At 39.6% G+C, this 72,089-nt stretch overlaps 1 protein-coding gene, 1 long non-coding RNA gene and 2 pseudogenes across 3 annotated transcripts; 3 read left to right on the top strand and 1 right to left on the bottom strand.

The window, feature by feature from the left end:
• The first annotated feature begins 4,031 nt into the window (after positions 1 to 4,031).
• Positions 4,032 to 17,294, top strand: LOC146449082 (uncharacterized; annotated as a pseudogene).
• A 58-nt stretch (positions 17,295 to 17,352) lies between these two features.
• On the bottom strand, positions 17,353 to 19,820 carry LOC146449083 (uncharacterized). The gene has a single exon (XM_085102025.1). It carries the CDS (start codon positions 19,638 to 19,640, stop codon positions 18,384 to 18,386), a length of 1,257 nt encoding a protein of 418 aa, XP_084958151.1. The 5' UTR covers positions 19,641 to 19,820; the 3' UTR covers positions 17,353 to 18,383.
• Positions 19,821 to 64,275: 44,455 nt separating this feature from the next.
• Positions 64,276 to 65,336, top strand: LOC146449084 (uncharacterized; annotated as a pseudogene). Its single transcript, XR_014860770.1, has 3 exons — positions 64,276 to 64,303; positions 64,435 to 65,033; positions 65,198 to 65,336. The product of XR_014860770.1 is annotated as an uncharacterized LOC146449084 (transcript).
• A 1,365-nt stretch (positions 65,337 to 66,701) lies between these two features.
• LOC146449085 (uncharacterized) lies at positions 66,702 to 67,889 on the top strand. Its single transcript, XR_014860772.1, has 2 exons — positions 66,702 to 67,080; positions 67,330 to 67,889. It is a non-coding gene; the product is annotated as an uncharacterized LOC146449085 (long non-coding RNA).
• The last annotated feature ends 4,200 nt before the right edge of the window (positions 67,890 to 72,089 follow it).

Genomic DNA, 72,089 nt, shown 5'->3' on the forward strand with positions numbered 1-72,089 from the left:
GTGGAATGCTTTTCAAATAGCCAGTCCAACCTTTTATGGCTTCTAAATAATGATCACTCAGAAGCGGGTCAGTTCAAAAAAAACTCTGTGTTCGTGTTGTTTGATACTGTACCTTCGCAAGCGACTGAAAAAAAATGTCAGCCGGCACGCCATACTTTAACGTAATTACTGGTACATGGTATGAAATATCACACATGCACGAATACACGCTTCAAAACCTGTGTGTCAATTTCCGTTTAACGAAAAAAAAACTGGCTGTAGGGCATGCATTTATCTTTATTGAATGTCAACGAGAGAAACACAGGTATCTCAGTGACACTGTGTACACGCAGTGCCTACATTGTCATGTCACGATGAGTGTTACACAATGGCGTAAATTATAAGGGTTTGTATTGGAATCTACGAACGTGTTTTGGAGTCGAAAAGTAAAGGGCATGAATTGAACAAAAATGGCTTACCTTTTCTCCTTGATATGTTGCCAGTGTTTGTGTGCCATATTTTGCCCATTTCAGTACGATTCCAGTGGGTTTTAGGTTCGCTGAAAATTTTCCTTTCTCTATACGGTATCCATATATATCTATACCCCAAAATCTTGGTCACTTCGGTATCAATAGTACTTTTAGAAAAAAAATTGCAACGTTAACAACGCAGTCAGTATAAAACGTGAGTCGCAGACGAAGAACTGTGGACCACGGACAGGTAGTACAAAATGGAATCTATTTGTTTTATACAATAACCAAGACATTTCAACACATTTCGTGAGCGAGCATCGCGTTGCCTGAGCTGAGACAAAAACTTTCCAGCAAACTCAGTTTTGGACTACTACACACATGCAATTGTGATCTTCTAAATTAGAGTATAATCCGAAAAAATTTCACTAACAATATTTTCGAAACTAACCTTTATTCCAGAAGGAAATCCTGACCTCAAAATATTACAGCATGTAAGTCGCTTCACTGCGATTTGTAATCGATTACTCGCCATTACCAAATTTCTATCGGCGACATATTTCGACAAATATTTGCTTCCTTTTCACGTCACAACAAAGTTCTAGCTTTCCTATCCTGGTTGAAGTCACTCTCAACGGTCTTTGTCCAATTTTTTATTGAACAGTTTTCCTTTCCTGAGAAAATTTGCGTGTGTTTGTCTGCTACTCGCAAAAACAGTTTGCAAAACTTTGTTGACCAGTCGCTCTGGCTGGACTCTAGACTCTGATCACGTGCGCCGGTCACACCACTCGATGACGTCAATCGTGCGTCTATACTCTAATCACACACTCCTCTAGACCAATCAAAACGCGAGCTTTACACAGTTCATTGTATAATTTATCATATTCTGACCGCGTTGATGTCGTCGAAAGTAAATTACAGGGGACTGAAGTCACCAAGATTTTGGGGATATATATATATATATATAATATATATATATATATATATATATATATATATATATATATATATATATATATATATATATAATTATATATATATATATATATACAATAATATATATAGCAGGATATAGAGCGAGGAAAATGTCCAGCAAACCTTTAAAAATCCACTGGAATCGTACTGAAATGGCCAAAATATGGCACACAAACACTGGCAAGAGATCGAGAGACAAGGTAAGCCATTTTTGTTCAATTTATTCCCTTTATTTTCGACTCCAAAACACGTTCGCAAATTCCCATACAAACTCTCATAATTTACGCCATTGCGTAACACTCATCGTGACACTCAAATTACAACATGACAATAAAAAGGTCAAACGAATTTCTTTTGAACGCTCATAGAGCTTCGGCTACCTGTAATGTATGCAGTAGACATTGCGTGTATGCAGTGTCATTAAGATACCCGTGTTTCTCTTGTTGGCATTCGACAAAGATAAATGCATGCCCTACAGCCAATGTGGACTGTAGGTATAAACTGAGTTATTATTTTGTTAAACGGAAATTGCCACACAGGTTTTGAAGCATGTATCTGTGCATGTGTGTTTGTGGGCATCTTTTAAGACATATCGACAGCTATTGACGTGATGCAGGTAACGCAATAGCGAGTATCAGTTTGACACTATAATTTTAAGATTCGACAATTATTTGTTGAAATCGGATTATTAAACGTTGTTTTAACTCCTCTTATATGGAGTGTTTCGGGTCTCTTCACGAAACCTTCCCAATCAGATTCCTTTGCAGAAAGATTTATTGGGAGATTTGCATTATGCAAATTTCCCACCAGAATTTGGCGAACATTTTCTTTCCCGGTGGCGTGCCTTTTTTTTGTCCAGACCTTTTCTATCACGTTATTAAACAAGAAAGCGAAACAGGCAAATGCAATATGAGAAAAAATGACCATTTGAAGATAGCCTGGGTCAATGTTTTCACCGAGTCGCCACAACATTTACTTTTTCTCAACAGTTGCGAATTATACAAATTTGTTAACGAAGCCTCGCTAACTTTGGTTTTCGTCAGCGCGTGCATTGATTGCCCAGATTTTTTATTTCATATTATCAAAGACGAAGACGCAAACTTTATCACAATGTTCCTCTCGAGTCGATACCTGACATACCAAGATGCATTTTAAACCTTCAATCTTACTCAATTTTCACCTCATCGCGAGGTCCTCAAAATGTCAATTTTTCAAAGAGCCATAAACCCACCAAAGTTCTACAAAAGTTTACATAGGTCCCATTGATAGAAAGTAGGTGAGTTATGCTCTTATTCAAAACCGACCTTGTTTTGTAGCGTTGCGTACTGTTTCAACATAAGCGTATTAAACTTGGCTAATTTTGAGTACGATTTTTGCATAATTAATGAGGCAAAACCCGTAATTTCGTTTTCTCCAAAATTCTCGAAAACTATAAATTTCAAGAACATTCAAATAATATTTTCGAAGATAGTTTCCCAAAAGTAAACTTCAGGCAAATTATCAGGAGTTTCGATTTTTCAAGCTTGGCCAGCGATTCTCGAAAGTTACAGTCAGGCACTCTTAAAGCAGTAATCGTCGTTTTGCAGTCTTATGCTGAGAGGTTGAGCCTTCGGAGGGTGAAAGTCTGTGTGGATCCAGACAATATGGGGGCTACGCGTGTCCTCGCTGTCGGCAGTCCCAAGCCGGATTAGCAGCAGGTTTTAGCAGTGACATATACAAGTTCTGCCTGTCATTCGCTATATCTTTAGCGCCACAGTGGTTACCAGTGACCAAAATGCCTGTGCCGATTTGCTCAGTAGGTTCCCGACCGAGATAACTGGAGCCTGAATCCTGCAGATTTCTAGTGGTCCGACGCGGAAAGGCATGCGTAATCCGTGGACCATTTTTGTTCTCATTGTAATTCGCATGTGGCCAGATTTAAAAGGTGGGGACCGTTGTTGTTTCGACTGGCCTTCCACTTCTTTTTGGCTTTTCCTGTATAGCGGTCCTACTCATTTTGCGCCTTTTGTGAGAGATTCCATCGTCCTTCCCAGGTTGCTAGATCTACTAATTGAATTGACGTCAAGGCAAGTGGATAGCGTACAGAAGGCATTCTCCGTGCTCACTAGGTGCCTTTCGTTCAATATGTTGCCGTTATGTCTCAATTTCCGCTGAGCTTCTCCACTCGGTTAGTATTGTTTTGAAAGTCTTTTTTTCGCTTCGTCTTCCCTTTAATTCTTTTCTGATCAGGATTCCGGAGTCGTGGTTTTTTCTCCAAGCTGTGTAATCGTAGTCCACCCCTTTTCGCTTTGTTTACAGTTCGGGTGGCGTGATGTTCCCTCGTTTTGCTCTTATCCCGTGCTTGCATATTTTCCCCTGTGTTGCTCGTTTTTTTTTCTAATTTCTCGCGAACATTTCCTGTTATTTCGTGGAAAAACTCTTACCTGTAAAAAAAGTTTTGTTTTGTTTTTCGAGTTTCCTGGTTACCTGGTTAGTGATTTTCCTTTTGTTTTGTATTTTTATTTTGCCAGAGATTTGTTATTTTGGCATTTGGGGTGAAGCTCAGCTGCTGCTCGTCCTGGTTTGTTTGCCCGAGTTCGGCTTCTATTGGACCTGATTCTTTCCTAGACTGGCCATAGCACTGTTCGTAGGTACCCTTCGGCTTGGAGACGTTGGTCCCAGTAGGTCTAGGCAAAGACAGAAGTTCCACACCTTCCCGCGCAGCCTCTGCAATTTCGCCAGTTATCTTTTGGATTTTACCGCAACTGCTTCCCTAAGGGACGCTGGGTGTTCCGTCATCGACTTCGCGCTTAATTTACTGTTTTCGATGGGATCACAAGGTTGCCGGTTTGGAGTTCCCATCGTAGAATCAGAAAGTTATTGAAGCCGCTGAAGGTGCTAAGAGGAAGTTACCCAAGCTGGTTCAGCCCAAGAAGCCTTTGTATCTGTGCACCATTGTAGGGGTTGCTCAGTTCTACAACACTGCTTCCGTTTCTCTCGCGAGCATTCGTTTCTTATTTGTGTCGTTAGTCGGATCTGCGGATCTTTCTGTGTTTCTAAATTGTTCTGCATTAAGGTTAAAGATATCTCTTTAAGTAGTGCTGGTATGTCCATCTTCATTTCGTTTTTAAGACCGAGTCCGGCAGGTCGGGAGAGTTCTATTTGAGTGGGGCCGGAATTTTGCCTTAATTCTGCCGCAGTGAGCGCGGTGAGGTGTTTTCATTTATAGATGCTTGTTGGTTATCTCACAATTTTCTCTGTTATTTTCGTTTGCGTTTTGGCTTTCGTCAGGAATGCGATATTTATGAAACTTTTCCTGGTACTTTGAACAGGCCTATGTTCTCCATGTGAATATTGTTTCTTTTGCTTATGTTATAGCGTAAAAGAGATAGATTGTCCATGTCGTGTCATTGGTTTGGTTTCTGTTACCCAGTGGGTCATAAAATTTATCAAACATGCCTTCTATTGGCAGGAATTTCTGGTTTCTTTTATCAGCTTATCACCAAGTACCTTAATGTTATTTCTTGCATTTTTTCCAAAGCGAAATATTAAATAAGAACAGAAAATTAATTCGCGTTAAACCGTTACTGAATCAGGTTTTCTAAATAAAGTCTACGAGGGTGAAGGTCCATTGGGGTATCGCAAGCGAAGAGCCGCTAATATGCAACAAAGTTCACCGTTGTGCTTATATTCTTTATTGTTCTTCTGAATTCATTTTGGGTTGTTTCAAAAACCGTCAACATCACTTTTAACAAAGAAAGGCTAGTTTTAATATTAGTTTTTATCATACTATAGTATATACAAACAAACTCCCAAACTATGCATGTATAGCTTTATTTTGCAGCTGTCAGTGTATGGATTTATGCGGAAGATATATTGTCTTAAATCTCTGTCAAGCGAAAATGTAGTCTCTTGTACTGATGTTTCCAGACTTTTAATTAACTTCAACTTGTCTCTCAACACCTTAAACCTCAAACTTGACTTGGAGCTAGAGTTAACTTCTTGAACTTTAACTTGAAAACAGTTTGACTTTTTACTGGATTGCGCTGTCGCGTGCCCTGTCGTGATCGGGAAGAGCGCGCGCTATTAAATTACGCGTTATCTCGTGTTAGGAGAAACTTGATGTTGATTCATTAAAATTCGCACTTGTCTGAGGAGTTGCGATTGTTTATATTTTATAAAAGAAATAGAAAACTTGTTCCTCGTGCATTGTTGAGTTATATAAGCACTTGGGAATTTTTAAGAACACTCGAGAAGTGCAGAGAGGCACTCACCTACGGCTCGTGCCTCTCTGCACTTCTCGAGTGTTCTTAAAAATTCCCGCGTGCTTATATAACTCAACAATGCACTCGGCGCGTTTTTTATTTCTTTATTAAACACGAAAGAAAAAAATTTATGCAGCTCCTTCAACGCAACACCGCACGCTGCATAGCTTTTAAAGACGGCGTTTCAGCGTTAAAAAGAAGCTTGTCAAAAGACCAATGGCCGCAACAAGAAACGCACCATCTTGCAACAAGAGCAAATGCCTAGGCCTGGCAGTACAAAAACTATTAGTAAAGCTAATTTTCTGGTCCAAAGAATGCTTCAGATCCTATTATTTCATAAGTTTCAACAAGAGGTGCTCAGGAAACGACGCCAGTTGAACCCAGCTAAAATGGCTCACACAGCACACGGAACCACACCAGCTAAAAAGTCAACAACTGAACTCTTAACAAAGAAACACATGCGATGGCTAAACACAGGGCTTACTATCATGCAGATCCTCCAAATTATCACATTAACTCGCTAAAATGTACAAGAACATAAAAAGGTCGAAAAGGCGAGACGAGAAGCGACAAACATGTTAGTATGAGTATTGCTGCCTAGGCCTTCCAAAAACATTTTACGCGTGCCCTTTCTTCAGAGAAATTAGGTCCTCGATTCCTGAGAAGACGTCACGATATCCGCTGGACCCATTTTGCCCAAATCTCGGCCGCCGTTTATAGCGCAAATTTTCGAAACTTCGCCGAGCAACGGAAAATGTAGATTCAAGCTAATCTATTTCTTTTGGAATTGTAAGTAGACTTATTTAAGCGAAAAGTGGGTAGTTAGGTGCACCTTAATTTAAAAGAAAGGTGTTGAAGCATTATGAACGAAAACTGACAAATTTCAGTGATCTAACGATGGAACCTATACCGTCAGGCGGTAGTCATGTCCATCGTGACATAGCAACACAGTTCTGCTTTATGATTGTTAATCCGCTAGCAATAATTAGTTTGAACAATTTAAATCATTTGGGGACTGTTCTTCAGACACGGAAACAATTTACACTTTTAATAAAATTATATACGTGTCCTATACGCAACAACTAAGGAAAATGATATTTCGTGGCCTTAATATCTCTCAAGATGACTCCATTTAATTGCATTGCGCTTTCTTTCTGCACTTTATTTCTTGCGCCATAACATTATTATTTTCTTATGCCCAGTACTAGTAAGACGTTTGTTCATTGCATCACTTGAAGAAACGAAATACATGCAGTCGGCTTTTTTTTTTATTTATTTATTTTTTTTGCAGTCGGCTGTTAACATGTCGTTTTGAAATTACAACTTTCAAGTATATATTCAAATTAATCGGTTTACAAACCTCTAATCTCTTCAGCCGAAATGGCATGCGAAAAAGCTAGACAAAAGGGTTTTCAAACGTCGAAATTTGGGTGAATAATAGAAATCGATCGTTTTATTCCGTGACTTTTGGAGGTACTTATGAGATTTGATTTCGTAAATGCGGAAAAAATAACGTCGGTGCCGAAATGGGGTACTTGCGCGCTTCAGCTGAAAAAGCCAAATGCATGGGAATGGCGACAACAGTGCCACGCTTATTTCGACATGTATGACCGGATGCTAGGATTTTGAGAACTCAAGTAACTTGTTTTTACATAAAGTATAAAATTCAAAACGAGGTTCTTTTTATGGGATACTGAGCTTAGGCGGCCTCTTATTGGACACTGACATTCCAGCCTATAGAGCCTTTTAAGACGAGAAGGAAGACAGGGGAGTGGAGGGACGGGGAAACCTCATCCCAGGTTGGAGACCACGACCCCAAAATGTTCAATAAGCTCAATCTTATATGGGAAAAGGTTAAAGAAAACTGACAGGCGTAGGTTGGGGCAAAAATTTAGCTACCCAGGAAGCAATTAAAGTGCACGGAGTATTTTGTACCACTTCTATTGAAATTTATTCTTTGAATCTCAATACAACCTTTTTCAATTTCTCAATTATATTTCAGCTGCTGCACATATTTTCTGATAGATGGGGATATGTTTTTGAATTTAGAACAGTAGATATAATGTCTTGCAGGAAGCAAGATAAACTATCCTCTTTTTCTCCTCTAAAACCCAAACATTCGTGTATTTCCTGGTCTATTTTGCACAAATAACAGAGAGAACTGTTTGAAATTCCAATTTTAAATAGAAAGGAATTCGTTGCCATGACGTTCGGAGTAAATCAATCGACGTCCAGCTAAAATCATCCACCGCTTAATGTTCACTGTCCTTTACCCATTTTTCCTGACTCTTTTGATACAATTATAAACATAGATCATGGCACAAAATCTCGAGGAAAAAAAAAAACAGTGTTTCCTGAAGACGGCTTTATTTGCGGTTCGTGCGATGTTACGCCGCTTTTAAACATCTGACCCTTAAGTTTTTAAAGAGAGCGGATAACTCTATCCATTGGATAAATTTCTCTGCAGCGGATAAAATTTACCCCAACGAATACATTTTATTCGCTGGATAGAGACTTATCCGCTGTTTGATCAACCGCGGCCTGGTGTAAACGCTGCGCACCACTTTTGACAGAAATTTTGATTCATTCAGCCGACGCGTGCACCTTGGTTAGCGTGGGTGGGCTACCCGCGCTCTCGTAGCCAAAAATCCTGTCGAGCCTCCTTAATTGAAGCTTGAATGATGAGTCGACTCGGATACCTGACAACTTCAATAGTTCAACAGTTTTTGATTAAGCTCAAATTTCGTTACCAGGATTTGCGTTCCATAAGCGAGGTTTTCGACTAGGGATTCTGTTTTTTACTTGGGACCTAAAGTCGGGCTATCATCCTGTAGACATTTTTGAGCCTCATCCGCAGTTCTTAGGTTTTCCTAGGATTAGAAGGGAGTCGTTAGGTACTCTACTTTTACTGCTCTGCCCTCTGGTCGCATACCGCTTCTAACTGTATTAAAAAGCTTTTGCGTCCCCTGGTTAGGAGGTGGCGCTTTATGTCCCGCAACTGTTTAGTGTACTTGGATGATGACCATGTGTCTGCTCGCACCGGTAGTCTTATCCCACATTCTGACTTATCCTCGGCTGACCTTGTGCAGAACAAGAGCACATCTTGCTGAGAGACCGTCCAAGCGGGGACATTGTCAGGTATCGTGATTAACATTATTTAATACCATCATTAACATTATTCAATACCTGGTCTCGGCCCTGCATGATTTGCGGCTTTCGAATATGGTAGCAAAGCCGGGAGCAAAGCAAATTAATATGCAGCGATTGACATGCTTAGACCGCCTCGCGCAGCCCAAGAAATTGCAAGTCTTTCGTAAGGATGTTTTTCAAGTCACTTATCTCTTGCTTGAATTGTTTCAACTTTCCTACTTCGATGAGATGCTAAGTTAAGTAATTTCAGTTTTTACTTAGCCCTTCACACACGTTCTATTCTCGCTTAGTGTTAAGCCTTGCTTAAAAGCCTAGTGTAAATACTACCATTTAGTAGAACATAGCTCTTATCTGTAAAAAAAAGCTTTGTTTTGATTTCGACTTTTCTGGTTACCTGGTTACTGGTTTTTCTTTTGTTTCATATTTTTATTTTGCCGGATATCCGTGATGTTGGTATTTGGGGTGAAGCTCACCAGCTGCTCGATCTTGATTTTTTTGCCGGAGTTCCGCTTCTATTGGATCTGGTTCTTTCCACGGCTGGCCCTAACACTGTTGGTAGGAACTCTTCGGCTTGGAGTCGTTGGCTCCAGTGGGTCTAGTCAAAAGCAGAAGCTCCTCACCTTAAGGCGCAGCCTCTGTTCTGTCGCCTTATATCTTTTGAATTTGACCGAAGCTGCTTCCCTAAGAGAAACTGGGTGTTGATTCCGCGCTTTACGGTATTCCCTGGGGTCAAAATGTTGCCGGTCCCCATCGCAACTTCCGACAGTTATTGCAGCCGCTGATGGTGCTGATAGGAAGTTAGCCAAGCCAGGTCATGCCCAAGAAGCCTTTGGATGTGTGCACCGTTGTCAGGTTTCCTCAGTTCTAACACACTATTTCCGCCTCTCTCGTGAACATTCGTTTCTTATTTGTGTCGTTAGTCTGATATGCAGGTCTTTTCCGTGTCTTTAAGTTGTTGAGCATTTAGGTTAAAGATATCTCTTTAAGTAATTCTGGTAAGTCCATCTTCATTTCGCAGCGTAAAATGTTCAGTTTCGTGAAGGCCACACTTCTGTCATTGCTAGGTCTGATAAGGTTTTGTGCCCAATAGCGATTATTTAGAGGATTCTTGCATTACTCTTAGTCCAGACGCCAGTGATTCTTGTTTTCCACTAGTGTTGCGCAGGATCGATCGGTAGTTCGAGGTTACAAAGTTTCTGTCGCCTTTTGTTGCGAACGCTTGTTGCCTGCGTAGCCTCAAATGGGACGCGTCTATAAGGTCAGTGATCCAGAGTTAAGGGAAAACATGCGGGATGGAAGAACCCCTGCACTAAGCGTCGTTATATTAAGCGTTCGGGTATGTGTATTTTAGTCGCAGCCTTTTTTTTGCTTCGGTTGTTATGCGTTTTTCGCTTTTCTAGTTTTCTATATTCGTATATTCTTTTCTCTTGTTTTTTAAAGTGCCTATAACCCCCCAAAATTTTTTTGACCCAAATAAATCTTTGTATTATACTGAGCAAAATGCCGCAAAAGTTTTTGTTTTTGGTTAAAACCTCGATTTTTTATGAACCGTCAAAGTCGGCAAAACTTACACTTGTGAAAAACATTACCGGGCCGCAGAATCAACTAAAAGGGTCCCGGTCGAGTACATTTTGTAACGTCATTCCCGGAGACAGGTGACTCGCTTGGTCGCTCGTGAGCGTTGTTGTTGTGTAAAAATGCCAGAAACATGTGTTGCTTTTGGCTGTAGTAACGTTTGGGACAAGGACAAAGGTATAAAGCTTCATCCGATACCTTTTTATGGAAGTGATGACCCACAGAAAAGAAAAAGGAGAAAGAAATGGGTCGATTGGATTCAATCCAAACGAGCACATTGGCAGCCCAGCCAGTTTTCACATGTGTGCTCTGACCATTTCGTCTGTATCGCTGGATTGATCGCTTGCGTCGTGATGAGCCCTCAACTTCGAATTCGTAATCTGCGATTTCAGAGACTTCTGAATCCGAACTGGAGTCAAAACAAAATTCGTTCGAGGCAATTATCAAATAAACGTAAGTGTTTTACCCAAGTAGGATGAATAAAGTTTTATTTTTCGCCAATATGCAATGAGTACGCGAGTGACCGCCGCTTAAGCTTGAGCAGTGATTGAGCGACGCGGTTCGGAATCTCCTGGAATAACGTCGCTAGTGCCAGTCTCCCTTTGACGCGGCTGTGACACACGCCAACCCAACTTTGACGGCTCATAAAAAATCGAGGTTTAACCAAAAACAAAACTTTTGTGGCATTTCGCTCAGTATAATACAAAGATTTATTTGGGCCAAAAAACCTTTTTGGGGTTATAGGCACTTTAAGACCGAGCCCGGCAGGTCGGGAGAACAATATCTCAGCCAAGGACATTATCAGGCGATATACCAGCAAGCCAGAAAGGGTTTATTTATTTTATAACCCTGCCATTAATTTTTATATCGCGCAAAAACTGCTCAGTCGCCAGTGTTGATCTGAAGGTGGGTGCGTGCGATTGACGTAAACAAGTACATTTGATTGGTTTACGGTAACTTTATTTTCACTGTGATTAGACCAAAACTTGACAAACTGTCAAGTGAAATAAACTCTCGCAACACCCTTAGATTAAAACTTGAAAATTCGGCACTGTTTAGATTACTATTTCATATTTTTTCGACGTACTGTTCAAAACTTGGCAAGAAAAAAAGTATGTCGGTCTCAGGGAAAAAAATCAAATCATTTTAATTGTCACTGCGAGCGCTGAAAAAGAAATTACAACCGTGAAACACAGAACGTGCAAAGTCTGGAGCACTAGAAGGATTCACGTTGAAGGTTGACTCTTTGTATTGCGGTCGAGGAAGTGGCTGAAAAAGACGAAGTAGCTCCACGCGAGACAGCTGCAAGTGAAGGTTGAACGGAGTTTCGCTGTGCTATAAATCGACTGACGATCGCGGATGACTCAAACTGTTGCTCAATGGTTGGCCGCGCACTATAAGACTCGATGGATTTATCACTTGCGTGGCTTTTCTGCACATGACCGTAAGGAGATTCTCCAGCTTGTGTTTCCCCATGGGTAAGTTTACAAAACCAGACCTCATCTATTGAATAAAAAGAGCTCGCATTGTGGTTTTTCGGTTTTTGCCAAAGGGCATCGCATTGTGGCTTTCTTTTCGCCAAGTACTTCTCAAGGCAAGCCACAGGACAACGGGGATTTGCGGGCCATGCCATCATCACAGATTGACTCTCGTCTTCGTTGTTCGCTGATTCCACAGGGATGATTTTTCGTCCCTCTCTCGCTTAAGACGAAGTACTTCAGCCCACTAGTTGTTGTTTTGAGTTAAAGGTCACCCGGTTTCATCGCACGTTGGTTTTCACGGCCTCTCTTCCCAAAATAGAGAACGGTGTAAAACCATGCAGTGTTTACAAGACTTTCTGGAGTATCCAGACCAAGTTGATTGGCTGCATAGAGAGCTTCAAGGTCCTCGCTGGAATTTGGACGCTTGTGCTTTGTAGAAGAAATCTATCTCTGTCCTGCAAGATCTTTCAGGGATCATCATCATCATCATCATCATCACCATTCCCCAAAAATTTTGTTCCTTTTTCTTAAAACGGTTGTGATCGGTTTTCAAAGTCGACAGAATTCGAAACCACAGCTGAAGTAAATTCTTTACACTCTTATCTGACACTCGGAACATTTCGTTGCTCGAAACAAGCGCTCTGTTTTTCGCCAATGGTCTTATTTCTAAGCAATGGCGCTAAATCGGAGGAACAGTCTTAAAGGGAACTGTGTTCCTGTTTTGGTCATTTGGCACAGCTTGTCCTGTTAATTAAAACAACCGTGCCCCCTAAGTCATTAGGAACACTTTAGACCATCAGTTCCAATATTGCTACTGCAAGTACAGCCTTTTTTACCATTCCCGTTGTTGACAATACTTGGATGTTGTTGGGAGGACGGGCTCGACGGAAAAGCGATGAACAATTTCTAGTTATAAAATGTGTTACATAAAATATATCGAAAATAGTGACTTGATATTCTGAGTAACTGTAAGTTTGTCCCCATTGTTCCCGTTAAACCCAGTATACCCGCTCAATCTGAGCATTTCTTTTCACGGGAATCCATTCACCGTGGTTAAAAGTGTCTGGACATGACGGGGATGGCGGATTTGACGGGAAAGCGGGGAACAACTTCCAGTTTAACTGCATGTTATCTTAATATAATTTAATTATTATTTATAATATACTGTTAGATACTTACGGTTATAAAATATGTTATATTAAATAGATTAAAAGTATATCAATAATAGTGAATTTATATTCTGAGTAACTGTAAGTTTGTCCCCGTCGTTCCCGGTAAACCCAGTATACCCGCTCAATCTGAGCTTTATTTTTCACGGGAATCCATTCTCCGTGGTTAAAAGTGTCTGGATATGACGGGGATGGCGGATTTGACGGGAAAGCGGGGAACAACTTCCAGTTCAGTGGTATGCCATTTCAATTTAATCTTATTATCATGTTTGGTATTGGAATGCTACACAATTCTCCAGGGCACTTATTGCATGTTGTTGATGACACTATTGAAATCAACTAACAGATTCCTTTCTGCATATGAGTGCTATTTTTGAAATCCTGAATGTAGAATTAACAACATGCCTATGGAAAACTATGCGAGGGCTTCGGCTTCTTGACAAACACATTCTTGTCAAAGAAATGCTGCACATCGTTTCATGTATTACATAACCATGTTGACTCTCCTTTAAGTCAACAAAAAGATTTCTATCAGCGCAATTTTTGGCAAACCCGGTATGTACTATCACGTTTCTTGAAAGTATGAAAGAGTCTGTTTTCCTTTTGTGGTCAAAGGAATGCTACACCTCTTTTCATGTATTACATAACCATGCATTGTCAGTGTACAAGATATTCGGTCCAAAAGAAAAAACTTTAAAGGAACAACAAGCCTTCGCTGAAACAAAAATTTCCCAAGTATTTGGGCATAAATATCGGTTGCAAAACGACGCTGTCATCAGTTCAACACTAGCAGCCATGGCGAGCGGACCTGCGAAGCAGCTCAACAGTAAGGTACGTTGGACTTCTTTGCCGCTTCTTGCAGCTTAGTTTTTTCCCTTGCAGCTAAATTCTAACCAAGATATATTATTTCCACAGAAAATAAGAAGTGCTTTAATCAGTACCATTTTGACAACCATGAAAGGATGCTCCTTGATCAGCACGGAAATTTCATTCAGTACCGGAGAATGCGAATCGCTTGAGAAGACTTGGAAAGAAATCACAAAGAAGCGAGACGAGTGTGACCAGGCACTGAAGAAAGTACAGGGCATGGCATTTTTTTTCTCGGCCATCGGTTCGAAAGAAGTGAGACCCCGACAAAAAGATCAAGCGAATAATTCACAACAAGGTCCCGTTGAAGAAAAAACCTACCACCCCGCCATTAGTTATTGGCTCGCACTCAAATCAGTGAACGGCATGCAAGTTTCTACAGTCCCCATACACAAGGCTTTGCTGGAAATCGGAGTGGAAGCTGACCCCAAATCTTTACCGTCGTGCGTTCCAGGCAAAGAGGAAAGCTGTGCTTCGCCTTTATGCCAAATTGTGAAAGATCACAACAACTCCTTCACACAAAGAAAGGTAGACGCCTCCTTTCGATATGGAATAGAACTACTTCAAAGCCAGCTGTGCGAAGAACCTATTGGGTCGCCCACGGGCAGTGAACGCGTTGTGCGCCTTCAAGTGATCTCGCCGGAATTCAGGGCAATATTGACAAAGAAGGCCATACCGGCGTTGGCCCAAGCCGGAATGGCTTTCGATGTCTTCGGGATAGAAGAGTCTCAAAACGCCGAAATCACTCCAGAACCAAGTCAAGATCTTGCTTCACCAATTGGCATCGCCCTGAACGACGTAGAAAGGGCGATGAGAAAACTTGGCTACGCCCTTTTTCACGGCGAGGTGTATAAAAAGCTAACAGCGGCCAAATACACATACGAGCACTGTAGCTCAGTGAAGAAATTCCTGAGCATCCTTGGCCGCAACCCCAAACTACGAGAGACTGTTTTACACCATACCAGCCAACTCGTTCAAATCATGGGAGACCGCGAAAGCGAGATGTGTGACCAGTTAACGATAAATTACGACCTTGTAGAAGTGCGGGACGGCTGGTGTTACTCAATCCCAAATCGAAAGTTTATCAAAGACGCCATTCAAGACCCAAGCATAGGCAAAATAACACCAAGGACGTTTGTCGATTATGATCACACAAAGAATTCTGAACCCGGCTATTTCCAGGCCATCCTCGAGAACAGCCTCGACGAAGTAGAAATTTCGCATTTTTGCGAGTACTTCCTACGGCTTCTAAACCACGGAGGAAAGCAGCACAAAGAGAGGGTCCTCTGTCTTATTGGGGAGCCGAACAGTGGCAAGACGTCTCTTTTTACTCCACTTACGGCAATCATTCCGAGGAGGTAATACCCCAACACTGAAAAGCAAGTAGCATGTACAGTGTCAGCTTTTTATGAAATACAGCAACTAGTAAGAGCTCATTTATTCATAAAACTTGTTTTGTGTTTGTTTATTTGTGTCGTTTCAGGTACATCGCGATGATTTCTAAACAGCGTGCATTCAACAAGAGCATGATCGACACAGACACGCAGATCATATTCCTTGACGAGGCCTATGCAAAGATGCTCGATCCAGATGATTGGAAAGTAAATAATAATAATAATTAATAATAATATTTATCATTTATATTGCGCTTTTTTCTATAAAAATAATCAAAAGCGCATTACAATATTATTATAAAGCTAAGTTAAAAATTTACGATATTGTTAAACTATCGTTTTCTTAACTGAGATAATTGCATCTCTCTTTTCATACAGATGCTGACGCAAGGCGGCATTTCAGCATACGACAAGAAATACAAATCTGCGGTCCCCCTTGAGATACGGTGTCCCATTTTCATTACATGTCAGACTGAGATGGACTTCGGCGCCGACCACAACGATGCTATGGAGGTTCGCCTGCAGAAATTTCATTTCAAAAGGTAAGAAAGCTTAAAAAGCACTCTCGGTCTCGTCCCAAACTAGTTATTGCTCGATACAGCCATCAAGAAACACCTTCACATGGTGTCGAACGTTGACAAAAACGGAAAGGAGATGCATGGCTCGGAAGACTTATTGGTATTTTTTAAAGTTTTGTCCCTACTTATTTTGAAGGTTAAACTCGACCAACGCTGCTGGTGTCCAGGAGTACTTGAAAAGCCATGCAATGGATTGCATCGTGTGGGCCTCTACCAAAGCAGTGACTCCAGAAGACGAAGTGCCTCTTAACACCTCAAGAGCGCACGACGGACCACTAGACGAGGACGAAAAGGAGCGCATTCGCTCTGCCTTGCTTGACGATAGCGAGAATGGGGAAAACGAAGATAATGTCGATGGCTCCCAAGAAGAAGAAGAAGAAGAAGGAGAAGGAGAAGAAGAATCTGACGGAGATTCGGATGCAGAGGATGTGCCACTACGAGCATCTGAGTTCTGGGATAGAAACCTATCACGAATATCGAAGGAGAGAGGAAAAGTGCCCAAGCAGAGCCTAAAGGAAAGACAACTCGCCCTTATCGGAGCGGAAGTTCGAAACGTAATGGAGGAAGCAGAGAGAGATCTACACGATAGAGAGAGCAGATTCCTAGAGGAAACAAGGCGTCGATGGGTGAGTTTAAGAATGATAAGGGAGGAAGATGCCCATCTTCTAGACAAGGTCGGCGGACCATACCATCCTAACATAGAGAGAACACGTGAGGAGTATTTTCTGAGGAAACGGGAAGAAGAGATGCAAGAGCTCGAAGAAAAAGCAAGAAAATTCTACGAAGACGAGTGGGTTCTTCAGAAAGAACAAGAGCTGATAGATCTCCAGAAGCAAGAAGACTCTGCCACTGACCAAGACGTAAAAAAAGCCCTACAATATATGATCGGTGTCGCCGAGGAGGCCCTTAAGTTAAATTTCAAGAAAGTAGAGGTCCCAGGTCTGGCAAAGCTTGTGCTGGAGGAACGGAGACGCAAGTGCGTAGAAATGAAATGGACGTCCACTCAGCAGACGCAATGGATATGCACCATCTGGCAGTCACTCCCTTACCCCTGCGAGGCGTTGCCGCGACGTGACGAAGAGACAGACGAAGAGGACATGTTTATAACGCAGGCGCCTTCTCACACTCAAGACAGTGGCTACAGAGAAACTGTGGAAGAGTTCAATCCTCTCTCGCCCAGCGGAGCAGCGACACCTAGAAGGAGCCCACCTTTCGACCCCGACTTTGTACCCCCAACTCCTAGCTGGGTTGTAAGACCAATTGAAGATTACAGCCTTCCCAGCACATGGGGAGGAATCCCGGTGAACAGCCCCAAACGACCAACGAAAAGAAAGTCACCGGGAATGCAGAGGGCTGGCAAGCGTGGAAAATGTCTGTCGGGTCAGAAAACAATAACAGATTTTTTTTTCTAGTCAGTAGAATCCATTTAAGTGCGTAACTAGTGATTAAACGTTCATTAAGTGTATTGAGTTCACGTTGCATTACAAGAATAAATAGAATATTATTGGAAATCACAAGTGTGTGTGTGGACACCTTTTGTTACTATATAAAATGAAATATGCTATCTGTGTAAAGTAGGGCTTAACCCGTCACCATGGATATAAATACAGTTCTGTTATGATAGCTGTTTGAGCGAAATAAAATGAGCATTGGAAATATTTACTGTGTGCCTAAAAGCTCGGGGCTAAGGAAGGAAGAAAAACACAAGAAATAAAGTAAGCTATTTCGATTCCTTACATCAATTTCAACATTTCTCTTCCTTTCCAAAACGGCGAGCAAAGTGTTGACTAAAGGCATAAGTAGCGTTCAAGACTTCGAATGTGTGTACAATAAATAGATTACAAATATTCTGTACAATAATATAATAATATTCTGTTGTTGATTGTTACCATGGCAACCGAATAATGTCAATTGACGTGTCACTCCCAAATTGTAATTGATAATAATTAAGCGTACACCGTAATAATTTTCCTAATGACAATAAATGAAATTATCTATTTATCGTTTTTTCACTTGTGTGTCATATGTTTGAAGCGCCAACAACGGAAGAGTCAAAGTCAAACCATGTCGAGATTTAACAAGGGTCTCCAATTGACGGATTCTAGCACCTTGAGCTCTTCTTCTATAATGTCCTCCCTTTTCACTGGCGTGCATACCATGTCCATAAACAAATCATTTCTGGCAAAGTCGTTGTCCTCCAATTTGATCGCAAGAAACAGACACGCCAATATAAGTCGTCTTAGAGATGACTTTTTCCTGTCCTTGGAACTGTTCAGGTGACGCCATAGAAGACTTTCCGCCAACAAAGCAGTACTTTCGGGGAAATTGGCGGCACACATCCCTTGCAAAAACTCGCCTGCCAACTTGATATCTCGTAAAGTTAGTTCGGGGTGCTTATCGACAAGGCTGTCCATGCTAGCGCGTCGGCGTCCAGGAGCAAAAGAGATCGAATGCTAGAGTTGCTCGTTATTTAAAGCAGCAAATTGCTTTGATTGGACCATTTACTTTTTTGAATATTTATAGAATCGCCGCGTCGCTCGACATAGCAACGAGTTGGCTGTTCTTCCCTTTTGAAAATGAAAATCGACGTCTCTAAGGATAGCTTTCCATTGTCCAAAACCATACCTTTTGATCCCGGCTTTAAGATACTTGTCCTCCTCCTCCGTGAACAGTAAACTTGTTCTCCTCGAAGAGCTCTTTCCTTTAACTTTTACGGCACTCTCACAGGTTTTCTCTAGTGGTTTGTCGGCTTGGCGATCAGGGGGTGGGGCTTTTTGAACTGTTTCCACTTCGTCGGTAGAATTAGAGCCGTCTGATATTTCGTCATGTTCTTGCGAAGATGTAGATTTGTCAGAGAGACGCGCGCGAACATCTTTGTCAAGTTCCGTGCCCTTGTCGCCTTGCAGTTCCTCGAGAAACGCGTGCGCCTTCGTTGCGACGTCGCGAGATCTTTGCTTTTGGTAGTGTACCCTAGCAACTACAGAAGTGTGTTTCTGATCTTCGGAGATTGCGTTTTGCGCAGAACTGCCCAGTTTTAACGAGCTGGCGGTCTCTACTATTAGCCGATAGCGCGTGGAGTGAACGTACTTGCCTGTTGCGTCAAAAACCAATTTGCTCATTGATTCTCCGAGTTTGCTGTGCTGCCTTCCATTTCTTGTTACAAAAACATAATCGCATGGGGGCTTTAGAAGAGGACGAACGTGGTTGATGAAACCTTCAAGCACTTGCATGCTCGTGTCCCTAAGAAACAGCGAGTCGAAGCCGTATTTTCCCGCGGTTTTGAACATTTTCTGGTCGATATATCCACCGTTGGTCTTGGCATTGTTTACCATCTCCAGAGTCAAATACTGATAGGTCATTGGCCGGGAGCCTTTCACCTTGATAAACAAATACAGGGCGAGAAATTTAGTGGCAAACGATAAATCCAAAGGCGACACCGCGCGCGGTTTTTCTTTACACGTTTTAAGCACGTTTTCGTAGCGCGGCAAGTAACGCCCGACCGCTTCCAAGAGTTGTTCTAACGATGCCCAATGCCCCTTAGCCTCTAACGTGTCTATGTCGAGTTCGCCGTTCCATTGAATGCGCATCATTTTTGAAACTGTTCGACGCACCTTTTTCAAGTAGATCTCTGTGGTACAAAGACTGCTTATCACCGATTTCGACGCGCCGTTTACTTTTCTGAAGTCCACCATTTCCCCAATTGCGTCGATGTAACCCAGTCGTCCTGCGTGACCAAGCTTCCATTCGTCCTGCAGCATGTCAACAAATTTGAAAAGGAGATTCGGTGAGCACAAACCAAAGTCGATTATGTCAAATGTGAGCTCTTCGTCGTCTTCGCAGCAAAACTTCAAAAACTTTAAACACCTGCTGACTATTTGCTTGGATTGACGCTCGCTTTTGCATCCTCCTCCAGTACCACTTAGCCAGGCGTAGAGTTGCTTGGCAATTACGCTAGAATTATCAAAAGATGGAATGTCTTTTGATGTGCGCAAAATGTTTTCACGGGGCTCTTGTTTAACAGAGACAGTCGACTCGATCTCCTTGGCATCTTTGGTGTCGGGCTTCATCGAAAAAATAGAACCATGCATGCTTTTTCTTTACATGTTTTCTGCATCCTCGCTGGGTTGCGAATCCATCGTGACTACAATTTTGAACTGGGCAGTAGAAAAGGCCGTCTGTTTCATCTTCTTCTAAGTGAAGTCTCTTCGGCTTGGGCAAAGCATTTGGCAATTTTGACCAGTTGACTAACTCTTGGCTCTTGCTCATTTTTCGTCAAAGCTAAGACTGCAAATGCGCGTAAACTCCAACGGGCTTATCTTCAGTATACAGCTTTGCTCTCTCGAGACCAATCAATTTGACTAGCCAATCACAATCGTCTATGCAAGATATTTGCCCGAACGTGTTCTTTTGGTTAGACTCGAGACAATTGGACAAGTCCTGGCAAGTTCATGCTTGCACACGACAAGCTTGTGCATGTCCCAATAAACAGACAAGCAGGCTGAACCTGATTTTTGTTTATAAATAAAAAAAAAATGGTTGGCACGTTAATAATACATTGCGCGTTTGCACCATCAATTGTCCGACACCAATCATCCCGACCCCTCCCCTAACTTATTCATCCTGTGACTTTATCTATAAAAACTAATTTGTGCATTCACTGACCCTCAGTTATGCTATACCTAATTACTTTTCAAATCTGGAACAAAAGTTCCTATTTAGTAAGAAAGGAACTTTCAATTAATAGGAATAATGATGGAGTGATAAGTTCCTTTGCAGGATAGATCGGAACTTATTTTTGCAAAAAAGGACCAAAAAATAAAGTTATCGGAACTCCCGTTCTCTTTTAGTAAAGGGAACTAGGAACACTTGGTCCTAATTTCCTGATCGCAGAAATTAATTCGGAACTTGAGTTCCCTTTCACTTCTTAAGGGAACAAATCAAGTAGAAAGGAACACATCGAATAGGAACAAATAGTTCCTAATTACAACAACAGGAACATCGCGTTCCTATTGTTGACCAATTTGTTCACTTTAACACCTAAACAGTTCCATTTCATGCAAAGTGTTTGAGGTCTCTTTGCAGCTAAAGGGACTAAAAACAAAAATGCGCGGAACACTCGCGCTTTAAAAACAAGGTTGGATCTCGTGTCGCATCAACCAAAATTATTTTTTTCGACTCTGAATCACAAAAGCGGTCCACTTTCGAGGTTAATACAACGAATGACTAAAATCTAAGTTAATTTAGGTACAAAATAAAGGGATCATCACTTTTGGGGAATGTATATCATTATATCCTTTATTTAAACTCTATAGGATTTAAAGATCAGAGCTTGTGAGGTCGTGTGAAAATAATTACAGTGTGAAACTATATTAAAATGGTGATAACATTACTTACAGAGCACAACTACCATGGTAACAGGTAAAAAACTGAGAATATTCAATCAGTTTCTAAGAAAGAGAAATGTTCAAACGAGTTCGCGTATTCACATGTAAATAATGTTTAGCGGACAACAGACTGGCAGAGGCAGATGTTTAGAACGATACGCGATGCACATGATTCAAAATTTACAGTCAGATTCAAAAAAGTGCATAAAAAAGGAATTCAACTCGGGAGCTTCATGCAGACTTGGAAAATTTTTCAGGAAGAATTACTCAAGGCAATCATGAATATTTCCAAGCAGCGCCTGGGCCGACTGTGCACTAAAATTAAGTTCCTTAAAATAAAAGTCCTTCTTCATTTTATGATAAAAATCAGCAAACTGGCGAGTCGAGATAGCGTTCCAAAGGATAGCGCCTCTATAGCTTATAGGGTTTTTGAGAAACTTTGAATTAAAACGGGGCACGATTACGTTATCACTGACTTCTTCTAAAGTTGTATGCAGTGAGAGGTTTATTTGTCAAGTACGAAAGGTCCGCAGGTGCTTCACCTATAAACACGCTATGGAATAATTTAATTAATCGAATTTTATAATAAAAGGTTAAAGTGTTCCAATTCGAGTGTCGGTATACTTCATCAGTAGGCGTATCGTGAAGTAAGTGATAATGATTATTCTGGCTGCTCTTTGGTGAAGTAATTCCAAAGATTGTAGAAGGTCTGTATTTGGACAGCCGCCCCAAACGACCAGCCCATATAAAACGGATGACATCTAGATGCATCTAGAGCTTCGTTTGCTGGTTTGAATACTTAATCCCGAATAATAGGAAACGGTTTTCTTTGAGGGGAACCAGATAAAAATCTGTCCAGACCGGAACGAATGTCATAGTGTTGCGGCTTTATGGTTTTTCTTCCACGTTTCTGGCTTCTACGTAAAAACGTCTCAACATGGTTGACAGTTCTGCTGTCTCCATGTTTTCAACTGCGGTTGGGATTTTTCTTTCTTTCCTCCATGCTAAAGTTGGACGAGAACAGTTGGTTTATTTTATAGTTAGTAAACACAGTTTATTAATTCTCTATTTTTTAAAATGACTCAGTTTAGCGTAGGACTAAATCTGAAAGTGTACTCGTAACTTTCTTCACCTTTAAAGGCGTTAAAAGCATATTTTGTTGACTTTTTTGTACTTTTCGGGACTGCATTAATGCGACCAACTTTTTAATGCCACTATTACTGGATTCTACAAAACGAGTTTGCTTTTCTTCCATGTAAAATATTAAGTAAAAAGGTGAAACTCTTGAGCTAGCTTTTTTTGCGCTGGCTTTGTTTCTTATGCACGGAAATAATCGGAGGACAAATATCGACGCAGATGGGGGTTATTGCGTGATAATCGTCCTGTGATTTTGCACCACGTGATGTAAAGTAGCCAATAAAATCGCGCGAAAATTAATGGGTAGATTATGATTTCGTTTGTGTTTTAGCTTTCGTCAGGAATGCGATATTTATGAAAGTTTTTCTTGGTACTTGGAGCAGGCCTATGTTCACCACGTTAATATTGTTTCTTTTGCTTATGTTAGAGCGTAGAAGAGATATATTATCAGGGTCATGCCATTGGTTTCATAGTTGCTCTAACCCAATGGGTCATGAAAATTTTCAAACATGCCTTCCATTGGCAGTAATGACTGGTTTCTTTTATCAGCTTATCACCCAGTGCGTCAATGTTATTGCTTGCATTTTTTTTTTCAAAGCGAAATATTGAATAGGAACAGAAAATAAATTTACTTTAAACCGTTACTGAAACAGGTGTTCTATGTGAAGTCTAGAGGGTGAAGGTCCATTGGGATATCGCAAGAGAAGAAGCGCTCTGTTACAACAAAGTTCACCGTTGTGTTGATATTATTGATTGTTCTCCTGAATTCATTTTGGTTTGTTTCAAAAACCCTCAACGTCACTTTTAATTAATAAAGGCTTTTTTTTTTTAAATATCATTTTATTATCGTATATACACACAAACCCCTCAAACTATGTATAGCTTTATTTTGCAGCTGTCAGTGTATGGATTCATGTGGAAGATAAAATGTCTTAGATCTCTGTCAAGAGAAAATGTAAAAACGACGTTGGGACGATCAACAGGTTTTAAACGTTTCATGAGTAGATCTGTTAGAGATCATTTTAGTGGCGATAAGTCGTAAAAGTCCATTATTACCATATTATCAACTATAAATTTCTTTCAGAGCGCATTTTATATATGATGTAATATTTGGGAATTCAAACTACTTACAGATGTATCAACTTAGTATTTTGATGAAAAACATCCTGTGGTAAATTCTGTAACTGGTTCTTTTCTAGATACCTGCAACATGAAAGGTAAACTAAGATAATTAAGATAAATATAAAGCCAATAAATGTAATTTTGTTTTCAAAAGACTTGTCCATACCGTGCACATAACAGAAAAGTCAGTGGTGAGGGCATTCACAATATAATATAATGAAAATCACGAGCTTCACTGCGCGAATGTGTTTCGATTGCTTCAAACGGCTATTAGGCCTTCTTCTCCGATACATGACAACAATAAACAAAAAATAACTCGAAATCACTAAATCATAAATATTGCGCTTTCCTGATCTATGGCAAACAAAATATACAAACAAAATAAAAGTTATGTAGTTTTAAAATGAATAAATAGCAAAAACATTTCAAACTATAGTGTCTGCATGGTAAAGATAAATAGAAAACAAAAAATAAACAATACTTCAGTTGCATTCTGGGAAGAAACCTGACGTTGTCTACAGATAAACTCACAACTTAATTTTTCCCTTTCAACTGATGCGATCCAAGGAGAATCGAAATTATGATCCTGCAAATTCAATACTGTCAACAAACTGGTCTAAACAAACGAAAGGAATTTGTTTGGCTCCCCTGAAACAACACTGCAAGCTAGTAATATAACTTTATACTGAAGTTTCAGCCGTTAAAGAAAGAAAAAAAGGATCGTCCAAAAAAACTCATGGCCATAATAAGAAACATCTTGCAACAGAACAAATGATCAGGCGTGGCAGTACAAAAACGTTTCGGTCCAAACGATGCTCCAGATCCTATCATTACATAAATGTCACTGACACAAATTCCTGCAACGACCCCAGTTAAACCCAGTTACAATGCCTCATACAGCATTAGAACCACAGCAGCTTAAAAGAATCAACAAGAGATCACATAAACAGACCCACTGAACTCGCATCACAGAAACACATGCGACGGTTTAGCACAGGGCTTACTATCATGCAGATCTTAAAAATGTACAAAAGGCGAGACGAGAAGCCACAAACATGATGGTAAGAGTATTATGGCCTAGACCTTCCAAAATCATTTTACGCGTGCCCTTCTTTCAAAGGAATTAGGGGAAGTATCACGAAAATTTGATGTCCTTTCAAAACCCAAAAATGTTTGTCTGACAATTACAGAAACAAAAAACTGTTTGTCTAGTTTTGTTATAAATTATCACCCCAGTGCAAAACTGCCGCTTAGTGCCTCTGGCCAGAGACAGAGTTGGCCGGAATGGATTGAAACTTGAAAAATGTTAGGCTAATGTTTTTCAAGTTTTCGTATATTTGTTTCCAAAAGGCGCTAGAACAGCGTACGAGTTCTTTCTGTCAAGAATTGAGTTGATTTCTATCCTCTCGTTGTTCTAGAATTATCTTGTAGCAAAGTGAAGGTCTTATTTCACCATTTTCAACAAAAGAGGTGAAAAACCCCAAGATACTTCCCCTTTAAGAGAAGACGTCACAATAGCCGCTTAACCTCAGCCGCCATTTATGGGGCAAATTTTCGAAACTTCGCCGAGGAACGAAAAACGTAGATTCAAGTAAGTAAACTTATTTTATTGATAAAAGTGGGTAGTAAGGTGTACTTTAATTAAAAAGAAAGACGCTGAAGCATTATGGAAGAATTGAAAATTGGGAAACTGACCAATTTCAGTGATCTTTAATACGATAGAGTTTCATACCATTGTCGTGTCCATCGTGACATAGCAACACAGTTCTACTTTGTGATTGTTAATGGGCTAGCAATAAATAGTTTGACCAATTTCAATCATTTGGGGACTATTCTTCAGACACGGAAACAATTTAAACTTTTAATAAAATCATATACGTGTCCTCTGCGCAACATCTAAGGAAAATGATATATTGTGGCCTTCATATCTCTCAAGATGATTCCATTTAATTGCATTGCGATTTCATTCTGCACTTTATTTCTTGCGCCATAACATTGTTGTTTTCTTGTTCCCAGTACGCTAATCTGGTAAGACGTTTGTTCATTGTATCACTTGATGAAACGAAATACGTGCAGTTGGGTTTTTTTTTTTTGCAGTCGGCTGCTAAGATGTCTTTCTGAAATTATAACTGATAAGTAGATATTCAAATTAATCGTATTTCAAATCTCTTATAAGCCGAAATTATCGCAAATTCAATGGCATGCGAAAAAGTTAGTTAAAACGGTTTTCAAACCTCGAATTTCGGGTGAATGAGAAAAATCGTTCGTTTTATTCAGTGATTTTTGGACGGTACTGGTGAGATTTGATTTCGCAAATCCCCAAAAAATTACGGCAAAGCCGAAATGGGGCACTTGTCCGCTTCAGCTGAAAATTGAAGCTGAATGCATGGGAAGGGCGACGACAGTGCAAAGTTTATTTCCACATGTATGGCCGGATGCTAGCATTTTGAGAACTGAAGTGAATTTTTTCACATTAAATATAAAAATCAATACGAGGTTCCTTTTATGGGATACTGAGCCTGGGCTGTCTCTGATTGGACACTGATATTCCAGCCTATAGAGCCTTTTAAGGCAAGAAGGAAGACAAGGGAGGGGAGGGGCGGGGGAATCTGATCCCAGGTTGGGGACCACGACCCCAATTAAACATTCCATAAGCCCAATCGTATGGGGGGTAGATTAAAAAAAATCTGAAAGGCGCAGAGTGGGCAAAAATTCGGCTACTCAGGGAGTAGCTAAAGTGCATGGAGTATTTTGTGCCACTTCTATTGAAATTTATTCTTTGAATCTCAATAGAAACTTTTTCAATTTTAAATTATATTTCAACTGTTGCACATATTTAACAATTAGATTATGAGCTCGAGATTTCTATCGCGTGTTTCGCCCTCATCAACTATCACGCATTGAAATTGAGAGCGAATAATCTAATTGTTTTAGTATCAATCTACTAGTCGTTCAAAACTTAACAAGACAGGTTCACGTTTTTACTGAATACCGTAATGAAATAAATAGGTCGAATTGCATTGGCGTTTGTGTTCGCGCCCTTGCATTTCATTCAAGATTTTATGGTAAATAAAAACCGTTCATTCTCTCGAAACCGAAACGAGTATCCGAGTTCTTGTTATTGTTAATGACAACCAAAGATACACCGACGTAAAAGTGCCCTTTGGAAGCCAAGTTTTTTAAAAAAATGTGTCAGTGAAACGCAACTTTGAATGTTTTCAAAATTATAAAATTGCCGACTTTTAAAAGTGTAAATGAAGAAAAAATTCATTTAACTCTTGTTTCGACTCCTTTTCTCACCGTGAAAAATCATCATTCAATATTTCGTTGCAATTTTTGTCTTCTCTGAAATCGGCTCGACAAGTAATTCCCCGAAAATCCTCTTCGCAGACACTTCGAAATAATTCGTTATTGGAAAACGCGACGAAGCCGTGGCCATTTTGTTGACAACTGCACGCTGTTAGGCTACTCACTCTACTCACTATCTACTTAACAATTAGATTATGAGCTCGAGATTTCTATCGCGTGATAGTTGATGAGGGCGAAGCCCGAACCAACTATCACGCATAGAAATCGAGAGCGAATAATCTAATTGTTTTAGCATAAATCTACTAGTTGTTCAAAACTAAACAAGTAAATTATCTATTTCGTCATCGCAGACACTTCGAAAACGCGAAGAAGCGGCCGCCATTTTGTTGAAAATCGCTACTCGCTATCTATCACAGAATAGATAGCGAGTAGCGTAGCCAATCAGAGAACGGCATTCGTGATAGAACACTAGTAGATTTATACTAAAAGAGAATAGATGGTGAGTAGCGTAGCCAATAAGAGAACAGCATTCGTTATAGAAAGCTAGTAGATTTATACTAATCTCTGATAGATGGGGAGGTGTTTTTCAATTTAGAACAGTAGATATAATATCTTACAAGAAGCAAGATAAACTATCATCTTTTTCTCCTCTAAAACCTAAACATTCATGTATATCGTATCAATTTTGCACAAATAACAGATAGCATTCTTAGAAATTCCAATTTTAAATGGCAAGAAATTCGTTGCCATGACCTTCGGAGTAAATAAATCGACGACGAGCTCAAGTCCTCCACAGCATAATGTTCATAGAACCTTACCCATTTGTCCTGACTCTTTTGATACAAAATATAAAAATAAATCATGGAAAAAAATTTCGAGATAAAAAAAAGAATCGGTGTTTCCTGCAGACGGCTTTGTTTGCGGTTCGCGCGATGTTACGCCGCATTTAAACATCTGATCCTTAAGTTCTTCAAAGAGCGGATGTATAAATTACTCTCCAGCGGATAAAATGTACTCCAACGAATACATTTTATCCGCTGGATAGAAAGTTATCCGCCGTTTGATCAACCGCGGCCTGGTGTATATGCTGTGCACGACTTTGGTAGAAATTTTGATTCACTCAGCTGACGCGTGCACCTTAGCTAGCGTGTATGGTCGTCCAAATGTTTCAATATTCGCTAAGTTGTATTCGCTGTCGCTAAATTACATTCGCTGTCGCTAAATTGTTCATTCGCTATCGCTAAATTTCATTCGCTGTTGCTAAAACTCATTCGCTATCGCTAAATTACATTCGCTGTCGCTAAATTGTTCATTCGCTATCGCTAAATTTCATTCGCTGTTGCTAAAACTCATTCGCTATCGCTAAATTACATTCGCTGTTGCTAAAACTCATTCGCTATCGCTAAATTTCATTCGCTGTCGCTAAATTTCATTCGCTGTTGCTAAAACTCATTCGCTATCGCTAAAATTCATTTGCTCTCGCTGAGCGTTTCCATTTCATGCGCTAAAAATTAACTCAGGGCGTCCCCACACGGGAAAGTTTGTGGAAAGCCGCTAACCGCAGATTTGCATTCAAAAGCATGTAAGATCTCACGATGGCCGACGAAAAGGTATGGAAATGCTCTTCTTCATTTTAATTTCAGATTTTGTTCGCTTCTAAGCCGTTCCTCAGTGAAAAGCTGGAGCTAGTATACGAAAAGGCTTTCTGTGGGGCTTTGTTTTCAACTCGGATACCTGACAACTTCAACAGTTCAATTCTTAAACTTCTGTGAGGTGTAATTCCGTATCTGACACAAATCTTTCGTATTTCTGACAAGAATATATTCAAAAAACTGTCTTCTGTAAAAACGCCTCTCTCAACCAAGCTCGTTTTTAGTCCTTTGAAGGCGAGATCATTTAGGGATCTCACGAAAACACGGCCGCGACGGGCAACGAGAACGACCATAAAACAAAAAGTGAAATGAGCAAAAAAATGGCTCTGCTTGTGCGTTGAAAAATTAGTACCTTGTGCATTTTATTTCCCAAATTTCTTGGTGTTTAGCTGTTCGGAAAAATTAACAATGATCGTCGTTCCCATTTCATGCCATTTTGATTTCCATATAAGCGATACCCCAGCATTGTGCATATTTGAGTTTTAACTCGATGGACGGTCATCAGGATCTTCCCGCTGGCGTTCCAGCGAAATAAGAGTATTAGATCAACGTGTTTCTTTTGAATTATCAACATTGTAACTGAGTGGAAATTTTACCCTCTTCCAAGTCAAAAGTGCCTGTATGATGAGCGAATGATTCGTTAGAAATCTACTCGTTGCGTTTCTTTTCAGTGGCATTTACATACTTTACTATCCCTACCCTCCCTGACGAAAATTTTCTTAAGCCCCAGATTTTGGGTGACACGTGACCAGAAGAAAGGAGGATCCTTCCCCTAGGGAGGAAGACAGGACCTTGACAGCTGGGTGAGATAATCGCAGATCGATCACAAAATCAGCCTCCAAAACTGCAGTGGGAACTTTACCTTCCGTGATTGCGATCGTTTGCAAACCGACAATCGTGATCTCACATGATAAAATTAGGTTTATCGGTCATCGAAAACAGCCCGCTTGCAACATTGACTTAAGGCGCACGTTTAAGGTTTCCCGTTAGACGAACCCACAAATGAATGCAAAACGAGCTTAGACCCATGCTGTCAGTCTTTATTTACTCTTTAGATTTGTCTTTTTACTATTATTATTATTATTATTAATATTATTATTATTATTATTATTATTGTTATTATCATTATCATTATCATTATCATTATCATTATCATTATCATTATCATTATCATTATCATTATCATTATCATTATCATTTTCACTATCGTTATCGTTATCGGTATCGTTATCGTTATCGTTATCATTATTATTATTATTATTATTATTATTATTATTATATCTATTTCCTCTTCTTTTATGTAAGGTTAAGTTACTTCTATTTTTTAGAATTTGTAAATGAATAGTGTTTTGATGAGTTAATTGGATTTTTTGTAACAGCAGGTTGATTGTAAATAGGACTTTAATTAGGGTTTTGTAACAAAGATTTTACTGTTATTATAGAAACACTTATCTATTATTATTATTATTATTATTATTATTATTATTATTATTAATATTATTTAATTATTTTAGCCGGTGACTAAACTTTGCAGCTTTGCCGATTCTTCCAAAATTCCCTCATTTCGTTGGGGTGAGGGAATAGACTAATGTCATCCCATTGAATGAATTCAAGGTCCGCTAGGAACTCCTCCTGATTGAAATTTTTAAAACTCCGAGTACTAATAATCTTATTACACCCAGGGATGGTATAATGTGTTTTGCGAATTAGATAGACAAGGGAGTGGTCGCTAATACCTAAAGGCATAACTCCTGATGTAACTATTTTGTCTGGGGTATTAGTTATGCATAGGTCAATTAGGGACTGAGATAGAGCTGTTACTCTAGTTGGCTCCGTAATCAGTTGACTAAGACCAAAAATCTCACAAACACTGATGAGTTTGGAAGAATTGCTATCTGCGACACCAGCTAAATTTGGAAAGCGCTGAATTTCTCGAATTGGGTCATTGCGATTTCGGTGGAACTGTTTAGCGCAAGGCACTAATATGTGTAGCCGAGAGATTTTCACGAAAAAAAAGCAGGCAACATTAGAATTTCGACTCAGACCTCAAAGGAGCGTGGAACTATAACCATGTGACATTTACTCCGATCGCCAACCTTTTTTTTGCTATAGTGTAGATTGATCTATGTGTTATCCATTCTATGTGTTAGACGTACGATAAAAGCAAAGGTGGGGATACCGGAGAGCTTCAAAGTAGGATGGTACCGCCAAAACATAACTGGGTCGAGTCACCTTAAAGTAATCTTGTAAGAACGTTCTTGTTGCAACAGTTCCGCATTCCTAGCAGTTTAAGGTGACTTGGTTGTTGTAATTGCCTCCTGGTATCGTTCTGCTACGAGTGTTAAACCTTATTAAACGTTTATTCCAATTCATAGATTGCTGGGTTCTCTTGTAGAAGATACACTGTTAGAAAAGGTGAGATAATTATGACGTTACATCTCAAACATTTTTAGCACTATAACATTTTTTTTATTTTCCTTGATTAAGACTTACTCTTCTCTCTAATGTTGTACACGAAAGTAAAAGTAACCCACACTTATTGCGGACAAATGAAATCCTACTTACAGCCATTCCAAATGGATATTTTGACTAAATATTGCTGGTGGCAAATGCTGCAACTGATTCTCATACAAATCCCTACCAACAAACATATCAAAGATAGGGTTACTACGCCTCTACGCATGTGAACTGTGAAAGTTGAAGATTCCACCAAAGGTTAGATTTTGCACTGCTGTCAATCATAGCAGCGACCGTCTTTGAGTAAAGAAGGAAATTGAGCCTAATGGGGTCAAAAGTTCCCGTCCGTTGACTTTGATTGGTGGATGTTCATACATGTTGTTGGTTTTTATTCTCAAAGTCTGTTAGTGATCACCGTAATTTTGATAAACTTCAGTAAAAACGTAATCGTTATTTGTGTTTCAATGTTGTTGAAAGGTGAGGTAAGAAAGAATAAACAAAAAGTTACGCCCGAAGGCCTATTTAACGTAAGAAACGCAGCTTTTCGTTAAAACGCAAAAGGGAAAGTCTCAAACGACCAAAAAATCAAATAATCGAACAAGACACAACTATACCAAACAAAGATTAAATTAAAAAAAAATTCGTAGACAAAATAATCCGTAACTTGTTGTCGTCGAGGCATCGAAATTTTATTATATCTCTCACTTAGTAGGCGCGGTGTGATTGGTCAAATCTGCGGGCCATATTTCACTGTACGGTCCGCTAAATTTGAAAGTTGTTCCTTTCCCGCGCGCCCAATATAATATATATATATATCCGCTAACATCGTTTTCTCGGTCCCTACTGTAAGTTACGGACCTCTAACTCGGTTAGTAAGAGGTATGTATTTTCACGTGACAAACCTATTGGGCTACTGGTACTGGCGGAATCAGGGAGACGGAAGAAGGCGAAAAAATTCTGGTCTACTAAATTAAGTGCAAATTATCTTCGGTATGAAGTATAGAAGATAATGCCTTTCTATGCGTTTAATATTCCCATACCAATGTAGGATTTGGAGCAAAGCCAACATAAGCAGCAATTTGTGCACGCCCAGGCCGTGCTGGAAGGACTTCAAACCGCAAACGAGGCTCTGAATATTAACGCCGTTAAGAAAGCGAAGAAGGCTGTGGCGAAAGGTATTTCTCTCGTCTCTAAGAGAGTAAAAGTTATTAAAATAGCCGAACGAGTGACTACAGTTGGACTACTGTGCCGGAATATATATCTGATGAGTTGGCATTCGATACCGAGGATGAGAAAAGTTGTCTTCGTTACTAAGCTTTGTTTTACTCTCTGGCTTTTTGCCTGGTACTTGAAGCAGGCCTATGCTCTCCAAGTGAATATATTGTTCCCTTTGCTTATTTTATAGCGTGGAATGCTGGTTTAATTTTTGGGTGGGGGGGGGGGGGGGACCTACGGGATATCACCCCGTCGACATTTTTAGGCCTTATCAGCAGCCAATATGTTTTCCTGGGATTTTGATGGAGTAGTTAGATATTTTACCTTTCGGTCCCAGTACCGCTCGTTATTGCTTTAAAAGGCTCACGAATCCCTTGTTAGGAGGTGGCGGGTTATGTCCAACGACTGTTTACAGTGTACTTCGATAAAGGCATTTCCGGCCATCGCGACCATGTGTTTGCTCGCAACCGCGGGAAACGATCCAGTGCATGGCTTGCTTGAGCTGGCTGACATTGGCACGAGTTCCACTTATCGCAAACTTAAAGCAGTAATCGTCATTTTCCAGTCTTACGCTGAGAGGTCGCGCTGTCCAAGGCTGAAAGTCTGTGTGGATCCGGACAATATCGGGGTTTCGCGTATCCTTGCTGTTGGAGTCCCAACCCGGATTAGCAGGAGGTTGCAGCAGTGACATATACATGTTCTGCCTCTCATTCGCTTTTCCTTTAGCGCCGCAGTGGTTACCCGTGACCAGAATGCCTGTGCCGATTTGCTCAGTAGGTTTCCCGACCGAGATAACTATAGCTTAAATCCTGCAGTTTTCCGTTGCATTTTGGTTAGACACGAAATGGCATGCGCATTCCGTGGACCATTTTTCTTCCCATTATAATTCGCATGTGGCTAGATTTAAATCTAAGTATTTTTCTCCAGGGTGCCCAGCAGTTAATGCCCTAGCTCGGGATTGGATTGCCAATAATAATTTGTTTTGTACGCCGGTGCAACTCGTCAGTTGCAGCGTAAGCATTAGTTTCCACATTGGGAGGGGGTGCTGGGGACCGTTGTAGTTTGGCCTAGCCTTCCACTTCTATTTGGCTTTTCCTGTATAGCAGTTTTGCTCATTTTGCGCCTTTTGTGAGAGATTCCATCGTCCTTCCTAGGTTGCTAGATCTACTAATTGAACTGAGGTCAAGGTCAGCGGATAGTTTACAGTGAAGCTCAACAGCTGCTCCACCCTGGTTTGTTTACCCGAGTTCCGTTTCTATTGGACTTGATTCTTTCCTCGACTGGCCCTAACACTGTTGGTAGGTACTCTTTTGCTTGGAGTCGTTGGTGCTTGTAGGTCCAGTCGTAAGAAGAAGTTCCTCACCTTCCCGCGCAGCCTCTGTTCTGTCGCCTTATATCTTTTGGATTTGACCGAAGCTGCTTCCCTAAGAGACGCTGGGTGTTCCGTCGTCGACTTCGAGATTAATTTACGGTTTTCGTTGGGATCACAAGGTTGCTGGTTTGTACGGTGGCTCATAAGGGACACATCGATTTTTTCGTCGCAACTTACTACTAACTCCTGATCCCAACTTAATAACTTGGGATCCCAACTAACTAAATTGCGATCGCAACTTAACAACTCGTGATCGCATGTTAGTACGTAAGTTGCGATCGTAACTTACTAACTTGCGATCGCATCTTACTAACTTGCGATCGCAACACAATAACTTGCGATCGCAACTTACTAACTTGACATCAATCAACACTTCGCGACCGTTGCGCTTCACTTACCCAACCGAAGCGTTGATTGGCTGATTTAAAACCGATCGCATGCTTAGAATTCCTTTGACCGCTGACTTTGCTACAGATCATAGTTTGAAACCTACCTGGAGGACTAAAGCTCCGCTTTTCTCGGAGAAAATTTACTGAATGAATCCCAAACTCGGCCACGAAATGGCGAAATATGTAGGTAATCGGAGGCCGTTGAAATAAAGGAAATAATTTTTCAAATCTGGCGACAATCCCGGTTTGAAGTAGCGACCCACGGGTTCTTGCCTGCCTTGTCCCCCTCTCTCTAGTACCGGTCTTCAGCCGGCAACACTGTTGAACAGTAAACTCGCCAGAGAAAAGGTTCTACGGATCGGAATAGTAAAAAAACACCACGCGTCACGCGTGACTCAATCAACATTTTTTTGAAACATTATTTCAACAAAAAGGTAAAAGGCGACTTTAAATATCTTTATTCAGTAAAGGGTCAATAAAAATTTCAACTGATCGTGTCGCGTGAATATAAAGTCTGAAGTTTTAAACAGTAATTACATCACACAAACAGAGGGTGGACTGCCTGTGACGAGAAAAGCAGTTAGTTGCATAGGGAAAACCTGAAAAAAATTATAACGGTAATGTTGCTAATTAAAAGTAACACAATCAGTATAATAAAATTCTTCAAGTTAAAAAAGGAATAGGGTAAGAATTACAGCGACTTAAACAAGTGGGACACTTGCGTTTGGCGCCTCGGAATTTGAAACTTTTGTTTGTAGAGCAAGTCGTTGACTGTCGGCACTGCCACGACAATTCCTGTTAGCCATGGTACTGTGCATATGGCTTAGTTTCCATTCAAGGGTGGTCGCTTAATACAGGTAAGAATAAAAAAGAAAGACAAACATAGGACTGCTACAGGGTTGCTGCGGCCGCTTAATACAGGTCGCCGCCTAATACAGGTAACAAATACAGCGTTTGTATGCGCGAAAAATCGGGACTTTAAAAACTGGCCGCTTAATACAGGGCCGTTATATACAGTTTCGACTGTATATGAAACATATATTTTGAAATGCGGATGAAAGATCAAATAGAAGAAAGATTCTTGCAGTTAGAACGGTTCATAGTGGCTGTTTGATAAAAATGACGTCATTATGGCGCCAGCCGAGTATACTTTTTTCATGTTATTCTCACTCGTGGTCACTCGTGGTCACTCGTGGTCACTCGTTGTCATTCGTGGTACTTTTAGACACGATCGTTGCGATCGCAAGTTATTATGCTGCGATCACAAGTTAGTAAGTTGCGATCGCAAGTTATAAAGTTGCGATTGCAAGTTGTTAACTTGCGATCGCAAGTTAGAAAGTTCCGATCGCAAGTTAGTAAGTTGCGATAGCAAGTTGTTAAGTTGCGATCGCAAGTTATTAAGTTGCGACGAAAGAAATCGATGTGTCTGATATGAGCCACCGTAGGTTTGGAGTCCCCATCGTAGCATCCGACAAATATTGCAGTCGCTGAAGTTGCTAAGAGGAAGTTAGCCAAGCCAGTTCAGCCCAAGAAGGCTTTAGATCTGTGCACCGTTGTCAGGGTTTCTCAGGTCTGTAACACTGCTTCCATCTCTCGCACGATCATTCGTTTCTTATTTGTGTCGTTAGTTGGATATGCGGGTCATTTCCGTGTCTCTAAGTTGTTGTGCATTAAGGTTAAAGATATCTCTTTAAGTAATGCTGGCATGTCCATCTTCGTTTCGTGTTTAAGACCGACTCCGGCAGGTCGGGAGAGTTCTATTTGAATGGGGCCGGGATTTTTCCTTAATTCTGCCGCATTGAGCGCGGTGAGGTTTTTTCATTAATAGATGCTCGTTGTTTCTCTCCCAGGTTTCTCTGTTATTTTAGTTTGTGTTTTGGCTTTCGTGAGGAATGCGATATTTATGAAACTTTTCCCTGGTACTTGAAGCAGGCCTATGTCCTCCATGTGAATATTGTTTCTTTTGCTTATGTTATAGCGTAGAAGAGATAGATTGTCAAGGTCGTGTCATTGGTTCAGGTTTATGTAACCCAGTGGGTCATGAAATATATCAAACACGCCTTCTATTGGCAGGAATTCCTGGTTTCTTCTATCAGCTTATCACCCAGTGCCTCAATGTTATTGCTTGCATTTTTTCCAAAGCAAAATATTGAATAGGAACGGAACATAAAATAATATACTTCAAACTGTTATTGAAGCCGGTGTTCTATGTAAAGTCTAGAGGGTGAAGGTCCATTGGGGTATCGCAATTGAAGAAGTGCTTTGTTGCAACGAAGTTCACCGTTGTGTTTGTATTATTGATTGTTCTCATGATTTCATTTTGGGTTGTTCCAAAAACCTTCAACGTCACTTTTAACTGATAAAGGCTATTTTTTTAATATTATTTTTTTTTTATCGTAGGAGTAGATCTGTTAGAGATCATTTTAGTGGCGATTAGTCATAAAAGTCCATTGTTATTATATCATCAACTATAAATTTCTTTCAGAGCGCATTTTACATGATGCAATCTTTAGGAATTCAAACTACTTACAGACGTTTCAACTTAGTATTTTGATGAAAAACATCCCGTGGTAAATTCTGTAACTGGTTCTTGTGTAAATACCTGTAACATGAAGGGTAAACTAAGATAATTAAGATAAATATAAAGCCAATAAAGGTAATTTTCTTTTCAACAAACTTGTCCTGACCGTGCACATAGCAGAAAATCAGTGGTGAGGGCATTCGCCATATTAAATGGACCGATTAGGCTCCATTTTGAATCTTATTTAGTTAGAGTTTGTTATTTGCTTTTGCTTTGCTCCGAGGTTTTTCTCTGGCTACATGCTTTAGGTTGCTCCAGTCTCCCCCCAACCACAACCCAGCATCTCAACTGACAATCACGAGCTCCACTTGTTAGATTAGCCTTAGCGTCTAACCAAGGGGAATCAGCTCAGTTAATTCAGCGAGTTGAATTCAGTAGACACACACAATTGTGGTTCAATGGCTGCTTGTATTTTGCAAGTTCACTCTAAAGCTCAGCTACAACATTCTCTGACGAAGAACTTCTCGCGTTGCTTTTATGTTGGTTGGAGTATGATTGACAACCTACTGTCAAAAACTCATCAACTACTAACATAGGCTTACGTAAGCCCTTTTTATGATTGGTCAGTGTTGGAATTGGAAATGAGTACCTTCCCTTTATTTACAGTGAAAAATGTACCATTCTTTCAAGATTTTCACTAGGTTCTTCGATATGTCCAACCAAAATAAAGCAACGGGAGAAATATAAAAATTAGAGTGAATATTTGCATCGATAAAAAAACTACACATTCACAATCACTAGTTTGTAACATACTCGGATGAAGTTTCAGGCAGTGTTCAGTGTTCTTGTTGTAAAACAACAACTTTCCGAGAAGAAAGGCGGTACTACAAGTCCACGCCTATTTCCATAAATTAAGGTGTACGTGTTTACAACTTTCAGCTACCTTATTAAAAATACAGTACGTGGTTAGAGAACAAAAAGTATTGACATTGACAGTCACCTTCAAATGAAAAGATCTAAAGATTATTTTTATTAAAATAAATACAGTAAACACTAACTTAAATAATAAGATATCGGCTGGTATAGATTCGGTAAGAAACACTGAATACCTTTACTAGAAAACAATAAAAAACAAGAAGGATGGCCATTTCCAGGCAAATGCCAGCGAAAGGTTAACTTAAGGTCAGATACAATAAATTACGGCTTGACCTCTTGTAAACAATGTATTGTTCTTGAGGAAAAACTTATTTAAACATATTTGGTAGAAAGATCAATTTCCTGGGAAACAATCCAAAACAGAACACCTGCTTATACCAAATCTATACCAGGAGAAAACAACATTTGATCAGAGCTAGGTCAGCATTATACTAAAACATAAATAGAAGGACAAACCATTGAACTTTTTAATATTTTTATCCCTTTGATTCGAATATTCCCATAAATAACGTATATGTTGTACCGCTTCCCAACACCGAACAATAGATAAACCCAAGCGAACCAATAATAAAATATTACAAGAGTGAGTTTCTACATTGTTCGTATTTTTATTGTTTAACACACTTCACGAATATATTTCGATAATAGTTTTTGAGGGACTTTACTTCACTTCTTCAACCGGCTATTAGGTATTCTTCTCCGATACATGACGATGACGAACTAAAAAAAATCGAAATCCAGAAATAACGAATTTTGGGACCAGAATCCCAAACTATTCAATAAGCTCAATCTTATGGGGGAAGGTTAAAGAAATCTGAAAGGCGTAGAGTGAGGCAAATATTTGGCTACTCAGGGAGCAATTAAAGTGCATGGAGTATTTTGAACCACTTCTGTTGAAATTTATTCTTTGAGTCTGTCTTTTAATTTCTAAATTATATTTCAGCTGTTGCAAATATTCTCTGAGAGATGATATCTTATAAGAAGCAAGATAACCTATCATCTTTTTCTCCTCTAAAACCTAAACATTCATGTATATCGTAGTCTATTTTGCACAAATAACAGATAGCATTCTTTGAAATTCCAATTTTAAATAGCAAGGAATTCGTTGCCATGACCTTCGGAGTAAATAAATCGACGTCCAGCTCAAATACTCCACAGCTTAAAGTTCACAGTCCCTTACCCAGTTTTCCTGACTCTTTTGATACATAATATAAAATTAGATCATGGCAAAACTGACCTCGAGATAAAAAAAAAAAGTGTTTCCTGTAGACAGCTTTATTTGCGGTTCACGCGATGTTACGCCGAATTTAAATATCTGACCCTTAAGTTCTTCAAAGAGCCGATAACTCTATCTAATTGCTCTCCAGCGGATAAAATGTACTTCAGCGCGGAATATATTTTATCCGCTGGATAGAGAGTTATCCGCTGTTTGATCAACCGTGGCCTGGTGTACGCTGCGCATGACGTTTGATAGAAATTTTGATTCATTCAGCTGACGCGTGCACCTTGGCTAAGGTGGGCTACACGCACTCTCGCAGCCAAAAACCCTTTCGAGCCTTCTTAATTGAAACCTGATTGATGAGTCGACTCGGATACCTGACAACTTGAACAGTTCAATTCTTCAAATTCTTTGAGGTTTAACTCCGTATCTGACACAAAAATTTCGTATTTCTGACGAGAATAAATACAAAAAACTGTCTTCTGTAAAAACGCCTCTCTCAATGCAAGCTCGCTTCTAGTCCTACGAAGATGAGCTCATTTAGAGATCTCACGAAACACGGCGGCGAGGGCAACGAGAACGGCCATAAAAGAAAAGGTTTAATGAGCAAAACAAGGGCTCTGCTTGTGCGTTGAAAAAGTAGTACCTTGCGCATTTTATTGCCCGAATTTATTGGTGTTTAGCTGTTCGTAAAAATGAACAATGATTTTAATTCCCATTTCACGCTATTTTGATTTCCATAAAAGCGACACTTCAGCATTTTGCGTATTCGGAGTCAAGGTAACTCGATGAACGGTAATCGACTGTCGTGAACCTTCCGCAACTTATTTCTTGTAAATTATCAACATTCTGACTGAGTGGAAACTTAACCCTCTTCCAAGTCAGAAGTACCTGTGTGATGAGGAAATGGTTTGTTAGAAAACTACTCGTTGCCTTTCTTATTAAAGGGACACAGTCACCTCGTGCACATGCACATTAGATACCATTTCTTAGCTGATTTGCATATTACACTTCTTCCGCATGTCTCGCGCTGAGAGGCGCATTCCTTCGAAAAATATAAACAAACCCTGTCGAGTTGAAGTGTTTGCCAGTCAAAATTATTATAGTGATTATAGACCTAATGTCATATTGGAACACTCATTTTCTTGATACCATGGAAAATTTACTGATGGACTTGTCCAGGGAAAGCCAAACGTCAACGAATACCTCTGAAGTCCAAGAATCATTTAATTGTTTATTTCGGTATCCGGTCGTGTGAAAAATTATCTTAGCTGTTTCTACGTTTCACAGTGTTTGCACAAGAAGCAAATTGAGTTCAATGATTAGAGAATATGTCAATTTTAAAACGTAGCGAATCGCCTGAACTGCAGTGTAGCGAAACTACCGGTAAGCTTTATTTCTGCCTTCAATCATAAATTTTTCGTTTATAATCTCGTTGCTACAACTTCTCCGTTATCTAAATTTAGGAACCAAACCCATGTCATTACAAGAACGCTTGCTCGAACCGTAGAAAACAAGGTTCTGATAGAGGTTTTCCTTGTCGAGGAGATAATCGACTGTGTACCGAAGCTTGTCTCCGTCTGAGCTCCAAACCAAGCAGCTATGACGCGAAGTTCGAATCGTTTACGAAGATTCCCTCCGCACGAACCTTTCGCCAGGTTGAGAAAATGCGATTTTCCAAATATATATAATGGAGATTTGTTCTCCAATGTTTTTGATTGATTTCTCTCGTTATATTGGTCAACGCAGGCGATTTCTTCCGCCCGGCGCCTTCACGTTTACCACCTCTTCTTTTCATGTTCCGTTGGAGACGCGATCCATACTGTTTTTAACCAGATATGATAAAATAATACCATAGGATGAGCAAAAGCATACTCAGAAACAGGTTTCCAGTAAGAGATTGAAAATCCAATAAAATCCTGGGAAGATTGAAGCGGATTTCTAGATATATTCGACGCGTACTTTTGATTTCGGGTTGTAATTGAAGGTGACTTGGTTGGTGTTGGCCTTCTTTCATCGTTCTGCTACGAGTGTTAAGCCTTATAAAACGTTAATTCCAATTCATAGATTGCTAGGTTCCCTTGTGGAAGATAAACGTTTAGGAAAGGTGAAATAATTATTACGTTGCATCTCAAACATTTCTCGTGCTATAACTTTTTCTATTTTCCTTGATTCGGTCTTGTTCTTCTCTCTACCGTTGGCACACGAAAGGTAAAAGTAACCTACACTTATCACTGACAAATGAAATCCTACTTACAGCCATTTCAACTGGATGTTTTGCCCAAATATTGCTGGTGGCAAATCCTGCAACTGATTCACACTCAAATTCCTGCCAACAAACATATCATAGAGAGGTTACTGCGCCTTTCAATATGCCAAACATGTTCAGAGAGGTTATTTTAATTTCTTGAAAAAAGAGTACATGTTTGTTTCTATAATGCGTTCTACGAATACACGTAACTAGCACCGAACATCAAAAAAATCAAACAAATAGGAAAGTCTTTGGTTCAAAAGTTCCGCCGGCATTCCTAGCAGTTTAACCCTCATACTACCAACATATTTTACATATGAATCATACCAACTGGGGTCCAGTTTGACCCCATTACAAAATATGCCTGAATACAAACTTAATATCGTTGTTATGGCATTTATCTTTGCTCAGACATGTTTTATTATTCAGTTAACAAACAACCTGGCACATTGATGTACTAATAACCCATCTTTTTTCCTTTTCTTCACACAACATACAGTCCTTTTTTTTTCTTTCAATCATGCTCAGTTAAGATATTCAATGGTTTTTAGAAAACTAATGTTAATTATACTTCCATTTACGAATGCAAATGTTAAAATTGTTCCTTGAAATTAAAGGGAGCGTTTTACGTGCTAATTAGGCAAAACATGCTTAGAAAACTTAACAGACTTATGCAAATCGTACCAGCTGGGGTCTAGTCAGACCCCATCCTTTATCATGGTTATTGACTATTTAAAAACCAACTGTGGTATACAATGCATATCAAAGGGTTGCATAGAAGTTCTAACAACAACATCATAAACTTTTACAGCAGAAACAGCAAATTCCTGTTGGAAAAAATATAAAAGAAATAAAATTGTTTAATATTCTGAATGGATATTCCGTTTTCATTCAATTGGGATGTAACCAAACAGTGCCTGTAACATCATGGGACGTCTTAGATCTAGAAGCATTCATCACAAAGCACTTGTTGAACACTGTGAGCTGAACATACTGGGTGCTTGCACCTATCGCATGTCAACCGAACCTTCTTATCGAATCCACGAGGGCAGAGGTGACATCTCTTTCTCTTTGCCACACTCGTGTGACCTTGAGCTTGCTGGATAGGCAGGGGAAGATCAACTCCAACCACCTTCATGGCATTCCTGATCGGTGCCTGCAATGTGGGTGTAAGTGCTCTGCATCTCATGTGTGGCATGACAAGCTGATTTGCTAGCTCTGAAAGGAAGAGGCGTCTCCTGCGTTTACCTTCGGAAATTTTCCATTGAGGAAAGTTGCCTAACCAGACAATAAATGCTGCTACAGCCCCAATTAACGTCAACGATATTTCCGAACAGTGCTACAGGCTAACGGTTGACTTTCCTTCTACTTGTGTATATCGTTGCCAGGTGATCCAGATTATCTACTCCACTTTTGGCTGAGTTGTAGTAGAGGATAATATCTGGTTTCTGGGTGTCACCATCTACTAGGTCAACATGATGCATTGTCGACAGCACCAACACAGCCTGCTTCTCCTTTGGTACATATGAAACCAACGTGAGCTGGTCACTGAAACCAAACAGGGAACTCTGAACCTGTCTGGTACTGTTAGCTTTCATTGAATCTGGGATGTGTGGCTTGTTGGAACGGATTGTGCCCACAAAGGTCAGGCCATCCTTCAGAAGATCTTCTGCAAGAGGGATAGAGGTGAAATAATTGTCTGCTGTGACATTCTTTCCACTTCTACGCCATGGTTCTACAAGCTGTTTGACAACACGAGCTCCCTGCCCAACTTCTCTCTGCTGGCCAGGTTGCCTTTCCAGATAAACATCACCTTTCAACGGGTAACAGGTCTGTGAATCACAGCACCACCAAATTTTAATTCCATATTTAGCTGGCTTTGATGGAATATACTGGCGAAATCCGCATCTGCCTCTAAAGGCCACAAGTTGTTCATCTACACAAAGATCTGGACCAGGAAAGTAGAACTTTAGAAGTTGTGCTTGAAATAGGTTCCAAAAGTCCCTAAATGGTGCGAGTTTGTCATCAGCTTGTCTTTCTTGCCGACTTGCACGATTATCAAACCTTAAGAACTTGAGAATACTTGTAAATCTATTCCTAGACATGGTTGCAGTGAACATTGGTCTCCCTTCATTCTCTGACCATAACGAGGACACAGATTCGTGATTTGATTTGTGCAACCCGGTATAAAGACAAAGCCCAACGAAGGCCTTAATCTCAGTCGAGTCAACTTCTTGCCAATCTCTTTGATTCTCAGGGTTATCTTCATTCCATTGCCTGACCCTGCGTCTAGCCTCACGATTAGTTTCTAGAGTAATGAGATCAACCATAGTTGGGTGATAAAAAATCCAAAGGCTTCCTCGACTGAGTTGCATTTAGCAGCATCTGTTATTCCTGGAGGTGTCCTTATTATGTCTTGCATGCGACGTCGACCTCCATTTTGTGGGGTAGTCTTCCAAACGGTTCCATTCTTGGCAATAAGTACATCTTGAGCGATATCTTCCTCTCCCCCAGCAACCCTAACTGGCTGCCCTCGTCCTCTAGCTTGGCCACGATTTCGACCTCTACCACGACCTCTTCTAGGCTCATTTGGAGGTTCAGAAGGAGTGACAACCTGGTCTGTTTCATTCCTGTCGTGTGGTACTGTAGGAGCTGACTCAGTATCACAGTGGTCTGAAGGCTCTGACAAATGGTCACTTTCTGTATCGGAACTGTCCGAAACTTCTAATTCAGATTCATCTGACTGCCCTTCTAGAACTGCACGGCGAGTTTCCTCTGTATTGTAATACAAAATTCTACCTTTTGCTGCCATTACTTAAGGGAAACAAAAGGAGTCTGATGTGAACAAAGCAATCCTACATCGAATAGACTTCTTCCTTGTTAGCACCTTACGTATATTACATTGAATTGTCCAGTACCTCACTTAGTACCCTTGAACTTTCCTCTTGCTTCGCTGGGGTCAATTTAGACCCCAATAAGAAAATAAGCACCAATTTTACACAGTCCTTTAGATTTTAAAAGTAACATTTGCATTTGAAGGAACTGACACAAAGAGACAAATTCATGAAATCTGACAAAAATTGTCCAGGCATACGAGATTTGGTGAATGTTTATAATCAATGGGGGTCGCTTTGGACCCCACCTGGTAGGATGAGGGTTAAGGTGACTTGGTTGGTGTTGGCCTTCTTTCATCGTTCTGCTACGATTGTTAAACCATATAAAACGTTAATTCCAATTCATAGATTGCTGGGTTCCCTTGTGGAAGATAATCGTTTAGGAAAGGTGAAATAATTATGACGTTGCATCTCAAACATTTCTCGCGCTATAGCTTATTTATTTTTCTTGATTCGGTCTTGCTGTTCTCTTCACTCGGTTGGCGCACGAAAGGCGAAACGGAATCCTACTTACAGCCATTCCAACTGGATATTTTGACCAAATATTGCTGGTGGCAAATGCTGCAACTGATTCTCAGCCAAACTCCTGCCAACAAACATATCAAAGAGAGGTTACTGCGCCTTTCAATAGAATGTGAACTGTGAAAGTTGAAGATTCCACCAAAGGTTACATTTTTCACTGCGGTCAATCATAGCAGTCACGTCTTAGAAAGCCAGGAAGTTTAGGCTAATGGGGTGTTAGGTTCCAGTCCGTTGGCTTTGATTGGTGGATGTTCATACATGTTGTCGGTTTTTGTTCTCAAAGTCTGTTGGTGATTGCTGTAATTTTGATTAACTGCAGTAAAAACGTAATCATTATTTGTGTTTCGTATGTTGTTGAAAGGTGAGGTAAGAAAGAATAAAAAAAAAGTTACGTTCGAAGGCCTATTCAACGTAGGTAACGCAGCTTTTCGTTAAAAAGCTTCCTGGGTTGCTGAGAATTAGCACTTGTCTTGTTTGAGTCAGCAACACAGCATCAATAATTCATTGTGGGGTGAGAGCATGTGCCACTCAATATTTCAGGGGAAGTTTCGTAACTGCACTTGTGGAAAGTGGTTGCTGCTGTTTCCTGAATATACTTAGAGAACTATTTAACATTCAGCAGAGAACTGTCAACTAGTTCGGGTTGTTTTTTTTTTCTTTTGGTTGACTATATATTCGTTTGTTTACTGAAAACAATGCTGCAGAATTTGCTGTTACTAATTGAAGACGTGAAAGGCCGAGGAAAGGGAAAATAAGGGAGCCTACTTACTTGCTCTTGCTCGCTAATTGACTTAATAAAGGCCAAATTTGAAACTCTAGCAATTCATGCGCATGGAAAGAGAAGGGAAAGGAAATGGCTCAGACGACCAAATAATCAAATAATCGAAACAACTATACCAAAAAAATTTAATACATAGGACATTTGATCGGATATTTAATAATATTTAATTTTAGATGAGATAATCCATAACTTGCTGTTGTTGAGGTATCGAAATTTATTTTATCTCTTAGTTAGTACGCGCGGTGTGATTGGTCAATTTTTGCGGGCTGTATCTCACTGTACGGCCCGCTAAATTGGAAAGCTGTCCCTTTCCCGCGCGTCCGATAAACCAAACCAAAGAGATATAATAAATATCTTACTAACCTCGTTTTCTCGGTCGGTACTGTAAGTTACGGATCCTTTATTTTTCCCGTGGATTTATGGCCCAAGCGCGAAATCAACGGGAAAAACTCGGCACGTAACTTACAGTACGGACCTCGATCTCGGCTGGTAAGAGAAATGTATTTTCACGTGACAAACCTGTTGGGTACTGGTACTGGCGGAATCAGTCAAGCGAAAGAAGACGAAAAAGCCTGGTCTAGATAGTGCAAATTATTTCCAGTACGAAGTATAGGAGATAGGCAGCTTAAGCACAGACGTTCGTGAGGGCAACCGGAAGTCGAATGTTTCCTTTTTTGGCGTGGTTTTGCTCCATACCAACGGACAGGAAAAGCTCTTGCTGATAACTGTGGCTTGAAGTTATAAACGCAATGACGTGAAAACGCTCCAAAAAGGGAAAAATTCAATTTTCAGTTGCCGTCCGTGGCTCAGAAACGTCTGTGCTTAAGTTCCCAAATGCCTTTCTACGCGTTATTCCCATAAGGATGTAGAATTCATTAGCGCTGTTGTTATTTTAAGCAATATTAGTTACACTGCCATTCGGGTATAATTAAATAGTTGGTATTTGTGCCATTGTATAGTCACTCCCACTCCAGTCCTTGTATACAAGGCTATACATTAGGCATATACTTCATGTTAAGGTAAGAGTGACTATATGGAGGGTTAGGGTTAGGGTTAGTGTTATGTGGGTGACTATATGGTACCTTAACATTTTCACTTCGGAAGAGAATTCTCGCGTTTCTGCTTTGCTGGAGATAAGACCTGCGCCTTCCTTCGATTTTCAAGCTGTGGTTTTTAAGAATTTTAAAAGTTCGCCGAGTCGATGGCATCTGTTTTCAGGGAAATTTCGTCTCTTGTTTATTCACACTTGGAACGTTTAAAGGTGTAGCTCCTCGAGCAGCATTCCGCTTACCTTGACGTCGCTGTTAATTTACCGTGCTAGGCGCGACCGATATATATTTTGGGAGCAAAGGCAACAAGCAGCTATTTGTGTACGTCGAGAGATTTGAAAGCGCAAAGAAGGCTCTGAATAGCAACGCCGCTGAAAAGACGAAAGGCTGTCGCGGAAGGTATTTCTCTCGTATCCAAGATAAGGAAAGTTATTAAAATAGCCAACAAGAGTGACTACAGTTGGGCTATTGTGGAGGAATATTTATCTGATGAGTTGGCAGTCGATAACGAGGACGAGTAAAGGTTGTTTCGTTTCGAAAGAAGGGCTGAGAAAAATTTAAAGGAGTCCAAGAAGAAGTGTGTTCGTAATCGATTCCACCTGTATCCTGGTTATGATTCTTGTCGCCGTGTTTAGTCTAATTCTACCTTCTAGTGTGATTCACGTGGTAGTGGCTAAGGGTCGTCGCGTGGCCAGTAGAGCGCCCGTCCAATTGATCCTTGTTTTAAGTAATGAGTATTTATCTGATTTCTCTTACACTGTACTTTGGCTAGTCGTTTCGTTTTACTCTCTGGCTTTTTTTCTTGGTACTTGAAGCAGGCCTATGTTCTCCAAGTGAATATTGTTTCATTTGCTTATTTTATAGCGAAGAATGCTGGTTTTTCCTTTGGACCTACCGGAAATCACCTCGTCGACATTTTTAGGCCTTATCGGCAGCTATTACGTTTTCCTGGGATTTTGATGGTGTAGTTAGATATTTTACTTTTACCGTTTTGCCCTTCGGTCTCAGTACCGCTTGTTATTGTTTTATAAAGTTCTTTCGTCCCTTTTAAGGAGGTGGCGAGTTATGTCCCACGATTGTTTAGTGCACTTGGATGAAGGCATTTCCGGCCATCGTGACCATGTGTCTGCTCGCGCCGGCAGTCTTATCAATGTTCTGTCTTATCTGTTCTCAGCTGGTCTCGTACACACTTATGTCCAGGATCGATCTTGTTAGCAAAAATTTGCTAGAAAATTAAATTTCCAATTTTAGCAAAGAAGGTTTAAATAAGACTGCTATTAGAAAAGTATAGAAGAAATAGCAAAAATCGCAAAAGTAACAAGACTTTTTCTTGCTATGTGAAAAGATTGAGTAACAAATATGGCGAAAATCAGTGGCGAGAATCACAAATCTAACAAAATTCTACACTTAGAAAGAGAAATGGTCAAGAAGGGTATCGAGAAGTCCGCAAACTTCGCAATAATCTCAAAAGTAACAACACTTTTTCAACTTTGGAAGGGGCCAATAACACCCGTGCATCAATGTTTTTTTTTTCCTAATACTAATGGTTACCTTAACTGGGATACATTCTTTTCCAGTAATTACGTAATGGGTTCCATTTTGGCAAAAAGGAAATCATCAGTTACAAACCTGAGGCTACTTATAATTACTGTCAGTAGCAAAATACTGTAATATCAATCTGTGTATGCTTCGTTCTTCCATCAGCATACAGCTACAAAGGAGTTTCGCTCACAGAACGGGGTGAATTTGAGCAACAAACGGAAACGTAAGCAGAACTTTTCATAGCTAGGAACCCACCAAAACAATCGTTACAAAATATAAAGAATAGCGATTTTTGCGATATTTGCGGACATTTCGAGGCCGTTCTTGGCTTCTTCTTTTCTAAGTCTTGAATCTTGTTACATTTGTTATTTTTGCGAGTTTTGCTATATTTATAATGGGTATTTTTAGCTAGCAAGAAAAATCCTTGTTACTTTTGCGATATTTGCGATATTAGCGGACATTTCGGGGCCCTTCTTGCCTTCTTTACTTGCTAAGTCTTGAATCTTGTTACATTTGTTATTTAACGGTTTTTGCGACATTTGTTAATGAATGTTTTTAACTAGCAAGAAAAATCCTTGTTACTTTTGCGATATTTGCCATATTTTCGGACATTTTGGGACCCTTTTTGCCTTCTTTACTTGCTAAGTCTTGAATCTTGTTACATTTGTTATTCTTGCGATTTTTGTGACACTTGTTGATGAATGTTTTTAACTAGCAAGAAAAATCCTTGTTACTTTTGCGATTTTTGCCTTTATAGCACACATTTCGGGGCCCTTCGTGCCTTCTTCTTTTTCTAAGTCTTGACCGCTCTTGCTACATTTGTTATTTTTGCGATTTTTGCGATATTTGTAAATGACTTTGTAACATAATTGTTTCATGAATTATTTCCGTTGCGACAGTTGCGAAAATAATTTGATAGCAAAATTTTGCTAACAAGGTCGACCCTGGACATATCTCCTCGTACACAACGAAGAACACGTCGTGCTGGGAGTCTGTCCAAATGGGGACATGACTAGGTATCGTGATTAACATAATTCAACGCATATTTCAAGTTCCGGCATCACGGAGTTAGAGAAATTTGAGCGTACCTTGCCTTCCTTGATTTTGGGAAGCAGCGGAAGCTACATGGATCTAGCTCGCCTCGCGGGTTTCATTGTTTCCCTCTCTTCTTGGCGATTGTTCCTATCTCCCGTCTTTTCACCAGAAAAATATATTTTTTATTTTTCGTCGTTTATTTTTCCCGCGGCATTATTACATGAGCTGCTGTTTTGGCTGCAGCACATCGATTTCTTGAATGGGTAGACCATTAGAGGTGCATTTTCTGCCGATGCCGGTGTATGCATTTTTCTTCGTGCTCTTTCCGAATATACTAACAAATCCCATAATTTAATAAATTTAGTTTTTGTGACGTCATCACTTTGGAGCCCTATTGGTTTGGTTGCTGTAACCCAGTGGTTCATGAAATTTGTCAAACAAGCCTTCCATTGGCAGGAATTTCTGGTTTCTATAACCAGCTTATTACCCATTCCCTCAATGTTATTGCTTGCATTTTTTCCAAAGCGAAATACTGAATGAAAACAGAAAATTCATACGTGAAACCCTTAATGAAGCAGGAGGTGAAGGTCCATTGGGGTATCGCACGTGAAGAAGCGCTAAGTTACAACAAAATTCACCGTCGTGTTTATTTTCTTGGTTGTTCTCCTGAGTTCATTTTGGTTTGTTTCAAAAACCCTCAACGTCACTTTAACTAATAAAGGCTTAATTTTTTTTAATATAAATTTTTTATTGTATATACGCACAAACCCCAAGCTATGTATGGCTTTATTTTGCAGCTGTCAGTGTATCGATTCATGCGGAAGATAAAACGTCTTAGATTTCTGTCAAGAGAAAATGTCAAAAAGTTGTAGGGACAGTCACAGGTTTTATGTATGGAAGTGGATCGAATTTTAATGGTTTCAGGAGTAGATCTGTTATAGATCATTTTAGTAGTGACAAGCCATAAAAGTCCGTTATTACTATATTATCAACTGTAAATTTCTTTCAGAACGCATTTTATATGATGCAATCTTTTGGAATTCAACTACTTACAGATGTATCAACTTAGTATTTTGATGAAAAACATCCTGTGGTAAATTCTGTAACTGGTTCTTGTCTAGATACCTGTAACATGAAAGGTAAACTAAGATAATTAAGCTAAATGTAAAGCCAATAAAGGTAATTTTCTTTTCAAAAAAACTTGTCCTAGCCGTGTACATAACAGAAAAATCAGTGACGAGGGCATTCGCCGTATTAAATGGACCGATTTGGCTCCATTTTGAATCTTATTTAGTCAGATTTTGTCATTTGTTTTTGCTTTGCTATGAAGGTTTTTCTACTGCTACATTTGTTATGCTGCTCCAGTCTTCCCCCAACCACAACCCTGGATCTTGAATGAAAATCACGAGCTCCACTTCGCGAATGTCTTTGGATAATAGTTTTTGAGGGACTATAATTTACTTCTTCAACCGGCTATTAGGTATTCTTCTCCGATACGTAACGACGACAAAAAGAAAAAAAAAATCAAAATCAATAAATCGTAAATATTGCGCTTCCAGATCTATATGGCAAAAAAAATATGCAAACAAGAAAAATTCCGCAGGTTTGAAATGAATAAATACCAAAAAAATTTCAAACCATAGTGTCTGCATGGTAAAGACAAATAGAACAAAAAAATAAACAATACTTCAGTTGTATTCTGGGAAGAAACCTGACGTTGTCTAAAGATAAACTCACAACTTAATTTTTCCCTTTTAAAGTGCCCATGAAGCGAAAATTGTCTTTAGGTAGTTATAAAATTTACCCTTTCATGATCAAACACGGGATTTCAAAGTTTGAGGTTGCTGGGGTAAAAATTGCCGATTTTGTGAGCGCTCAAAGTTGGGCTATTTTGCCTTCAAAAATGGTATTCGAATCGCGCGGCCAAAATGCCAGGTGACAATAACCGCTGACGTCACAGTGGTGCCGAGAATTGCAATTCATCATGGCGGAATAGAAGAAAGGTAAGCGACAGCGAGGGCGATGTTGCGTTGCTGGCGTCGGTAACAAAGAGATTTGCCAGAATCGATCGTTCACAGAATCGCTATACATGCTTTTCTCTTTCTACAATCCTTTTCGGCGGCAGGAACGTAATGAAAGTAAACAAACTATTGGCACCAACGTGACGTCACAACTTGGAATTCAGCATAAAAGTCGACCCAGCCCTCTGACCATTTTTGAAAGCAAAATAGCCCAACTTTGAGCGTTTGTAAAATCTACAAGTTTTACCCCAGTACTCTAAAACTTCGGAATCGTATATGCTAATGTGCAAATTTTATAACTACACAAAAACAGCTGCATAGAGAGCGTCAAGGTCCTCGCTGGAAATTGGACGCTTGTGCTTTGTAGAAGAAATCAATCTCTGTCGTGCAAGATCTTTCAGGGATCATTATCATCATCATCATCATCATTATCATCGCCTTAAGTCGCCTAAAGTCGCCTTAAGTCACCTTAAATACCCCCGTCAGGGGGAGGGGGGAATCTCATATTAAAATGACAGGGGTGATTGCCATACCTTTTAGGGGTTAATATTTGTGGTTTGATACCCCTTAGGGTGTTAAAAGCTAAAATTACTTCCATCAGATACATTGTGGTAGCTTTCAGGGTAATAAGCCAAAAAATATGGCAGGCAGCAAATGTCAATCAACTGATTTGGTACCTCTTAAATAAAATGATAAAAAAAAATTGTTCAGATCATGCCCACAAAACAGAATTATGATACCTTTTAGGGCTTCTTTTCAAACTTTTCAAGTTTATCCCTTTCACTTTTATATGGGACCCCTCCCCCTAGCCCCTGCCGATCTTTTAAAAATTGCTTAGATTATAAAAAGGTTCAAATTTCCCCCAGAGGATAAACTTCCCCATTTCAATAAAAACAAATATGAATTTGTTGTAGATAATAGTGCATTCATTGGGTTACTGATCTCTGTCAGTGACTCAACTGATGGTCGTAATGTTATATATAATTCCATTCCCCCCAATACAAATGTGAGAACTTAAAAGCTGTGGTTGGAGGACCTTTTCTAAAAGTAAAAGACCTGGTTGTTACAAATTTTAACAGAAACCCTAAATTAATGGTACAAGAATATTCTTTCACTGGCATGGCTCCAATACTCTTGCACTCCAAGAAGCCTTCGTGGCAGTTTGCCATATTTATTCAATAAACTGCCCACCTACGAATAAGCACCCACTTCGAATAAGTGCCAACCCCGAAAGCCCAAAAAGTGAATGAGAGCCTGCCCTCAAATAACAGCCCACCCCGCCCCCTCCCAACAAAATACATTTCTGTACTAGCCCAGCATGAAGTAAGATCAGTGTCAGTTGTGTTCCAAAATTGGTTTTAGATATGATACTCACAGAACTTTTATATTGTTTATGTTAGATTTTGCACTTTTTGTGTCTTGTTCAAGCAAAATAAACTTGTCAGCCCCCGTTATCCCTTGTCTTGTTATTCTCTAAAAATGCCTCGGCTTGCTGAAAATGTTGGGAGACACTCATGGTCCCAAAATTAAGTGCCCAGGATGGTTAATCGAATAAAAAGGGTATTAACACGTGTTTTAAAGCAGATATGAATTAAGCAATGGATTCAACTGTGCTGTCGAGGCTTAAGTCATGTGCAATTACTGAGGCATGGAAAGGAAAACATGAACAGAGTTGTGGAAACCTGTTCCTGAATGAACTTTTTATTGGAATATTTTGGATAACACAAATAAATAAAATGAGCTTTTCTTTCCTGATAAGAAGATATTAATTTTTTTCTAACTAGGTCCTAAATAAAATCAAGAGTCAATGTCTCTTATCAAGAATTGATAAACTTTATAAGCTTAAGTGCACACTGTATGAAGGTTAAAATTATCCACTATCAGTCACTTACCGATTGGAAAAATTATCAGGTGCCATCGAACAGTACATAAATGCAAGAAAGGATAACTTCTGGATATTGACGTGCCAAATCCATTCGCGATGAGTGTCTATTTCACGACAACCATTTGACCTTAGCATTTGTAAACAAACGAAGAAGCTGAAATGTACCAGGCGCCAGACTAGCTAAAGCTCTTTCTGATTTCATACATACATTAAATTCAGTTCCTTGCCGCAAATCTTCATTACCAAAAATGTTTCCTATAATTGACCATTAAGTAGAAATGCAATTCTACGGACATCTTTTCCTCTGCGACTGGAAATAATTCCAAAACCTCTTTAAAATAAATCCAGGAATTCACTACATGCGTTTGAAAGAAGTGTGGGCACTGGGAACAAACAGAGATGACGAAAGGCATGCTGGGACGATCGTCTTCAAAATGGCGGCACCAATGCATGCTTTCAAGGTTTGTGTACATGTTTGTAAATTTGTTATGCGTATTCTTGTTCTGTTATATTGTCATCAGTTGAACGGTATATATTTTCTTTTAAACAGGTAAAACGCTACAGAAGGAGGCGTATCAACATTTTTATAGCTGGATTTCTGGCTTGAAGCTGGTATGAATTTGGCAACGACGGTCATCAAGCAAGTGGAATTTGGCATGGAGGATTCAGCTGTTGGCATAAGTGTTGGCAATAGTGAATGTAACAAAATGCTGTAGTTGATCAAATTATTTGATATAAGCTTGCTAAGCTTAATTTGTATTAAATACATCATTGTGATTGATTGAGTGGTTTTTGATACTCTTTACATATTTATTTCCGATCAATACTCTTGTTAGATGAATTATGTATCAAAAAATTCCAGATGTGATCACTTGTGGGCATAGCATCATGTCAAATTTTTCGGGGATGATCACCCATGGAGTTTCCTGATACATAATGCTTGCATCATAACAATCCAGGCAACATTTTATTTCCTTTCTTGGACAGATTTTGTTCAGGTCTATGCGTGTTAGTTAAGGTCATATTGAAGCCCTTTCAGGGCCTGAACTTGGGTGTCTGTACTAAGGACTTGAAATCTTTCTGATGATAAAGCCTGGGTAATTCCTCAGTTATCTTAACAGCTATATGCATTTTAAGGCTTGGTTCCCTGATTGGTGGATTACAATAAATCATTCACAGGCAAGAACATCCTGTTTGCCTTTAAGGTTAAGGGTTTCATATCCATGTGGGACCTAAACTAGGCAAATTAATTGTATATGTCCACTGTGGTATATTAATAGGCCTAACTATACATGGACAACAGTCTAGCTTACTCACTGCACCTTGTGTAAAATTCTCCTTAAGTCGCCCAAAATCGCCTTAAGTCGCCTAAAATCGCCTTAAGTCGCCTTAAATCGCCTTAAGTCGCTTAAAATCGCTTCAATTTTACAATGTGTTTTGCTTAAGTCGCCTTAAATCGCCCTAAGTCGCCCAAAGTTACGGCGACTTAAGGTCCCAGAGTAGGCCTACATAAACAGACCCACTGAACTCGCATCACAGAAACACATGCGACGGTTAAGCACAGGGCTTACGTATATCATGCAGATCCTAAAAATGTACAAAAGGCGAGACAAGAAGCCATAAACATGATGGTAAGAGCATTGTTGCCTGGGCCTTCCAAATTCATTTTACGCGTGCCCTTCCTTCAAAAAAATTAGGAAAAGTATCACGAAAATTTGATGTCCTTTCAAAACCCAAAAATGTTTGTCTGACAACAGAAACAAAAAACTATTGTCTAATTTTGTTATAAATTATCACCCCAGTGCAAAAAAACTGTCGCTTAGTGCCTCTGGCCAGAGACAGAGTTGGCCGGAATGGATTGAAACTTGAAAAATGTTAGGTTAATGTTTTTCAAGTTTTCGTATATTTGTTTCCAAAATGCGCTAGAACAGAGTACGAGTTGTTCCTGTCAAGAATTGAGTTGATTTCTATCCTCTCGTTGTTCTAGAATTATTTTGTAGCAAAGTGAAGGTCTTATTTCACCATTTTTAACAAAAGAGGTCAAAAACCCCACGATACTTCCCCTTTAAGAGAAGACGTCACAATAGCCGCTTAACCTCGGCCGCCATTTATGGGGCAAATTTTAGAAACTTCGCCGAGGAACGAAAAATGTAGGTTCAAGTAAGTAAACTTATTTTATTGATAAAAGTGGGTAGTAAGGTGTACTTTAATTTAAAACAAAGACGCTGAAGCATTATGGAAGAATCGAAAATTGGGAAACTGACCAATTTCAGTGATCTTTAATACGATAGAGTTTCATACCATTGTCGTTTACATCGTGTCATAGCAACACAGTTCTACTTTGTGATTGTTAATGCGCTAGCAATAAATAGTTTGACCAATTTCAATCATTTGGGGACTATTCTTCAGACACGGAAACAATTTACACTTTTAATAAAATCATATACGTGTCCTGTGCGCAACATCTAAGGAAAATGAATGATATATTGTGGCCTTCATATCTCTCAAGATGACTCCATTTAATTTCATTGCGATTTCTTTCTGCACTTTATTTCTTGCCCCGTAACATTGTTATTTTCTAATTCCCAGTACGCTACTCTGGTAAGCCGTTTGTTCATTGCATCACTTGATGAAACAAAATACATGCAGTCGTTGGTTTTTTTTTTTTTTTTTGCAGTCAGCTGTTAAGATGTCTTTCTGAAATTATAACTGATAAGTATATATTCAAATCTCTTATAAGCCGAAATTACCGCAAATTCAATGGCATGCGCAAAAGCTAGTTAAAACGGTTTTCAAAAGTCGAATTTCGGGTGAATGAGAAAAATCGATCGCATTATTCAGTGACTTTTGGAGGTACTTGTGAGATTTGATTTCGCCAATGCAGAAAAAATTACTACGGTGCCGAAATGAGATACTTGCGCGCTTCAGCTGAAAACTGAAGCTGAATGTATGGGAAGGGCGACGACAGTGCAAAGTTTATTTCCACATATACATGTATGGCCGGATGCTAGCATTTTGAGAACTAAAGTGATTTTTTTCACATTAAATATAAAAATCAATTCGAGGTTCCTTTTATGGGATACTGATCCTGGGCTGTCTCTGATTGGACACTGACATTCCAGCCTATAGAGCCTTTTAAGGCGAGAAGGAAGACAAGGGAGGGGGGGGGGGGGGGCGGGGGAACCTGATTCCAGGTTGGGGACCACGACCCCAATTAAACATTCCATAAGCCCAATCTTAGAGGGGTAGGTTAAAAAAATCTGAAAGGCGTAGAGTGGGGCAAAAATTCGGCTACTCAGGGAGTAACTAAAATGCATGGAGTATTTTGTACCACTTCTATTGAAATTTATTCTTTGAATCTCAATAGAAACATTTTCAATTTTAAATTGTATTTCAACTGTTGCACATATTTAACAATTAGATTATGAGCTCGAGATTTCTATCAGTCGCGTGTTTCGCCCTCATCAACTATCACGTACAGAAATCGAGAGCGAACAATCTAATTGTTTTAGTATAAATCTACTAGTCATTCAAAACTTAACAAGACAGGTTCACGTTTTTATTGAATACCGTAATGAAATAAATAGGTCGAATTGCATTAGCTTTTGTGTACGCGCCCTTGCATTTCATTCAAGATTTTATTGTAAATAAAAGCCGTTCATTCTCTCGAAACTGAAACGAGTATCCGAGTTCTTGTTATTGACAACCAAAGATACACCGACGTAAAAGTTCCCTTTGGAAGCCCAGGTTTCTAAAAGAATGTGTCAGTGAAACGCAACTTTGAATGTTTTCAAAATTATAAAATTGCCGACTTTTAAAAGTGTAAAAAAGAAAAAAAATCATTTAACTCTTGTTTCGACTCCTTTTCTCACCGTGAAAAGTCTTCATTCAATATTTCGTTGCAATTTTTGTCTTCTCTGAAATCGGCTCGACAAGTAATTCCCCGAAAATCCTCTTTACAGACACTTCGAAATAATTCGTTATTGGAAAACGCGACGAAGCCGTGGCCATTTTGTTGACAACTGCACACTGTTAGGCTACTCACTCTACTCACTATCTACAACAGGATAGGTAGTGAGTAGCGTAGCCAGTAAGAGAGCAGCATCCTTAATAGAACGCTAGTAGATTTATACTAATCTCTGATAGATGGGGAGATGTTTTTCAATTTAGAGAAGTAGATATAATATCTTACAAGAAGCAAGATAAACTATCATCTTTTTCTCCTTTAAAACCTAAACATTCAAGTATATGGTAGTCTATTTTGCACAAATAACAGATAGCATTCTTTGAAATTCCAATTTTAAATGGCAAGAAATTCGTTGCCATGACCTTCGGAGTAAATAAATCGACGTCCAGCTCAAATCCTCCACAGCTTAATGTTGACAGTCCCTTACCCATTTGTCCTGACTCTTTTGATACAAAATATAAACATAGATCATGGCACAAAATCTCGAGATAAAAAAAAAAATCAGTGTTTCCTGCAGACGGCTTTGTTTGCGGTTCGCGTGATGTTACGCCGCATTTAAACATCTGGCCCGTAAGTTCTTCAAAGAGCGGATGTATAAATTGCTCTCCAGCGGATAAAATGTACTCCAACTAATACATTTTATCCGCTGGATAGAGTTATCCGCTGTTTTATCAACCGCGGCCTGGTATACGCTGACGACTATTGGTAGAAATTTTGATTCCTTCAGCTGATGCGTGCACCTTGGCTAGCGTGGGTGGGCTCAAGCGCTGTCGCAGCCAAAAACTCTTTCGAGCCTCCTTAATTGAAGTTTGATTGATGAGTCGACTCGGATAACTGACAACTTCAACAGTTCAATTCTTAAACTTCGGCTAGGTGTAATTCCGTATGTGACACAAATCTTTCGTATTTCTGACGAGAATATATTCAAAAAACTGTTTTCTGTAAAAACGCCTCTCTCAACCAAGCTCGTTTTTAGTCCTCTGACGGCGAGATCTTTTAAGGATCTCACGAAAACACGGCGGCGACGGCAACGAGAACGGCCATAAAAGAAAAGGTTTAATGAGCAAAACAAGGCCTTTTCTTGTGCGTTGAAAAAGTAGTACTTTGCGCATTTTATTGCCCAAATTTGTTGGTGTTTAGCCGTTCGTAAAAATTAACAATGATTTTAATTCCCATTTCACGCTATTTTGATTTCCATAAAAGCGACACTTCAGCATTGTGTGTATTCGGAGTTATAACTCGATGAACGGTCATCGACTGTCGTGAACTTTCCGCTGGCGTTCCAGCGAAATGTAAATATTAGAACAACGTATTTCTTGTAAATTATCAACATTCTAACTGAGTGGAAACTTAACCCTCTTCCAAGTCAGAAGTGCCTGTGTGATGAGGAAATGGTTCGTTAGAAAACTACTCGTTGCCTTTCTTATTAAGCGGCAATTACATACTTTACTACCCCTCCATAACGACACAGATTTTGGGTGCCACGTGACCAGGAGAAAGGAGGATCCTTCCTCGAGGGAGGAAGACAGGACCTTGGAAGCGAGGTGAGATAACCGCAGATCGATCACAAAATCAGCCTCCAAAACTGCAGTGGGAACTTTACCGTTCCGTGATTGAGATCGTTTGCAAACCGACAATCGTGATCCCACCAGATGAAATTACGTCTTATTTCGGCGATGGAATACAGTTAGCTTGCAACATTGACTTAGGGCGTACGTTTAAGGTTTCCCGTTAGACAATCCCACAAGTAAATGCAAAAGGGGCTTAGACCCATGCTGTCAGTCTTTGTTTATTCGTTAGTTTTTTTTTATTTTTTTTATTACTATAATTTTAGCCAGTGACTTTGCAGGGTTTTCACGTTTACCGAAGAACTAAAAATAAAAAAAAGTGAATCGAATGAATATTTTAGTTATGTCAATTTACCAGAAGTCTCACGTTTGTGACGATTTTGAACCAATTTCGAGAGGGAAAGAGATTTTTACTGCCTATAAAGGAACTAGCAACAAACCTAGTAGTCCGAAAAACAAAATCAACGCAACCACATGGTAGGCATAGCAAGGTCCAAGTCCCTGGACACTTGTATTAGGACCCTGAGGTATAACTAATTTACGAATCAAAACAACAACAACTTTTATTTTAGAAAACACCAATGAGTAGGAAAGCTAAATTTGAGAACTAGGTAGCTTGATCATTTAGTAATAACAGATAATTACGATTGAATTAATTGCAATGAACCGTATTTACCATAGAGATCTGTCAATTAATTTTCATAAATATATTTTTGCAAATTGTTGTATTATCTGTATTATGCCGTGAATATTGGCGGTTTCCCTTGGCATTTGTGACCATGCCCTGTATTCTCATGAGCTGCATACTGGTTTGGTGCTCTGTTGACATTTGACGAAATATTGGCCAAACATGTTCAGCGAAGAGGTTATTTTAATTTCTAGACAAAGGAGTACATGTTTGTTTCCATAATGTGTTTCATGTGTTGTGCCGAACATCAAACAAATCTAATGTAGGAACAGTTTTTGGTTTAAAATTTCCGCCGGCATTCCTAGCAGTTTAACGTGATTTAAGGTGAATTGGTTGGTGTAATTGCCTCCTGGCATCGTTCTGCTACGATTAGTAAACCTTATAAAACGTTACAGTTCATAGATTGCTGGGTTCTCTTGTAGAAGATAAACGTTTAGGAAAAGTAAAATAATTATGACGTTGCATCTCAAACATTTCTCGCGCTATAACTTTTTGTTTATTTTCCTTGATTCGGTCTTATTCTTCTCTCCACCGTTGGCGTACGAAAGGTAAAAGAAACCTACACTTATCGCTGACAGGCGGTGTGCGTCACGAAATTCGACCAATGAGAATGCGTTATTTGGTCAGTAGTCTTCGCACCCAAGAACATCAGCCTGGAAATCAGCCGTCGAAAATTTCATCATTAACGAAGTCTGTGACATTTTTTCCCAGTTGAAATTTGTTTCAAAGTTAGAAGAACAAATTGGCTTAATGCTGGTTAGGTTACTTTTTAAGCTGAAGCATTTGTTCGCGTTTGTAGCCATTTCAAAGGTGACGACCTCGCGCCTGCCGCCATGTTGTTTTGGTCGTTGATTTACTGCATTTCTTTAGGCTAAAGCTAATTACTCTTGCTGGGTTTGGCCAATACGTTTGCACGTTAAGCTAGCTTATCCTTTCTACTTTAGAATTTTCGGGGTCTACCCGGGTCTACCCCTTACGGTTTTTCCGTTGGAAGCCGTTGAACTAATTAAGAATCTATGAAGAGATCGTGTAAACCAAGTAGCTCAACTCCCGGGAAACCGACCGGAAAAGCCTACGGGCAAATGTTATTACTCTCTAAGAAATCCAAGAAGGAAATGTAGATGTCTTTCACCCGGAGATAAAAAAAGCAAACTAAAAATGAGCGAAAGCAATGAAAAATAGACTGCACGTTTGCACGTTAAGCTAGCTTATCCTTTCCTACTTTAGAATTTTCGGGGTCTACCCGGGTCTACCCCTTACGGTTTTTCCATTGGAAGCCGTTGAACTAATTAAGAATCTATGAAGAGATCGTGTAAACCAAGTAGCTCAACTCCCGGGAAACCGACCGGAAAAGCCTACGGGAAAATGTTATTACTCTCTAAGAAATCCAAGAAGGAAATGTAGATGTCTTTCACCCGGAGATAAAAAAAGCAAACTAAAAATGAGCGAAAGCAATGAAAAATAGACTGCGAGCAGTCGTACTTCAAGTTTTCCTTAGATCACGCGCGCGAAGTGACAGTAAAATTATGCAAATTACCAAAATGATCTCCTCACCGCTCGCTAGCAGTAGCTAGATCCATCGCGCGAAGAGAAAGAGACCGCTCGACCGCTTGCGGTCTAAATATATAAACAAAAAAGTGTCTATAAGCAGACGTGTTACGGCACATAATATTAGTACAAGAATAAACATAAAATTCTCGCCTTTGATTGTCTTCGAACCGGGAATAACTCAACAAAATCGCCATGTGTATCCAACAAGAAGCATCTACCGGCTACCACTAGACGGTTAAAATTTGCCAAATTGCTGGCTTTAGTGATAGTTTTTGGAAAAGGAAGCAAAGTTTGAATGCCCAGTTTCAGTGCGACTGTAAGTCGACCTAAGTCCTACTTTCGGGGAGATGTTTACTCGATCGTGACCAGAGGCAAATGAGCCATTTCCATATTTTTACCCAGCACCCTTTGTGGGTCGTGACGCACACCGCTTGTATCGCTGACAAATGAAATCCTACTTACAGCAATTCCAACTGGATATTTTGACCAAATATTGCTGGTGGCAAATCCTGCAACTGATTCTCAGTCAAAGTCCTGCCAACAAAGATATCAAAGAGAGGTTACTGCGCCTTTCAATAGAATGTGAACTGTGAAAGTTGAAGATTCCACCAAAGGTTACGTTTTTCACTGCAGTCAATCATATGTTATACAATAAAAATAGACTCTTTTCAAAGTAAAAGTTTTAAAGTTGTTTTTATTAAATTTGGTCCTTATTCGGATACTTTAATCATTAAACGGTATTTCATTGCTGATAATTACTCTCAAATATTGCGGTTTGAATAACAATAATTTTAGTGTGTAGTTATTCCATTTACTTGTGTTTAATTAAGAGAATTAAGGTGAACCGTGTAATGAAAGTCACCAACAAGAGACACTTTGCCTTCTCAGCTGGACTTCTTGGAACTGTTCAGATTATCCTTAAATATACTTTACAAGTGACACAGTTGAAACCGTGTTAGTCATATCTTTCAACGCAATAGTTTGTTGTAAACATAATTTTAGTTATGCTGATCAAAAGTTGTTGTCTCCTGGTACCAATTCAATGTGAAGCAAAAGTTTGTTTTGAAGTCTTGTTTTGCAGTGTTTCCTCGGAAACCGTACCAATGAATAGTTACGCCCAAATTGGTTTTCAAAAAGTAACAATAGGTTGTTTATGCCTTGTCAACACACATTTTCTAAGTTTCTACCTTTAGTTATCTTGCTTCCAGGGCATGACTGGAAATAACTTGCTTATTCGTTTTTGGTAGTTTTTGGTGTAATTCCGCCGTGTTTCGGGTTGAATTTGTACCAGTTAACTTTTACCCTTAATGACCTTTAATCCTTAAGTAATTACTACGGAAATACCTATTGTACCAGATCTGTTGTACCAACACGTACTGTACTTTTAATTAAAGCTATACGAGGTTGTAAGCGCGTGGCAAGTTAATTTATGGAAAAGGCGGAACCAAGATTCGGACAAGAAGGTTGTGTTCTATTTTAAGTTTCCGTTGTAAAGTGTTGTTATGTAATTTCATTTAATGTTTGATTTCTCTTGTATTTAGCCAAGAATGTTCATTTGTAAAAAGATGAAAATGTTCCTTGTAATTTTTATATTGATCTCTTCGCTTTGTTTTGTCCAGTTCGTTTGGCGGTGACATTGAAAAGTGAAGAAGAAAGTCGTTTCGCTCACTAAAAGTTACTCGAAGGAAAATATGTAAATTGTTTTAGTGCGCAAGCGTACTTTCGCTTAACGTTAGCCTAAATTTATGATTGATGAGATTTTGGCAGCTGATTGACAGTTCCCGCCAAATCCCGCTTGGACGATATAAAAGCGATGAGATTAATCTGTTCTTGGCCTTTACATCTTGATCTTGTCAGAACAAGTTCGTTAGTGTGATCAATAAATAATGTCAAGGACTTGAAGACGTGGTTGTACTTATTGAAGCTTGATAACACGTAGAAATAATAGTACAACACATAACAGTGACCGTCTTAGAAAACAAGGTAGTTTAGCCTAATGGGATCTAAAGTTCCCGTCCGTTGGCTTTGATTGGTTGATGTTCATACCTTTTGTCGGTTTTTATTCTCAAAGTCTGTTGGTGATTGCTTTAATTTTTATTAACTGCGGTAAAAACGCAATCGTTATTTGTGTTTCGTATGTTGTTGAAAGGTGAGGTAAGAAAGAATAAAAAAAAGTTACGTTCGAAGGCCTATTCAACGTAGGTAACGCAGCTTTTCGTTAAAAAGCTTCCTGGGTTGCTGAGAATTAGCACTTGTCTTGTTTGAGTCAGCAACACAGCATCAATAATTCATTGTGGGGTGAGAGCATGTGCCACTCAATATTTCAGGGGAAGTTTCGTAACTGCACTTGTGGAAAGTGGTTGCTGCTGTTTCCTGAATATACTTAGAGAACTATTTAACATTCAGCAGAGAACTGTCAACTAGTTCGGGTTGTTTTTTTTTTCTTTTGGTTGACTATATATTCGTTTGTTTACTGAAAACAATGCTGCAGAATTTGCTGTTACTAATTGAAGACGTGAAAGGCCGAGGAAAGGGAAAATAAGGGAGCCTACTTACTTGCTCTTGCTCGCTAATTGACTTAATAAAGGCCAAATTTGAAACTCTAGCAATTCATGCGCATGGAAAGAGAAGGGAAAGGAAATGGCTCAGACGACCAAATAATCAAATAATCGAAACAACTATACCAAAAAAATTTAATATAAAGGACATTTAATCGGATATTTAATAATATTTAATTTTAGATAAGATAATCCATAACTTGCTGTTGTCGAGGTATCGAAATTTATTATATCTCTTAGTTAGTACGTGCGGTGTGATTGGTCAATTTTTGCGGGCTGTATCTCACTGTACGGCCCGCTAAATTGGAAAGCTGTCCCTTTCCCGCGCGTCCGATAAACCAAACCAAAGAGATATAATACTAACCTCGTTTTCTCGGTCGGTACTGTAACTTACGGATCCTTTATTTTTCCCGTTGATTTATGGCCCAAGCGCGAAATCAACGGGAAAAACTTACAGTACGGTTCTCGATCTCGGCTGGTAAGAGGAATGTATTTTCACGTGACAAACCTGTTGGGTACTGCTACTGGCGGAATCAGTCAAGCGGAAAAAGCCTGGTCTAGATAGTGCAAATTATTTCCAGTACGAAGTATAGGAGATAGGCAGCTTAAGCACAGACGTTCGTGAGGGCAACCGGAAGTCGAATGTTTCCTTTTTTGGCGTGGTTTTGCTCCATACCAACGGACAGGAAAAGCTCTTGCTGATAACTGTGGCTTGAAGTTATAAACGCGATGACGTGAAAACGCTCCAAAAGGGGAAAAATTCAATTTTCAGTTGCCGTCCGTGGCTCAGAAACGTCTGTGCTTAAGTTCCTAAATGCCTTTCTACGCGTTATTCCCATACGGATGTAGAATACATTAGTGCTTTTGTTATTTTAAACAATATCAGTTACACTGCTTTTCGGGTATAAATAGTTGGTATTTGTGCCATTGTACAGTCACTCCCACTCCAGTACTTGTATACAAGGTTATACATTAGGCATATACTTCATGTTAAGGTAAGGGTGACTATATGGAGGGTTAGGGTTAGGGTTCTATCTGTCATGTGGGTGACTATATGGCACTTTAACATTTTCATTTCACAAGCAGCTTCGGAAGAGAATCCTCGCGTTTCTGTTTGCCGGAGATAATACCTGCGCCTTCCTTCGATTTTCAAGCTGTGGTTTTTAAGAAGGTCGCCGAGTCTATGGCATCTGTTTTCAGGCGGATTTCGTTTCTTGTTCATTCACACTTGGGACGTTTAAAGTGCATATGAGCTAATTTTTTTTCTCATTAATTGGTAGGTGGTTATACCCTTATTCCGAAACGCACAAAAAATAATAGTGTTAAAGAGGTAAAAAACCGTGTTTTGGCTGCTCAAAGTGACTTAAAATGACCAAAGTGGTGTCTCCGGAGACTGGTAACGAGTTTAGCTCTGATGACGTAGCCAGTGGTTTCACCGCTCTGTTTACGCTTTGTTTTCTGCTATCACGTGCTCGAAAATATCTTTGGGTGCTCAGTTCAGACCACGATAAAGTGAGTGCTATACAGGTTTTGAAAATATTTCTGAAATTGATGGTAAGTTATCCTCTACTGAGTCTGTTTCGAGCCAAGAAACATCGAACAGCACCGAGTTAGCCGAGTCATCCAATGAAATGGAAGTAGTCGGACATGTGGAGTGAGCCGCTTGCTCACAGTAGTGGTAAGGAGGAAGACACCGAGGAGGATTAAGATGGTCTTTCCCCCGCCGTTCTACGGGCTAGATATGAAGGAGAAGTAACTGTGAAAGAATGGTAAGCACTTTTCTTTTGTTTGTGACGAGTTTTGTCATCGTCACTGTTGATTTATTGTTCTGTGCTTTCGTTTGTCTTTACGTTGAAGGTGCACATGTGTAGATTGTACCGTAGAAAACCTCTTAGGCGCTCTTGAATATAGATGCTGCAGGGAAATCGCACAGGCCAGCCAGAAACTGATGTTCGATGGCAGTATTGAACGCATTAGCTGTATTACGAAACATGACGACTTTGCTGCCATGACAAACAGATCAGTTAGATAAGATAAGATAATCAGTTCTGTTACAAGTGGCTCCACTTCTGAGAGATCGCAACGGAAAAAGGATACCGTCGGCGCAGTGGACAAACTTGAAATCAGTAAGTTGAATAAATATGTTTTGAGGACTTTCTGATTTTTGACTTTATGTATAATTAATTTAGGAGCTGTGTGGAAATCTTTCCAAACTATTGTACTTCAAAGAATATTGGTAGTGCTATGGAACACTGTCATTGACTTACTTACTTAATTTCTCCTTTATCAGGTTTTTGAGAGCAGTGTCATACAGATGGCTTGTGCGATGGATCTGTGGCTATTTAGGGTGGGACAACACAAGACCTCTTCCAGCCTGTGTTTACAGTAACATAAGGCATCTTTTTCCATCTGCTCATGCACAGAAATGAGCCGAACACAAACATGAGGACTTTTTCGGGACGAAATTTTTCCGATGAATGCGCGCAAAAACGTGTCCACTTTGCACGTAACTTCTCGTCCAACGGAAAGTAATCCATCGTGATGTTCAGTGTTGCTGTCTTCTTATCGTAGTTTATTCCACTGTGGCCACTGGCCGAGCAATAGTTCTTTTCCCCTTTCTTTGCCTTCTTCTCCGCCATATTATTCGTTCTTTCGAATGTGCTTTCGTGCTTTCTGAACCACTGGCTACGTCATATCCGGTGAAATCTGATCGCTTTGACCGAGCGCAAGATGAAGACACTTCGAAGCGCCAATTTCGAACTTTGAGGCGAGCAAATTACCGCATGAAGGAGCTCTAGTTACTTTAAAACCGGATATTTCGATTAATGAGGATATAAACAAACGCATAACTCAAACTTGTTTTTTATTTCATATACACTTTAAAGGAGTAGTTCGCCGAGCAGCATTCCGCTTACCTTGAAGTCGCTGTTAATTTACCGTGCTAGGCGCGACTGATATATATTTTTTGAGCAAAGGCAACAAGCAGCAATTTGTGTACGCCGCGAGATTTGAAACCTCAAAGGAGGCTCTGAATGGGAACGCCACTGAGAAGACGAAGAAGGCTGTCGCGGAAGGTATATCTCTCGTCTCCAAGATAATGAAAGTTATTAAAACAGCGGACAAGAGTGACTACAGTTGGGCTATTGTGGAGGAATTATTATATTTATCTGGGGCTGGTTCCAGAATGGAGGAATAACTCTATTCCAGGGATAAATGTGCCTCATTCCAGGAATAACTTTATCCCCGGAATAAATTATGTTCCAGGAAGAAGCCCAAGAAGAAATAGCACTATTCAGGGAATAAATCTGGGATAAATTTATTACACCTCGCGAGGTGGTAATAAATCGCTATTCCAGGGATAAATCTGCAAAAACAAGATGGCCGACATGTTGTTGTTTGGTCGTCTTGCTGATGCAAGACGAGCCAGACCGCGGTGTTTTAGGCTTTTTAATGCACATTTAGTTGAATGCTTAAGCGAGAAAGACGTCAAGTCAAGATTCCGTTTTGGTAGAGACTCCATAATTACCTTGCCGATTTGTTGTTCGATGATCGAGCGAGAAACACGCACTTTCGCAACTTGTTTAAGTTCTTGTAGCCTTACTTTCTTCGCATCTGGAATTTTCCTAGAGGTAATCGGTGATACGTTCAGGCTACCAAAATCCACGGCTCTCACGATGCATAGCTGCAGTTTTTTTCCTATTGAGTTCAATAACAACACAAACAGTGCAAAAACCACACATCAGTTCAGTGGCAGTAGACCTCAATTGTAAGAATAACAAGTACAGGTGAAGTGTTTTATTTCATTTTATAAAATAACTAACATACTACGCGCGTTCTGATTGGTCAATAGAGTTGCCAAACCTATGTACTATTGTACCGGTAAACTCCCGCTGCTCTCCCGCTGGAAATTTCTCGATAATGGCCGACGAGCGCGACGAAAACTTTCCGAACTTCGACATATTGTCAGGCTTTGATGTGCTTTTGCCGCACAATAAAAATTCGGAGCCAAATTCTAAAAAGGAGAGCTTAAATACTGAGGCAGAAGAAGAAAGGTCGAGCAAAAAGACTGAAGATTTGCCGATGTGCAAAACGAAGAACTTGACTCGATCGTCGAAAATGCACAAGCCAAAAAAACCAAGCAGGCAACACAGTGGGCAGTTTCCGTATTCACAGGTTGGTTTTAATTACATGAATAATCTTTTAGCCTGGCTTTTCACTGAAACTGTTATTTTATAAAATAAACGGCTCAAACAGTATTGATAAACAGTACAAAATTTATAATTTATTGAAGGTTATGCCAAAGTCAAGTTGTTTACAAATAACTTGAAGCGTTTAAAACAATATAAAACCGACCTCAACCCGAGTACAAGGTATTTGATATTAACTGCTCAAATCACAATTCCTCTTTCTCTGCTCACCTAGAGTGGAGTAAACAAAAGGTTATTGGCGTAAGTCTGGCGGAAATGGCGGTCGAAGAGCTGGACAGGAATCTGAGGCAATTCTACGCCGAAGCAAGAAATAAAGAAGGCGAAAATTACAGCCGTGCGACTCTTCTGTCAATAAGAAATGGCATTGAGAGATATCTAAACACACCACCACACAGTTTAGGAATAAGGTTCACTCACGACCCACGTTTTGTCCTCTCAAACCAAATGCTTGACGCCAAAATTAAACAGCTTAAGCAAGAAGGCATGCAAAACACCATGCACAAACCAGCAATAGAAAAAAGAAGACCTGGCCAAGCTCAAAACAAGTGAAGTTTTTTCACTCACGAAGCCGCTGTCCGCTTTTCATCAGTAACTGCTATCTGCTGATAAAAAGCATTCTTTCGCCAAGGCATTAACCTTTTTTAGCCACATTTTTGTGAGAGTTAGACAGTAATTTAACTTAAAAAACACTTTCATTCATTCGCTCAAACTGCGATGCGTCCTTCGGCGATTCAACAGGTTTATGCTCAAAATAGATTCCGATTTGTGATTGGTTCTCCCGCCTTACTGATGAATTTGAAGAGAATAAACAACTTGATCAAGTTACAAAATAAAAAGTGCCGATTTCTAAGTGTTTTTGTCTAAGTAGTTATTTCATAAAAGCAATAGACCGCACTTTCCAGAAGTTTACCAGCGTAATAAAACCACTTGGGATGTTGGGAGTACACTCGAAAAGCTTGTAAATCACTCGCCTGCGGCTCGTGATTTACAAGCTTTCTCGTGTTCTCCCACCATCTCGCGTGGTTTTATTACGCTGGTAAACTTCTGGAAAGTGCGGTCTATTGCTTAAGGGACATGTAGGAAGAGGGGAGGGGGGAGGGGAGGCTTTCGGGGTCAATGAAAAATCAAAACTTCTATAACCACACCATCAGTTCAATAAACACACACCAGTTCAGTGACAGCAGACCTCAGTTGTAAAAACAGCTATAGAAGAAGTGTTTTTTAATTAATTACGACAAGTAGGAGAACAGGGGAGAGGGTTTTACGGGAGCGAGGTCCATATTTAGAGCAGGCAGAAAGTACGAATAAACGAAATAGTATCTATATATTCTCAAATAATGGTAACAGGCTTCCACGGACGCATTTCAAAATCCATTGTCCATTTATCAATTGCTTGTCAGTGATCATGTTTAGCATCAGCTGTCTAATAATGTAGCTTTTTCTTGTACTTAGTTGCTCTTCCTGCTTTTCTGTCTTGCTTGTGAGTCAGACCAATGGAGGAACAACTGAACAAACCCAAAGCGGAAACGAACGAATAAGCAAAAACCCGAGCGAACGAACATCCGAACGAGCGAACGAATAGGCGAATGACCAAGCTAACGATCAAACGTTCCACCGAGCGCTCGCCGGCGAAAACGAGCGAACGAGAAACCGAGTTAACGAACCCGCGAAAGTAGATGAACAACTGAACGACCGAGTGGACAGCCATTTTGTTTGCAGGATTCATAAGCGTTTATAAGGATTGATTTTCTAATATTCTAATGCAAACTTAAAAGCGCTTAACTTTTCGGAACGAATGAGAAGCGACGAAGCTTAAGCTCTAATTACTTTAATGTTAAGTAAATATTGAAAATCACGGCTTACGCACGTATTTTAGTGAGCTCACCAAAAACAGAATTAAGAAACAGCATAGATTGACAAAAGCAAAACAAAGCTCCGTCTGCTCAGAAAGTCTGTCATTCTCGTCAGGTGCACAGTAAACAGACCCGGTAGAGACTTCAAGAAACGCCAAACAACGAAAACACGAAGAAAATATGTAAGCGTTACGGCGAGGGAGAAAATTTTGAAAAAAATCAGGGTGAATCTCTCTACCACACGTTTCAAATTGCGGCACCTTAGCTGGCCCATTTTTTAAATTTTTTTATTATATTTTTTTTATGTACCTGAGCTGACAACTATCTTTCTATGCAGTTTCAGATTACAATACATTGATGAAACTAATGATTATTTTGTACCTGAATAGCCCGTTTCAAGAAGATTTAGAGGCGTTTCTTCAATTAATCCAATGGATCACATCAATTCGCCATCTGATGCAGCAAAGTCTTACAGCAAAGTCTTGAGTAAAGTCTTACGTCCTCATTTGTCAGTTCAATTGACTTGAAAAGCAATTTTTGTAACAAGAAACTTAAGTCTTAGGAAGAACTGTTTAAACATGTAAAGAAATAGGCGACAACAACAATGAAAAATTAAGCTCGCGCAATTGATCTGTAATGGCTTTCCATGTTTCAGTTTTGGTTTTATTAGTAACATTGTTGGTAAACTTGCTTTGCAAGATGCCTTTATTTGCCTCCACGTTTTCTTAAGTATTGTCAACTCTCTGGTAGTAAAATTTGGTTTCCTTTTTCTTTTTTCGGCACTGTTTCCGGTATCCTCTTTCGGATCCATGTTTACACAGATGCAGAAAAATTTCGTCCTTCACTCCCTTCACAATGCTTTATCCACAGGCAGCCCGCGCGCGTTGCACTCAATTTCCCGCCAAACCTGTTTGTCATGCGGGAATCCCCTTTTCTAAAAGATTTATTCCTCGAATAGCAAACTTATCCCTGAAATAGCTGTTATAAGAATAAATAGTGCTTCCGGGAACCCATTTTTATTCCTGGTATAGTTATTCCTAGAACAGCAGATTTATCCCTAGGATAACTGTTATACCTGGTATGATTTATTCCTCCTTCCAGGAACCGGCCCCTGGAATAGAGTTATTACACCTTTCAGGAACCGGCCCCAGAAAAATATATTTTGTATTCATTCTTGTCCTTCTTGGGATGCGTCGTTTATTTTTTCCGCGGCACTATTACATGAGCTGAAGTTTTGGCTGCAGCACATCGATTCCTTCAATGGGTAGATTTTCAGAGGTGTATTTTTTGCCGACGTAGCTAGTTATACCGGTGCCAGCGAAATTGCCTTAGGCGGTTATCACTAACAACCGTGGGGACCGCTGTAGATTCACCTGGTCATCCACTTCTTTTTGGCTTTTCCTGCATAGCAGTCCTGCTCATTTTGCGCCTTTTGTGAGAGATTTCATCGTCCTTCCCAGGTTGCTAGATGTACTAATTTGTGCGATTTGTTGCGATTTTAGGTCAATTATGCGAAATTGCAACATCGCATAATATCAGAAGCCCTGACTAATTGAACGGAGGTCAAGCTCAGCGGATAGCGTACAGAAGGCATTCTCTGTGCTCACCAGGTGTCCTTCGTTCAAATTAAATATTGCCGTTAAGTCTCAATTTCCGCTGAGAGCTAATAGCTCGCCCTCAAATTACAATATGATTCTGATTTTTGGCAAATAGGCATTTTTCTTCATGCTCTTTCCGAATATACTTATGATAAATTTAGTTTTTGTGATGTCATCGCTTTGAAACTCTATTTGTTTGGTTGCTGTAACCCAGTGGCTCATGAAATTTTTCAAACAAGCCTTCCATTGGCAGGAATTTCTGGTTTCTATAATCAGCTTACTACCCATTCCCTCAATGTTATTGCTTGCATTTTTTTCAAAGTGAAATACTGAATGTGAACAGAAAATTCATATGTTAGACTCTTAATGAAGCAGGGGGTGAAGGTCCATTGGGGTATCGCATGTGAAGAGGCGCTAAGTTACAGCCAAGTTCCCCGTCGTGTTTATTTTCTTGATTGTTCTCCTGAGTTCATTTTGGTTTGTTTCCAAAACCCTCAACGTCACTTGAACTTACAAAGGTTTTTTGTTCTTAATATAAATTTTTTATAGTATATACACACAAATCCCAAGCTATGTATGGCTTTATTTTGCAGCTGTCAGTGTATCGATTCATGCGGAAGATAAAATGGCTTAGATCTCTGTCAAGAGAAAATGTGAAAAAAGTTGTAGGGACGGTCAACAGGTTTTATGTGTGGGAGTGGGTCGAATTTTAATGGTTTCAGGAGTAGATCTGTTAGAGATCATTTTAGTAGTGATAAGCCATAAAAGTCCATTATTACTATATTATCATCTATAAATTTCTTTCAGAACGCATTTTAGATGCAATCTTTTGGAATTCAACTACTTACACTTCTAACAAGTTAGTATTTTGATGAAAAACATCCTGTGGTAAATTCTGTAACTGGTTCTTGTCTAGATACCTGTAACATGAAAGGTAAACTAAGATAATTAAGCTAAATATAAAGCCAATAAAGGTAATTTTCTTTTCAAAAACTTGCCCTAACCGTGCACATGACAGACAAATCAGGTCATTCACCATATTAAATAGACCGATTTTGCTCCATTTTGAATCTTATTTAGTCAGAGTTTGTCATTTGTTTTTGCTTTGATTTAAGGGTTTTTCTCCGGTTACATTCGTTAGGTTGCTCCAGTCTCTCCCCAACCACAATCCTGGATCTCGAATGAAAATCACGAGCTCCACCTCGCGAATGTGTTTCGATAATAGTTTTTGAGGGACTATACTTTACTTCTTCAACCGGCTATTAGGTATTCTTCTCCGATACGTGACGACGATAAACTAAAAATAACTCGAAATCGTAAATATTACGCTTTCCAGATCTATATGGGAAACAAAATTTGCAAACAAGAAAAATTCTGTAGTTTTGAAATGAATAAATGCCAAAAGCATTTCAAACCATAGTGTCTGTATGGTAAAGATAAATAGCACAAAAAATAAACAATAATTCAGTTGTATTCTGGGAAGAAACCCGACGTCTAAAGATAAACTCAGAATTTAATTCTTC

Source organism: Pavona decussata, unplaced genomic scaffold (genome assembly GCF_977016875.1).
Source record: "Pavona decussata unplaced genomic scaffold, jaPavDecu1.1 SCAFFOLD_656, whole genome shotgun sequence".
Taxonomy (NCBI): Eukaryota; Metazoa; Cnidaria; class Anthozoa; order Scleractinia; family Agariciidae; genus Pavona; species Pavona decussata.

Bases quoted from the DNA above. Each gene is read 5' to 3' on its own strand.
- LOC146449083 (XM_085102025.1), bottom strand. From the start codon at position 19,640: ATGCTGCAGGACGAATGGAAGCTTGGTCACGCAGGACGACTGGGTTAC.